The 72089-nt window shown below is 36.4% G+C and overlaps 3 protein-coding genes and 2 long non-coding RNA genes across 5 annotated transcripts in view; 3 read left to right on the top strand and 2 right to left on the bottom strand.

Annotated features, from left to right (window-relative positions):
• Positions 1-199, top strand: part of LOC110927860 — a 3527-nt gene extending 3328 nt beyond the window's left edge. The window contains exon 2 of the long non-coding RNA XR_004889663.1: positions 1-199. This exon is cut by the window's left edge and continues 215 nt beyond it. This is a non-coding gene — a long non-coding RNA (uncharacterized LOC110927860).
• A 2665-nt stretch (positions 200-2864) lies between these two features.
• Positions 2865-4405, top strand: LOC110929396 (chitinase CLP). The gene has a single exon (XM_022172549.2). It carries the CDS (start codon positions 2893-2895, stop codon positions 4165-4167), a length of 1275 nt encoding a protein of 424 aa, XP_022028241.1. The 5' UTR covers positions 2865-2892; the 3' UTR covers positions 4168-4405.
• Positions 4406-30867: 26462 nt separating this feature from the next.
• On the bottom strand, positions 30868-31821 carry LOC110929394 (chitinase CLP). The gene has a single exon (XM_022172548.2). It carries the CDS (start codon positions 31819-31821, stop codon positions 30868-30870), a length of 954 nt encoding a protein of 317 aa, XP_022028240.2.
• A 12824-nt stretch (positions 31822-44645) lies between these two features.
• LOC110929393 (chitinase CLP-like) lies at positions 44646-46040 on the bottom strand. The gene has a single exon (XM_022172547.2). It carries the CDS (start codon positions 46016-46018, stop codon positions 44738-44740), a length of 1281 nt encoding a protein of 426 aa, XP_022028239.1. The 5' UTR covers positions 46019-46040; the 3' UTR covers positions 44646-44737.
• Positions 46041-65039: 18999 nt separating this feature from the next.
• Positions 65040-66419, top strand: LOC118490634. The gene is made up of 2 exons (XR_004889662.1): positions 65040-65760; positions 65885-66419. It is a non-coding gene; the product is annotated as an uncharacterized LOC118490634 (long non-coding RNA).
• Positions 66420-72089: the final 5670 nt, after the last annotated feature.

Genomic DNA, 72089 nt, shown 5'->3' with positions numbered 1-72089 from the left:
GATTAATTGAATCTTTTTTGTTTTTGAATGTTGATATTGTTTGTTCTTCTGCAGATTATGATCGAGAACCGAGTGAATCACAATCTTAGATAGATCTTAAATTAAATGTCTACATAAGAAAAAAATGATTGAAAACTATAACTTTAATGTCATTGTGGGTTAACTGCTCATTTAATTAGTTGATGGTTGCATAGGTGTTCACGTGTTGAATACATTATTTGATTTATATACTTCATATTATAGATGGAAGGGATTATATAGAATTTAGATTGTTAATTTATATAGCCACCAACTATCTTACCTCCACCAACAGATTCTCATGTATTTTCCATTGAGTAATTTATATTAATGTTTCACGGATTATTTTTTTTAACGAACTGAGCCATCTGGATTGGATTTATAATTTACATTTTTCCATGTTTATATATTAGTGTTAGTTGGTTTTCTTTTTTGTTGTAGCTGATGTAGGTGTCATTGTATCATAATATAAGAATCCAAACATGTATTTTTTTGATTGATTTTTTTTTTTTGTTGTAGCTGATGTGGGTGGGGCAAGGTTGGGAATAGGTATGAGTCGGGTCAAAATAGTTTGATTTAGAGTGTAGAGTGACAGTGAGGTATTGTCTATACGTGTATATAAATTTTTAAAAAATAATCCGTTATACTAAAAAATATACATGATAAATATACATTCTTGCTTTTGTATGTTTTTATGGCTCTTTACAACAAGAAAAAGTTTAAGAAACCGAATTAAAAATTTACGGCGGAAAAAATGGAAAGAAGATACTTTAGATGTTAAAAGTGTTATTTTTATACTTTTATTTGTTTTAAATTAAATTTTCCTACCCGGAAAATTTCCGGGTTATAACCTAGTAAAACTATAATAAAAGAAACCAAGTTTTGAACACGTGTGCCATCTATTTTTATAGATAATTAATATCAGTTAAAAGGTAATTATACAATCAAATTTAATATAAATTTAAACAATTCATATAGGAGATAATATATATAATATTTTAAAATAGAGTAAATTACAAAAATCGTCCTTTATGTATGTCACTTATTACAAACTGTGTCCTTTGTCTTCAGTAATTACAGAAAACGTACTCGATGTTTGCAAACCTTTGCAAGTTATGTCATTTAGCCATAACTCAGTTAATTTAAAAGATTTATTTATTTTATTAAACTAAAATACTTAAGGGTATAACCTATTTAAAAAATGTTTAAAAGGTGTTTATTGGTTCTATACTTATATTTTCGTGTTCAGTTCTCAACTCAAATACGGTAATCACTATGTTGTGACATTTATAAGAACATTCACCGCAATCACCCCATCCATCGTATATCAAGTATATCCGTTAGTTTTTTTTTAAGATATAAATTTTTATTAGATTCATTCAACCTGTGTAATAAACAAGATTTTTTAAAGATATAACATTTTTATTTTTTACTATACAAAATTACATTTATGCAACTCGTGTAATACTCGGGGTTTTAAAAATATAACTTTTTTTTATTTAGTATATAAAATTAGATTTATTCAATACATATAATACATAGGATTTATACAGATATAACTTTTTATTGTTTGGTATATACAATTACATGTGCTCAACCCGTATAACGCAGCCTCCCGCTTTAGTCTCCCTATTGTTTGGTATATAAAATTACACGTGTTCAACCCGTATAACACAGACTCCTGCTTTAGTCTCCCTAACGGTCGAACTTAGTCTCGCTCCTCAGCTCGACGAGGTTCTTAAAAATGTAATTTTTTTATTATTTAATATATAAAATTAAATTTACTCAACCCGTACAATACACGGGGTTCTTAAAGATATAACATTTTTTATTATTTAATATATAAAATTACATTTATTCGACCAATGTAATAAATGAGATTTTTAAATATATATTGTTTTATTATTTGGTATATAAAATTGCATTTATTCAACCCGTGTAATAAACGAGATTTTTAAATATATATTTTTTATTATTTGGTATATAAAATTGCATTTATTCAAACCGTGTAATGCATGAGGTTCTAAGGGCACACGGGGTGGTCCGTTATACCACCCCCATCACTCGTTAAACAAGAACGGAACACCGCCGCCGGCCTAAGTATCACTCGTTAAAATAATAATGAGTTGAAAACATAACGCGTGAAACTTGAATGTATCCATTGTTTGCATGTGTGACACCTATGCTCTGGACCCATTGCATGTCCAGTTGACCACCTTTTTTTGACACGTGGAACACCCACTACATTTTTGTGAGAGTAATATGCTATCACTTAAATGGAATTTAAAATAAAAAATTAAAAAATATTAGGAGTGATAGAATCCAATCACTAGTGATACCACCCCCTCTATATTTCTATCACTAATGATAGAATATTGGTTGTACACATGGCATGACTTGATTGGATAGTGAGAGTGATAGAAACTATCACTAGTGAACCACCCCTCCTCCCCTAAACTAGTATAATGTTATACGAAAACAAAGAAATATTTTAAAACAAGGGTGTTTGCCTGAGAGGGTTTTTTTTTATTATTATTATTCGTAGACTGGCTTGGTTTTCAAAATGATGAATCTAAATCATTCTTGGACTTCTACACAATTTTAACCTATTTGTTCAAGTCTACCCTCAGTAGCGTATCAAACACCCTTAATAGTAAGGTCTTACAACATGCTCATTGTTTTTTGTTATTACAAGTTGCGACTTATATTGCTACTTGCTTTAACGATGAAGCTTCATGTTCCTTCGCATTTATATTACAATAAACAATCCATATGGTGTTTTACTATATAACTTTATACGCTATATAAAAGCTAATCGATAACTCCACCCTTCATTGCACACCTTCATAGTTTACTTGCTCACAAGAAAACAATATGCATCTTGTAAAGCTACTTTTCTTTGTTTTAGTATCCTGCTCTCGTGATGTGTTATCCCAATATTATTATACACATTTCAATACCTTAGTTCTGCCCATATTGAAGGACGCAGAAACATCTCTTCACAGTGTTTCATGGCTTCCTCGAGGAGATAAACTCATTGACCTCGATGCTCCTTTCACATGGCGAGATTGTGTTGTGCGTAACCCTCCGATGGTTGCTTGTGGTTTAGAGGAAGGATGTAGATTTCCCTTGAGATGTGACAGAACTCTTTGCAAAGAAGCCCACTCTTATATCAATCCTAGTTGCCCTTCTCTCAATATTACAGCAAAATATGGTTGCAATATATGTGCAGTCACCCCGGTGAATCCCGTCTCAAAGTCGTGCAAGTTATCACAACTAACCACAGATTTGGTCATATTTTACGGAACTGATGGTCGAAACATTGCTGTATTGTCAGGTCAAACTTTTGGAGTAGAGCTGGTAGTATCATGTGCACCTTCCTCCTTGTTAATATCACTTCCTAAAGGTGTCGACGGAGTTGCAGCCTTTTCGTGGTCCGCTTTGGCTTTTCCACGTCAGGTCGATAAACCTGACGTGGCAAACAAATTTGTACTTTGTCTACCAAGTTCCTCAAAGACTCCTGGGGTGACATTTTTAGGTGATGGGCCTTTTTATTTTACCTCTTTTCCAAATCTTGATCTTAGAAGCATTCTTTCTTACACTCCAATGGTAAGAAAGCATAAGACATCCCTTGGATATCATATTAGAATCAATAGGATTTCTATTAGAGGAATATCCATTCCTATACCATCAATAAAAAGTGCTTCTGTGAGGCTTAGTACCGTCACCCCATACACGAAACTCAGAAGTGATATCTATAAAGCCTTTGTTTCAAGTTTTTCAATGGCTACCACGAACATTCCTCGACTAAAATCAGTTCAACCCTTTAGTCTGTGTCTAAAATCTAGTGCGGTCGGATCTGTTGAGAAAGGATTTCGGGTTCCAACAATTGATCTTGAAATGGAAAGCGGTAAAAAGTGGACAATATATGGTGACAACTCGATGAAGCGCGTTGGGAATGGCACCGCATGTCTTGCATTCCTCGATGGTGGTTTAAAAATGAAAGATGCAATTGTGATTGGGACATTTCAGATGGAGAACAATTTCTTGTTCTTGGATCTAGAGAATCAAAAGTTGGGTTTCAGTTCATCTTTACTAGCTCGAGGAACCTCTTGTGGTAGCTTCAACTTCACCGCTATTGTAGAATGACAAGTTTGGCCGTTTGGGTGAGAGTTAACAGGTCTAATGTGTCATTTGTTAAAGTTTACTTTTAGTGTATTATGTACTAATGTATAATGATTGTATGTGTCAGCTAAAACCTAGAAACTGAATATGAATCATCACGTCGATTCATCAAAGGTCACGATGGTTTAGGTTATATGAACCCAAACGAGTTTGTATAAATAAGCAGATCGATTGTTCAATAAAATTCGTTTGCTTTGTGTTATTGATTGTATGTTTGATTTCATGATCCCTGGGTACTATAGAGTCTAAATGCTATTTGAAGTAATAGAATAAGGATGATGTCTTCATCTTGTATGCTTTGAGCTTACTCGGTCAGTAGTTATAGTTAACCTCCCATGCAATTTCAATTAGTAAATGTGAGAGTGTGTAAGATGCGTTTCAAAGAAAGTATATGTTTAGTATTCAAGAGATTGTAACTGTGATACTTATCATCTATACTAGGGATGGGATTGGTACAGTACCTCTACCCATACCCGTACCGGTACCGAAAATACCGGTACCGAATTTGAACAAAACTGGGTACCAAATACCGTACCAAATATATAGGTATGGTACGGGTATGAGTACTGGTATGGGTATTTTCGGTACACTACCCGCTTTGGTACCATTTTGTTTTTATTTAGTTTTTTAACATTTTTGCGAGTACTAAATAGGTAAAATTGACATGAGTACCAATATAGTACGAGTACCAAATAGGTAAAATTGGTACGAGTACCAATACGATACGGGTACCATATAGGTAAAACCAATACGAGTACTATAAATACCATAATACGAAATGAAACATAATACAAAAAGAAAAAAATTAAGGTCTATATAAAATTCGGTACCAGTACCCGTTTTTACCCGTACCCGTACCAATACCGAAAGTACCGAATACCAAAATCAATAAAACTGGGTACCGATACATGTACCAAATACCTAAAATCGGTACGGGTACAGGTACAGGTACAGGTACAGGTACGGGTACGGTACGGGTACGAGTACAGGTATTTGGGAAAAAAACCCATCCCTAATCTATACTATATTTTAATGCATTAGGGGAGTGGAGGTGGGGACGTGATGGCCAAATACCACGAGTGATAACATGCAACATTCCACCGCCACCAACTAATTCCACGCGTGATAGCATGCAACATTTCAATTTCCGTGATTTTTTTCACGCCATGATAAATGGAAGATGTGAGTGGGTGTGAGGGTTTATTATTGGGTGTTGTGAGTGATGACCATTGCCATTAAAAAATGTTGTGAGTGGTGGAATAATGGTTGATGACATGACGTAACTTGATTGGATGTTGTGAGTGATGAAATTTTTGCAAGTGATAACCACCCCTCCCCCTTAAGGATAAACATTTTAAGATAAAAAAGAACTTTTTTTTTTGTTTTAAAGCATAACATAAAACCTAAAATAAAGATAAATTAGTCTTTAACCACTAATTACACTTTAAACCCTTGTATTAGTTACACTTTAATTTCCTGATCTTTAATCAAATCCTAATAATTTGGATAATTAGTTAGTAGTTTAAACATACATGTATTTTTGCATTAGGTACAACCTCATTATTCACAATACTCTTGGTCGGCCAAATCTTTCATGTAATTTTTTTTCTTGAGTGGCCTTTTGACAAAGTCAGCTTTATTTTGAATTTGCCCTTCAAACAGCAAACTCTACCCCTGTTTCAAAACTCAAATACAGTCCTTCTGTCTCGTGCTCTTATCTTTAATGCAAATCTATGTTTTTGAATACCTAATTTTTTAACTTACATTTGGATTGTTTGATAGCACTTCATCATGACACTTGAATGAGGCAAGTTCTATTTTGGATTTACTCAAATAAAAACTCAATTTGATCTTGATCTAAGATTATCTGTTGTTCCACATTGGGTTTGAAATCAAGATCTACGTCTAAAGAAGATGAGTGCGGAATAGCGATTTCAGCTAGGAACTATCAGGCATTAGTTTTATTTGTGGTTTCTTCAGTGTGGCAATAAGACGCTCATTAGCACCCTTGGTTTAATTTTTGGTACGACATTCATCCTTTGCATTGATTCATCTGTGAAGTTCTAATCTCTCACATCCTAAGTACAAGGGTTATTTAATAAATAGTTTATAGATAGTTTATGTTTCATTTAAGTTAGTTATGGAAGTATGAGGACTAGAAGCGAACAAGTGAAAGTTTGTAACCTACATCTAATGGATTGACATATCCTTGGAGACGCACCTCTTCAAGATCGACGCCAACATCACAAGAACAAGGAGACACAATGTTTCAAGAGAAGACATAACCTTTCACTCGTACCTGTTGTTTAGTATAAATAGGGTTTGCTTATTTCAATTGTAATCATCAGAATCTCTTATACTTTCACATTCAATATAGTTATTCGTTCAATTGTTCATGGTTTATCATTGTGTTCGTGTTCATAGAGGTTCTGATCAACAGTGGTATCATAGCACATGTTTCAAATCTGGGAAGAAGAAGCCGATTTGAATCCCCAAAACCAGGTTCTCGAATTTTGACTTTTGCTTTTGTTTGAAATTCGAATTTCAAATCAATTGCAATCAAGCCGTTGAATGCTTGAAACCCCTTGAAATATTAGATAATAAACAAGTTAATTGAAAGTCAGCGTAAGAATTTGTGTTCAAGATTTGAATTCGTTATTGTTTTTTGATCCAATATTCAAAACAAACAAAAGTTTAACTTTTGTTTTGCTTTGTTTCGTGAGATTTCAAAACACTTGAAACATAGACTTGGGAAACAAAAAACAATATTTGTTTTAAATTCATCATCATAAAATAAAGAAAGAAATTAGTATTGTTTGTCAAAAACAAAATCTTTGAAAATTTCGAAATGGGATGTTTTAGAAAATAAAGCAAGTCAAAATCAAACCATAAACGTATAGCAAGAACGCAAGAAAATCCTTCGTGGCACAAAACCTTCATGGTATAAATCCTTCGTGGTACAAATCCTTCGTGGTACATAACCTTCGTGATGACAAGACCTGTGTGGCAAAGCAAGAAAGAAAGACTTGTGTGGCAAATCAAGACTTGTGTGGCAAAGTAAGCAAGAAAGAAAGACATGTGTGGCAAATCAATACCTGTGTGGCAAACAAAACCTGTGTGGTACGAACAAGTTAAAACATGTGTGGTGCAAAAAAAAGAAAAAAGATTGAAGTAAAGCAAGGAAGTTAGGAAAGAAAATTCTAAGAAAGCAAATTAGAAAGGAAGTATGCCAGGAAGAGACGATAAAGAAAGCACGTCAACGTCAATTCGCGAGCAAGGAAATATATCCCTTCAATGCCCAAAGTCGACTGAATCGAATTATACTCAGTGGGCAATCTTGATGGAAACAATCTTGAAAGCATATAGTCTTTGGGATATGGTTGTTTCAAAAGAAGGGGTAGATGAGAAAAGGCGCATACAATGAAAGCAATGATCTTCCAAACGTTACGGGGAGATATTCTAATACAAGTTGCGCAACACGAGAGTGCAAAGGAAGTTTGTGGTGCAATAAAAGTTTGATATCTTGGAGCCGATATGGTTCCGAAAGCGCGTCTGCAAACATTAAGAAGTGAATTAGAAGCCTTATAGATGGGAGAAAATGAAACAATAAGTAGTTTCGCAAGCAAGTTGGGTGGTATAAAATCCAAGTTTAAAAGCCTCGGTACCACCATTAAGGATAAGAAGATTGTAAGGAAATTACTTATCTGATAAAGGACATAGTTTTGATAAAGCATAAGAAGTTGGGGCTAAACGACATAAAGTGCAGGGGTTTGAAAATATTGAGTACATTTTTTGTACTTTTTGAAGATAAAGGACATAGTTTGCTATCTGATGTCAACATAAAGGACGATTTTTGTAATTTACTCTTGTTTAAATTATTCAAATCAGTAAATAACATGATCAAATGATGATTAACATGTGTGAAAACAGAAACGAAAATCAAAGTAGAAAACATAGAAGATTGTCCGTTCGTACGGATGGACTTGGTCCGTCCATGCGAACCCACTGTTATGATGAAAAACGGCTATTTGATCCATTTAACCAGATCATTTCTTGATGGAAATTAACCCTAATGCAAACCCTTAACTATGGAATGAGTTGAGGGCCTGATGGGTTCCAGATTCCTTCAAGCAAATGTAATAATCGAAAAGAATGTTATAATTAAGTTGTAAAATGTGACAACCCAAACTTTCAAGGTCAGTGCCTTTTAGTCACGTGATCCTGTTTTCTAATTGTTTCCCTTTACGTCCTTTTCGATGATAAAAATTGTTAAACGTGTGTGACTTTAATAAACTTGCTAAATGAAAGAACGGGTTAAATATGTTTGCGTGTTTAGTGGGTTAGATTGAGTGTCTAAGAGTTATGTTGGGCCGAAGTCTTTAATGAACTACTTTAACCCGGTTCCAAATAGTATTGGGCCGCCAACGTATGTAACCAATTTAGCCCAATCCATCACTTGTGATTCAACTCTCGGCCCAGCATGTGCTAAAGCCCAAACTACTACTTTTTTGCTAAAGCCCACAACTTCTATTATTTAGTGTACATAATATTATCATGTGGTGACTTAACACAAAACTCAAACTAAAGAAACCCTACTATCCCCTACGTACGAGCGGCAACCCTCGAAACATAATCTTGCTCCATCAAGTCACTGGTTAGTAAATCTTGATTGTTAAAGTTATTGTTAATTGTTAGTCGATGACGATGTTCATGCATAATCTTAGTTGTTAAAGTTATTGCTATGTGTTATAAACATCTGGTCGTTTCATGAGTTCTGGTTGAGTAATGATGTGTGAGCCGATTGGCTATTGATTGTTAATGTTAGACTTCTTCGATGTTAATAATATTGGTTATTCGATGATTGGAACATGTGTAATAATGATTAGGCGCCAAATAAAAACGTGATTCGGTTTGACAGCAATGAAAATCTATGAGTTAATGTAATTTTTTGCATGAAAGAAACTATCCGCTAATTGGTATGAATGGCTGGTTAAGTGCATATTAGGTATTAAAGGTTGCTGTAATTGTGAGAGTGCAATTCGTTGATTTAATACAGGATTGGGCCTGATACATTAGGATGATATAAATATAATTCTATATCATTCCTTTCAAATCGTAAATTTAAGAATTAATGAATTATTATTATTAGGATGCATATCACAAATTAGTACTCCATTCTGGGCCGTATCATATTTGGGCCACAACCACCATAAGCACTCAAATGAGTTCCATAGGTTGTGGACTAATTTATATATTTGGGCTACATAACTAACAATAGCTAGTTAATGAACTGGACTACGTAGTGTATATGGGCCGAAGGGTCATAAAAGAATGAATTAAACGTTACTGGGCTGCACGACTAATCTCAATATCCAGTCGGGCCTGGAAATGGTGTGCCGGGTAGTCGAGGGGGGGGGGGGTGGTTGCATGAGGCCCAAATGTTTGGTACATATTACGATTATGGTACATGTTAGGAATAAGCTTATTGCATGACTAATTATCACAATTTGCAAAACATCATGTGTATGATATGATATGTGAATAGCAAACTAAACGGTCGGGTCATGTATTGATACATGAACATGATGTGGAAAATAGTTAAGGATCCGAGTGAACCAACACGTGTGTATTTACATGTGAACTGAAGTACTTGTGATAATGCATGATATGAACGTGTATTGTGGTTGTAAGTAGGATTAGATACTTGTTAAGACTTGTGTAATGATATGTGTTCTACTTGTTGGTAAATTGTGTAATAAATGCAAAGAACGTATGTTTCCCATGTGCACGATACTAACTGTTAGTGGTAACCACGATAGGGATAAATTGATCAACTTGGAACACGTACTTTAATCTAACCGAGCATACCAAAGGTGAGTTCTTCTCTTGAACATGCGTCCCGGTGGTTGGGACAGTCAGTGGGTATCCCGAGGAGGGATAAGTCTTTTGGGTAAAAGCGGGAATGTTGGATAATATACTCTTCCTATCACCGTTAAAGTCCCTCCGTGTTGTTTGGTTACCTGGGAGGTAACATGGTATTAGTTAGTAGCGCTACTTAGGTTTGGCAACCTCACCCCGTACCTGGGAGGACAGGTGTTGAACTAATGACCTAGTCATGACCAATGCTTTGATAGGAGCATTAGAGAAAGGGCAATGTAAATCAGAAGCCGTCTTGTATGCGGGTTATTATCAACATTACTTTCGGATTTAACTTCAATGGATTAACTAACACTTGGTAACCACGTTTTCGTAAAACTATGAACTCACTAGCCTTGTCTGATACACTTGTTGCATGCTCGCAGGTCGTTAGATATCATGGATATGGGAACTTGCTGTCTGGAGTAGCTGGAGTGGTCATGGGTCGACTGGAAGGATTTATGTGATCGATTTCTTAATACTATACATTGGTTTTGAAACTGTCTAACTTTGGTTTATCATTTGCTTCCGCTGAACATGTTGGTTTTTATTTAAAGTCGTTGATGGTATTTTCATTTTAAATTGAGGATTTTATTTATAAATTTGTATGGGTTCAATGTAATTAGTGGCTCGTTATTGGTACGTCACACGCCTAGCAGGGACATTCCCAGGGTGGTATTTTGGGGGTGTGACAGTTTGGTATCAGAGCCACTGGTTATAGTGAACTTGGTTTTAAAACGTTTTTATAAAACCAGACTATAGCCGAACAGATCCGAAATCGACCATGACACTCAGCTCCAGATTGCAAGGTTCGTCTTTCTCACATGTTACATACACTACATGACTAGTACACAAATGCTTATGACGCAACATACGAACACACACTTGTCACTATAGCATGATTGCATGAATTACTTGCTTACATTATGACGCGTTTTGAAAACCGTGAGGGGCAGACGCCGGGGGCGTGCTGGCTGCCAAAGCGGACAATATCATGGTGCGATTACGTGGTGCATTGATAGTATGCCATAGTCTTTGGATTTCTGTGATCTTATTACCTTGACAACCTCCGTTTGACATTTGAGTTTGAGGAACCATTTGACATGAGTTAGGAGGAACTGAGATGAGCATGCAACTCACAATATTATTGTGGGTGCACACATAATAATAATGTGGGGTGCATGTTAACAAGTGGGAAAGGGGTTCTGTTCCGTTATTCGAACAGTGTGAAACGTAACAAATCTTTAGGAGTCATAGTAGTGATTGTATCCTACTTGAACGTGATCTTCTCACTCCTCTCTGAATTCTTACGAAATCTTGATGCTATCGAGTATCACCTGAACACTCATCAGAACGTATAGCGAACCGTGTAGAATGCTAGGTGCTTGTACGAACGTCCCTGAGTTGGATGGTGCAGCATCAATGATTAATCCATACCTCTCTCACTCCTCTTTGTCTGCTGGAACTCAATGTACTGACGTATTAGAACCCGAAGTGTGATCACTTATGCAGCACTCTCGCAACATACCGTGTAATACTCAATCGACTTGCTAGATCAATGAACAAGAGGATGAGCATAGTATATTGCCGACTTCAGTATTTGGACGACCCTGATTACCGGCAACGAACACCAACGAATTGACTTCAATCAAATCCTTAACCCTAGTCAGTGGGAGTCAACTCTTACGAATCAATTAGGACATAAGCAATGACAACTAATTATAGTGTGGAAGGTGAGACTACCGGCACAGTGAGTAGCACGTTAGGACGTAGCACAGAAGGTGAGAAGATGGACTTGGTTGGTGAAAGATCGTAGGGCTCCATTTCAAGTAACGACATCAGAGGCAACAATCATGGCAACATCAAGTGGCTCGTAAGTGTAGCCTACAATATAGAGATGGAGGTGCCTACGACTTGGATTGGCTGCTGCTAGATCAAGACGAAAACAACCGAGGGAACGGCGGTAGTACTGGAAATTCTTGTAATGAAAACAATAACACTAGAATTGATGTTCGTGGAAGGACATTTAGTATTGGCATGAGCGATGCCAGGATTATAGCAACACGGTGGCCTGCACGTTTTTGGTAACTAAACGCCTCGTTCATGTTCTGTTTAACCCTGATGCTTCTTGAAACCAACCTGTTGTGGAATCGACTGATGGCAAGTCAATTGAAACCTCATATGTTTGTTGGAATGCAAACTCGACCTTGTGGGACAAGTGTACGACGTCGACCTCCCTTCTACTATCATTGATGGTTTCGACTCAATAGTTAGTGTTCTCCTGACCTAAGGTATCAGAGTAGTGTAAAGGTTAGCATCATTTCAGCAATGAGGGCCCAGAAGTGCCTATGGAGGGATTACCCTGCTACGATAACAACCATTACCGACGTGAAGCTAAGGAAAAAGGGGATCGAGGATCCACCAATTGTTCGAGATTTCTCCCGGTGTACTGCGCAAGGAACTTTCAAGTTTACTTTCACAACTGTTAGGCAGAATCTTGGTTTGATATCACACCAGAGGTAGCCCTGATTACTCGTACTCTTCACCGTTTTGCACTAGGAGGGTCGTAGGAACTGTCAAATCAATTACAGGAACTGTTGGACATGAGTGTTGTTGGACCTAGTTCTTCGCTTTGGGGGAGCCCCAGTTATATTAGGGAGGATGGGGCTTTTCATATGTGTACTGACTATTGAGAACTCATCATGGTGACAGTCCAGAACCGTTTGTTTCGATCATGTATTGACAACCTGTTGACCAGTTGCAAGGGTCAAGCCCCTATTTGAAAATTAATTAACGAACGAACTAACATCAGATGGAAGTCCAAGGGGAGGATGTTCCTAAAAACGGTATATTGAACGCAACGCGACCATTTCCAGGAGACACAGGAGGAATTATTCCATGACCATTTGGGATAAACAACACATCATCAGCTTTATGGATCACATGAATCGACCGTGTTTATTGAGGACGTCTTGAATCATTTCCAGGAGAAAGGAACACCATGGGCGGCATTTGCATTCTATCTTAGAACTCCCGAGGGAGGAGCCACTACACGCGAAGTCTCGTTGGGAGTAACTTCTGGATTCGAGAGGTACATACTCTTTTTGGTCACGTAGCCAACGAAAGGGGAATACACGTGGATCTCGCTAATATCCATTCTGTTAGAAACTGATCGACACCAAGGATCCCTTTGAGGGTACGACAAACCCTTGGTTTCACAAGATACCATCGCAGATTCATCGCAGGATTTTCAAAGATTGTGCAGCTCTAACCTCTTTAACACAGCAGTGTGCTGTGTATCCGTGGGAGACGGAACAGGAGAACGTCTCTTCAAGCTTTTGAAACTCAACACCACAATGTACTGAGTATCATCTTTACCCGAGGGTACGGGTGATAGAGTGGTATGCTATGATAGTTTGAATCAGAGTCCCAGTTACACATCGATGCAACATGAGAATGAGATGGCCCACATGGTGGATTTACAGGAATAATTGCACAAGTCACGACCTGCGGTGGAAGCCGTAGTCTTTGGATTTAAATTGGAGGCATTACTTGGACGGTACCAAATGCATTACCTAGACCGATCACAAGGGCCTCCTGTGTACCTTTGCTCGGAGGAGCTAAACATGTAGTAGCATCGCCAGATGGAACTTTTGAATGATTACGACTGTGAAACCTGAACGTGTACGAGCTTTGCAACACACTATCGACTCTAACTTACTCGATCATACTCGCTCTGTTCAAACTGGAGAACTGAAGGAATAGAATTTGCAAGTTAAACCCATGTGGGGCATGGAAAAGCAACCATTGACAGGCCGGACGATATTCGCTACCTCATGGAACGAATGTGGGTCTCATTATACGGCAACTGTAGGGAAACTCGTGTTGAACAAAGCACACTGGTCTCGACATTCTACTCATCTGGATTATGATGAGAGATATTAGGATCCCTACATCTTGCACTGGTGATCGGGCATGAAGGCCCACCTAGCTATGTATGTATGTGATTGACGATTGACTTGTGGGAAAGTCAAGGTGAAGTATCTGCAACTAGAAACACCTATATGGAAATGAGAACAGACTGACATGGATTCTGTCACTAGTTTACTTACAACTCGAAATGGAAACAATATCACCTAGGTGATCGATGATGGACTCATGTTACTAGCACACTTTCTTGCAATCGATGAACTGACGAGTCTTCACAACTTGTGAATATTCCTCTGAGAGAGGCGGCTTTTAGGCACGAGGTGCCAACTCCTGTTACCTCCTATTTTGAGCTATACCTGATTTACGACAAGCGATAGACAACACCCTTGACTCACGTATAGGCATGAGCATTACTTATCAACATAGGACGAACGGTTTGAGTAAACAAACCCATGACACTCGAAGACATGCTGCGAGCATGTGTGAGACAGCTCTGTTTGGGGTATTGCTTGGATGATAATGCCAATCTCTTCGTGGATTGAGGTGGATGACCACCTAAACACGGGTCCAGGACTTGTACTCGAAACTCTTGGGAAGATTGCTTGGATTGGAAATTGTTTGGCGGCATTGAGTGACCGTCAGGAAAGCCGATAAGCTTAGGAAACACTGGGAGTTCGTTGTAGATGGTCTTATCGTATTAAAAATCTCACCCTGGGAGGGTGTGGTACGCTTGGGAAGCGTGGCAAACTTAATTTACGTTACGGTGAGTTATTCGGAATTCTGGAAAGAATTGGTCATGCCGCCTACAAACTCGAGTTCCCTGACGAATTGGATAACGTGTATGATATCATTTATGATTTGAATCTTTGGCAGTGTTTGTCCGATGAAACGCTCATGCTACCCTTGGTAAAGTCTAAGGTTAATGACAGGTTGCTGTTGTTGAGAGATCTACTGAAATCATGGACTAGAATATCAAGACTCGTTAGCGTGGTCGAATCCCGATTGTAAGAGTTCGTTGGAACTCAAGGCGTGGACCGGAGTTCACGTGGGAGCGCGAGGATCAGACGAAACTCAAGTATCCTCAACCTTTTCCTGTTGACCAATCAAATTCGGGTACTACTGGTGAATTTCGGGACAAAATTCCTCTTCAAGTTGGGGATGATGTGGCACCTGGAGAAAATCCGCAACAATCTTGATTTCTCACTTCATTCCTCTGTGTTTACTTATCAAATTTCGGGACGAAATTTCTTTCAAGTTGGGGATAATGTGACAACCCAAACTTTCAAGGTCAGTGCCTTTTAATCACGTGATCCTGTTTTCTAATTGTTTCTCTTTACGTCCTTTTCTATGATAAAAATTGTTAAACGTGTGTGACTTTAATAAACTTGCTAAATGAAAGAACAGGTTAAATATGTTTGCGTGTTTAGTGGGTTAGTTTAAGTGTCTAAGAGTTATGATGGGCCGAAGTCTTTAATGAACTACTTTAACCCGGTTCCAAATAGTATTGGGCCGCCAACGTATGTAACCAATTTAGCCCAATCCATCACTTGTGATTCAACTCTCGGCCCAGCATGTGCTAAAGCCCAAACTATTATTTTTTTTTGCGAAAGCCCACAACTTCTATTATTTAGTGTACGTAACATTATCATGTGGTGACTTAACACAAAACTCAAACTAAAGAAACCCTACTATCCCCTACGTACGTGCGGCAGCCCTCGAAACATAATCTTGCTCCATCAAGTCACCGGTTAGTAAATATTGATTGTTAAAGTTATTGTTAATTGTTAGTCGATGACGATGTTCATGCATCATCTTAGTTGTTAAAGTTATTGCTATGTGTTATAAACATCTGGTCGTTTCATGAGTTCTAGTTGAGTAATGATGTGTGAGCCGATTGGCTATTGATTGTTAATGTTAGACTTCTTCGATGTTAATAATATTGGTTATTCGATGATTGGAACATGTGTAATAATGATTAGGCGCTAAATAAAAACGTGATTCGGTTTGACAGCAATGAAAATCTATGAGTTAATGTAATATTTTGCATGAAAGAAACTATCTGCTAATTGATATGAATGGCTAGTTAAGTGCATATTAGGTATTAAAGGTTGCTGTAATTGTGAGAGTGCAATTCGTTGATTTAATACGGGATTGGGCCTGATACATTACGATGATATAAATATAATTCTATCTCATTCCTTTCAGATCGTAAATTTAAGAATTAATGAATTATTATTATTAGGATGCATATCACAAATTAGTACTCCATTCTGGGCCGTATCATATTTGGGCCGCAACCACCGTAAGCACTCAAATGAGTTGCATAGGTTGTGGACTAATTTATATATTTGGGCCACATAACTAACACTAGCTAGTTAATGAACTGGACTACATAGTGTATATGGGTCGAAGGGACATAAAAGAATGAATTAAACATTACTGGGCTGCACGACTAATCTCAAATTCCAGTCGGGCCTGGAAACGGTGGGCCGGGTAGTCGAGGGGGGTGGTTGCATGAGGCCCAAATGTTTGGTACATATTACGATTATGGTACAAGTTAGGAATATGCTTATTGCATGACTAATTATCACAATTTGCAAAACATCATGTGTATGATATGATATGTGAATAGCAAACTAATCGGTCGGGTCATGTATTGATACATGAACATGATGTGGAAAATAGTTAAGGACCCGAGTGAACCAGCACATGTGTATTTACATGTAAACTGAAGTACTTGTGATAATGCATGATCTGAACGTGTATTGTGGTTGTAAGTAGGATTAGATACTTGTTAAGATTTGTGTAATGATATGTGTTCTACTTGTTGGTAATTTGTGTAATAAATGCAAAGAACGTATGTTTCCCATGTGCACGAAGCTAACTGTTAGTGGTAACCACGATAGGGATAAATTGATCAACTTGGAACACGTACTTTAATCTAACCGAGCAAACCAAAGGTGAGTTCATCTCCTGAGCATGCGTCCCGGTGGTTGGGACAGTCAGTGGGTATCCCGGGGAGGGATAAGTCTTCTGGGTAAAAACGGGAATGTTGGATAATATACTCTTCCTATCACCTTTAAAGTCCCTCCATGTTGTTTGGTTACCTGGGAGGTAACATGGTATTAGTTAGTAGTGCTACTTTGGTTTGGCAACCTCACCCCGTACCTGGGAGGACGTGTGTTGAACTAATGACCTAGTCATGACCAATGCTTTGATAGGAGCATTGGAGAAAGGGCAATGTAAATCAGAAGTCGTCTTGTATGTGGGTTATTATCAACATTACTTTCGGATTTAACTTCAATGGATTAACTAAACACTTGGTAACCACGTTTTCGTAAAACGATGAACTCACCAGCCTTGTCTGATACACTTGTTGTGCTCGCAGGTCGTTAGATATCATGGATATGGGAACTTGCTGTCTGGAGTTTCTGGAGTGGTCATGGGTCGACTGGAAGGATTTATGTGATCGATATCTTAATACTATACATTGGTTTTGAAACTCTCTAACTTTGGTTTATCATTTGCTTCCGCTGAACATGTTGGTTTTCATTTAAAGTCGTTGATGGTATTTTCATTATAAATTGAGGATTTTATTTATAAATTTGTATGGGTTTAATTTAATTAGTGGCTCGTTATTGGTACGTCACACGCCTAGCAGAGACATTCCCTAGGTGGTATTTTGGGGGCGTGACATAAAATGTTTAGATTTTTATCAATCTTGATTCGATCTCATATGTGTGATGCTCCAACAGCAGCTTACCCAGGCAAACTAGTTGGAAACCATCCTTGAGATAGGTCGAATCAAGAAGGTTTGTGAAAAGTTGAAGATCTCATGATAAAATGCAAGAAAAAGTAATCGAAAGTAATTGAAAATGAAAGAAAAACCCTTAAAGCAAGTTCTGATCGCACGTTCGTGAAGTAGTGTGCCTATTTATAGGCTTCGGGGAAAATTAGGGTTTCCAAGATTTTGGAGGGATGGACTTGGCGCGGATCAGCACGTTCGTGCGGATCTACTCGATCCACGCGAACCGACTCATTTTCGATGTTTTTCGTTTAAATTTGGTTATTTTATAAGTTTTAATTGATTTTTCGAATATTAAGCATCAATGTGTTTCATGAAATCAAGAATCATGAATAATATAGCGTTCAAAATGTGAATTATGAGTATAAGTTTGCACATTAGTTTAACATGAATAACATGAATATGACTAAAAGACTTGCGTTTTCATTATAATCAATTGTCTCGGATTACAAATTGAAACGAAATAGATTACAACAAGAGTACAAGTGTCTAAAAGTAGAAAGTACAATAATGCTTGCTAAATCGGGAAAGTACAAATATGCGAAGCGTTACATGATCTACCATGGAAATAAAAATTTAAACATAGTTACATATATCTAAAAATTTGTGAAGATACATGGGAAAATGAACTGATGGTATTGTCAAAGGTAAATGAGCAAGAATGTTTTATGGTGTAATTATTTGTACAACTTGTGAGGAAAAAAGATCCCTTAATATATTATAACAACCCGATGGAATAGCTGAAAATTTTTCAAGCCCCCGCCGCATCGCGACGGTATACTTTTCTAGTTTGGCCTAAAAAGAAATAATAATGAACGATGGCATCTTTGTAAATATTCTTGGTCAACAATTTTCAAACTCAGTCAACCGAGCATCAAAATCTGAATTCAATTATTATTTGTCTTTTAGTGGTTGAATTAATTGGACTTTTAGCATTGTGTCACTTTTGCCCCCCCAAGTTTAGTGAGTTATTTTTAAGCAGCTTTCTTATTGCAATTTTTGTCACTTTCATATTCCATGAGAATCCTTCACTAAGCCTAAACCTCCTCCCGTGTGCTCGTTCCTTCAACGTTTCAACTTGTTTTCATTCCCAGGACCCTGCAAAGCACACAAGACACCATAATATACAAAACCATGACAAAATGACACAAAATGACTCGAAATATTATACAAACTATACAAGGAAACAAATGTAATTTGCATTACATCAATTATCCCCACACTTACTCTTTTTTCGTCCATGAAAAAGATATATATGCTATCGAATCATAGTCAAAGAAAATATCCGATCTCAAAATTTAAATAAACCAAGCACATGTTAACTTACGATTATAGGTATAAGATCCACTTAAACTCAACACCGGTTCCTAGGCCCTTATTATGTTTATTTATGTTCAAGTTCGGTTAATCAACCTTGGGTCTCACACTAAAAAGCCACGGATCCACCTAATCCCATCTCAAGTTTATGAAATAAAAAGAACAACAAATTGGCTATTTCCTAGCCGTTTTATACCATACCTCAAAGAATTTAAAATCAAACTTTTCTTTTTCCTCTTTTTTTTTCTTTTCATGAGCATTAGATTTTTTGCATACGTACCCTAGAGGCTGTCTCAACCAGAGTCACCATTCCCGAGAATGACATTGTGAGCTTCGGTAATTTAGCATTTTTTCTTTTAACTCAACCTAGAGGAAATTTAAATAAGAGTCACCATACCCAATAAAGATTACACAGGCCTCGTTTTTATTCAATCTAGCTCAATATTCAATGTTGCACATTTTTTTTCTTTTGACAAAAAATTCTAAAACTTTTAGCTTATAACGGTATTCCTTATACTATTATTGGCGGTTTCGGCTTCTCTATTTCTCCTAGATGAGTACCCACCGGTATCCTAACATATTAAATATTTTAGCTCAAAGGAACCTAAAATCCGGACGAGCCTCCCCACATATCCCAAGCTAGACACATGATCAACTTTATTAGCTCATATTATTATTATTTGAGAACCGAACATACTCGACTTTTCTATCATTTTCCGTATTTATGTACAAACTCTAACTTTAGGACATTTTCTATTTTTTTCAATGTTTTTTATTGTCTATTTTTTTTTTCAATTTTTATTGACTCAAACGACTCAATATACAGACTCAAACAACAGTTTCCCATCCCCACACTTCAACTCTACGTTGCCCTCAATGTAGGAATAGAAACCGACTTAAAAGACTAAAATAATTAAGAATAAACAAATAAAAGCGCAAATCAGAAAGGACTTAGCTGTTTAATTAATGCGTAAGCTCCATAACTCTCTTCCAATCCAGCTCTGATCGTATAGCATTTCATTCGCGGTCAGCTCTGACACTGACTGATACATTCAGTAAATGCCTTGACATTTGATAAGCACCTCCGAAATCATCCGAATGAAGATTGCATACGGGTGGTACGATTCAAACCTGCACAAACAAAAACAAGCAAAACCCAAAGCGGTACCGACTCGATACAAATGACCAAGTCAAAGAAAAACACTAAGTTAGACTCACAATACAAAATAAAAGACTCAAAATACAAGTAAACGTGAACCGTAACGAAACCAAACACAAGAAACTGATTAAACCGGACCAAAAAACAAGTCTGCCACAAAAACACCCCCGCCGCGTCACGCGACGGGGTCTTGTTCAAACTTGTTTAGGCTATAAATAGAAAGAGTGAATTAAGGTTAAATGATAAACATTTAGGAGATTTGAGGATTTTCATTGGAAACATCTTTTGCAAATCATCTTGGGTTTATAAAAGATTAAATAGTGTCTTCAACATAATATTCATCATAGTTCTTCATCTTGTTCTTAGTGTTCTTCACATATTTTGGTCCAAACATCAAATCGATTGGTGTTTTAGGTCTAGATCTTCATGGGAAACATCTTTTGCATCGTTGATCCGTGTATCGGGACTTATAGTATGAAGGTTTGACTTTCATTATACTAATCAGAAACTAAAAGTCAAAGCATATTTTCGGTATCAGCTTTACAATGGAATTCAAATCCTCATACATATATATGTAACCAATATCTGTCTAAGGGCTCCTTTCTCTTGTTCACAAGGTTATCCTCTTATGTCGTCCGATTAACCTCATTCTTTGTGTTCATTTGGGTACATTTGTTACTGGCCTACAATGCACAGACTTCACAAGAAGAATTCTTCATAAAAAATAGGATTAGATTCTAAGAAGGTTTTACCTTCGGTATCAAACTTGGCAACAATAAGAAGCTACGGATATTGTAGCAAAAGTTGTAGTTTCTTTCTTTGAATAACATTGTGTATTTTTTTTTTGTTATTATATGATATTAGAAGCATGTATGTACGTTAATTTCTTTTATTCTCCCTTCCTTTTTACAATATGTTAATCATGGATAAGGAAATTATGGAATAACCGTTAAAATGATCATGAATAATTGGAGTAAACATATATACATTATTTTTAAAAAAATATTTGTTTATTAAATTAAAAATTGTTTATATTTAATAGACCGGTTTTGTTCACTGGGTTGCAAAAGATATACTAAATAAATCGGTTTGTTTGCACCGATGTAAATTGTTATACTTTATACAACCGTGTAACCCCTACGGGTGGTAAAAGATGTAATATAATCAATCGGTGGTTTTCACTGGTGTAAATTGATAAGTTTTTGTGTTTTCCAAATTGTTTTAAAAGATTATATGATTTAATTAGAACCGCTATTTTAGTGGTTCCAAATTGTTTTAAATGTTTTTATGATTTAATTAGAACCGTTGTTTTAATCTATTAAAATATAACAGTAGATTATAAAAGATGTATTAAAATTAACCAGTTGGTTTTCACCGATGTAAATTGTTAGATTTTATATAATGATGATTTCCAATGTTGTAAAACAAGGTCTCGGAGGCCAAGTAATCGTTACAAGATATACTGCCAAGCCAACTTTCTTTAACTCCGCCTAATTACTCGGAATCGATCAAACGCGGTGACTCTCGGCCAAAATCGGATCTAGTTGATTACCTCAGACCGAATTTGAGTTAAAAAAAAACAAAAACACACGTTCTTATATCTACCACATTGAAGAATGAATATCATTTTTCGAAGGATGAATTTCAATTTTTGAAATACTTTTCTCTTTGAGTATGTATTTTTTTATTTATATTGATATTCATGTATTTTGTTATAAACTAGTTGGACTTCTCCGCGCTTCACGATGGGTTTTTAGTCAGTATTTACACTCAGCATCGCAATCGCCGTGTGTTTTACATCGAATGAAAACAGTAAAAACAAGTACATGTACCGGTATTAGTGTTGTTCCATTGGTATTGGTTCGGTTCATTATACTACGTATATGGTACCTACACTCGATAAAGCTTACGATACCAAAAAAAATTATTGCGACTACAACTTTGTGTTCAACGAATTTTATAACGCCACGTCAATAAAAACCATAAAAACAAATACGGTACCGGTACCGATGTTGACCCCCGAGTTGCGGACGCGAGAGTCGTAACGCAAAGTAGCTAACCAAAACCGGGAAAATCATAAAATAAAACCGTGAATTCATACAACATAGACAAAGACAAATGCGAACTTATAACGCAAAGTAGCATAAAATGTGTCAGACTCACACTACAAGACATAAACAATAAAAGAAAAATATCATTAAAAGACAAAATCATTTGTTATATGTATAAATGTAGGATCGTTTTCGGACCCGAACGAGTCGATCAGAGGCGTTCTACTCAAAATGAAAGGCGGAAACAAACATGATGAGTTGAATTCAGCAAGATATTCACTTAAACTGTCTTTTATATTGATTCTGAGACGATTACAGATCTGTACACACTTCGACAGAGCTTCGCCGTCGGAAAACCTCAACCTAATTTCGTACCAACTGACACAGAAACACTACTATATATAGAGATGCTAATTCCACACGAAACATGTACAAACGGAATTATGGTTCATGCGATATTACAATTTAAACGGAATTATATGTTAATTCCGTGCGGAATTAACTTGAACTCTTTCAAGCGGAAATAGCATCTTCATGCGGAATTAACCTTTTGATCTTAATTCCTCGATCTTCGTGCCATGAGCGATGCAAGACTCAATACAAGACGAAGTCGACAGACGCATGCACTAACAGACTCCCCCTCGAATGTTGACGAGTCTTCATCGTGTTGAGTCTTTGACCTTCAATCTTTATCAGTCCTCGGGCTTCTCTTGAAGTATCTAACATTGTAAAGCATCCTCAAATCTCTCTCTTCTCTTCTCTTTCTACACCAACAGATTCCCTCTGAACAAATACTCTCCCCCTCGAATGTTGAATCTTTAATGAATCAGGATCTCAATCTGGCTCTTGCTTCTCTTGATCAGATCCCTTGATTCCTTAAGTTCATCAGCAGCTTGCATGAATACAGGCTCTCAAAATCATAACCTGGCTCTTAGCATTTACAGACTCCCCCTTTCGATAAGCTGGGATCGCAGTTTGACTTTCACAGGTTCAAGATCGTGACCTGGCTTTCTCTATCTAGGAATCGGAACCTGGCTTTTTCTAACCACAAGCTCCTCAGGATCGATTAACCCAGCTCTTACTCAAACCTGCACAATCTTTACCACACAATAAGTTTTACAAATTTAACATTTTGACAAAATTATGCTTTCTGTCTACCACTTGCAGAAACAAGATCAATCAACGAATGATTTTAAATTTGAAAACCTTCTGATGACCACTTGTAGACAAAGACACAATCTGATTTCATTATATACAAACTCCCCCTCAAATTAAGAATCATCATGTTTAGCACTTGGAATTTTGAAAATCAGCTCTTCAACACCAGTTGTCAAAAATCTTTTTGGATTTTTCAAAAGTTTATGCTAAAACACACTCAAAATCTTTTTGGATTTTTGAATAAAATGGAATGCAGTAAAGAAATATTTACACTTAATATTTTTGTGAGTTTGTATAAGAGGATCATATCAGTTTTTGAGACACATCACTAACACCATTAAGTTTTAAACATTTTGCGTTCTAAACAATTCACCTAGATTGTCAGTATACTGGTCCACTTAAATTTTCACACAAAGTTCAACTGTTTCGAGATACGAGATTAGTGTTTTAAGAACTTAAACTTATTCGCGTGTCCCACCACTTGAATATACTCTCGTATCCAGATCCCAATATTCAGTCTTACAGGTGAGTATACCTAGATGATATCTATAAAGGGTTAAATGCGAAATCGTGAGAGCTCAGGTCAGAACTTCCGTTCAGCAGAGAGATGACGGTTTGACTTTAGGTGTGTTCCCTTTAGAGAATCTTTTCTTCAACAGCACATGATTAGCATTTTTCAATGTTTCATCATTTTTTGTACTGAGGGCTAGCTATGTTTCAAGCAAATGCAAAGTATTATACGAGGACTAGGCCATTGCTTCCGCAATATCAGAAGTCCCGGGATAATACCCCAGATATCACTGAGTATAAAGACCTAGTATCTTAGAAAGAGGGACCTTTCAAACAAGATTTCGGGGGTTACCCATATATCCAAGAAATGTTACCCACGATATAGGCAAGTTTGAAATTTAGGTTTATATCTCGAAAACAATTTACTAAATGTGTAAAAACCTACTGGCACATCCACAATGAGATTGTTTATCACATTTTTACTTTACATTTCTTTAGCGTGTTGTGATAGTCCACTGATGTACTATCATTTCCTCTTTTCACACCAAAAACTCATTTTTGATTTTATCATGTTTTTGAATTTTTCAAATTTTCTAATGTTTTTGGATTTTTGAATTTTTACGCCCCCTAAAATGCAAACACATTTAAAGAAATTTGAAAACAAACTATAGAAGAAAATTGACAACTGATTTTTCAAGCTTCAATTCGCCATCCTCTTAGCATAAACAATCAGAACTCCCCCTCTCAACAAACTATTTTCCCATTATGATTTCAAAACACTTAAGTTTGTATTAATCAAAATGGTTTTTCCGGAAAATTAGTTTAGTTGATTTTACCACTTGTAAGTTCGGGGTTTATCTCATCACATTGTTTATCAACCACTTGTATGAAGATTACATCAAGTTCAAATTAATGACCTTGATTAATCACTTTGTAAAAACAAACCTCTGTACCACTTGTAAGAAAATCAAGTACAACTTAATGTCCCTGATTTACCACTTGTAGGTATGCACAATCAAATCTGATATAAAGAAAGATGCCGATTCCTGCTCCACGATTACCAACTTGGGAGCTCCGGCAAGTGAGGTTTTTAGTCAAAGAATATATCCACCCAAGCCTGACCAGCCTTGGGTGATACCGAGTTACCAACACTCGGTTTCTTACCTACCATCTTCTTCTCATAGAACTCTTTAACCCCTTTGACTTTTCTGTCAATCATTTTTCCAAAGATGTGTTTCACTTTGGGGTTAAAGGTCTTTTCACCATCAAATTCCTTTTTATCAGAATAAAATTGGTTTGAAATTTCAACTTTACCAATTTTCTTCTTAAAATTTTTAGCCCGAAGTGGTGGAAAATTCACATCATCCACAGTCGGAACTGATTTTTCACCTTTTTCCTCAACCTGTGGCTCCTCTGACTTTGTGGAATCAGGTTCATCGCCAGAAGATAGCTTCTCTGATTTTGATGAACCAGAATCATCGCTAGAACTATCAACAGATTTCTTAACAACCCATTTTTGTTTGTCAAATTTAGCTCTTTTCTTGTAAAACCTGTTTGAACATTCACCAATTTCAAATTTTGAATTTTTGAAAAGTTTGGTTCTATCAATTGGTGGTTCAAACTCAATCACTTTCTCTTTCAGTTTAGAAACTCCATGTTTGATTTGTTTTGCTTGTGAACAATTCATGGCAATATGACCACTTTTTCCACATTTAAAACAGGTTCGAGTTTCCTTCTTCTGATCAATAGTCTTCAACTCTTCTTGCTTCTTTGCAAGGAACTCTCTGTTTGTCTGCTTCCTGAATAAATTTTCTTTCTCTTCCTCAGAAGATGTACCTGAAAGAAATTTCATTTTTGATTTAAGATCTCGAACATATTTTTCATTTTGATAATTTTCTGGTGGAGTAAAACCTAATCCTTTCTTTTTGAAATTACCGTTATGGTTTGGTTTCTTTCGATAACCAGAACCAAAACTGTAACCCTTTTTCTTGTTTCTCTTTGTTGAACTCTTGAGGTGTATTTTTTAGGTTTATCAGTAATATTTACATCTTTTATTTCAGAAATATTAATTTCTGTTAGTTTGAAAACCTTTTTGATCATTTCAGGTTTGACACCTCTTATTGGAAATTCCTCATCAGAATATAATTTGTCAGAATCATTCAAAGTATATGAAACTTTAAACTTTTCGTCATCCAAATTAGATTTTGATAACAAGAATTCTTTACTGTATACTCTTTTGCCCTGTTTGTCAATTTGACTCGGAGTGCTGGACTCAGACTTTGACTCCGACATAGACTCCATCTTTGACTCCTCGGTTTCATCGTTATCTAACACATGATCCACCGCTTTCTTCATGAATTGAGATTGTTGATCAGTGTCAGACGATGTAAACGTGACATCAATGTTTTCTGGCAAATTGACTGATGACTCAGACTCCCACTGTAAGTTTGTTGCCTTTTGGACTCTTTCAGAATTTGGATTTCTGGGCAAATATCCATTTTCCAGCGGGGGTGGACACTTGTTATAACTGACACCTTGTTTCTTACCAGAATTCTTTTTGTCAGTCTTTTTCTTTGTGTCATTATTCTTTTCTTTCTTCTTTTCAGAATTCTTTTCTTCAGAAACCTTCTGTTCTTCAGAAACCTTCTGTTCTTCAGTTACTTCCTCATCCTCAAATGCCTTCATACCTTCAACAGTTGGATAAATCCTGTCAATGAATAAGAAGTACATGAGTAAATTTTCAACAAACGATTAACTCTTTCAGTTTCAATTCTTTGTAATTCTAGTTTCTGTTCAAGAACAACACACTTCTCTATATAATTGTTCACAACTTTCTGCTTCGTCATGAAAGCTCCCTGAAGTGTCTTCCTTGCTGTTGCTTGTTCATCGCTTGTTTCATTGTACATATTCATTGCTTTGTTCGACACATCATAAGATTCCTTCAACCTGTTCATGTTGTTGATCAACTCACTGTTTTTCTTCTTCATGATCTCACAGGTTTCACAATCCACAGGAATCTCTCTTGCATCAACATTTTCATTAATTTTGAACTTTGGAACTTTTTTAACTTTTCTTTTGACCACTGGAACTTCCTCATCATCACTGCTAACTGGTGTTTTGACCTTTTTCTTTTTCTTTTTAGCATTATCATTTTCACTGTCACTTTCTGCCATCATTTTCAAATGATCTCTCATTCTTTTTGCATAATACTCAGTGTCATCATCACTGTCTTCTTCAATTCGAGCAACAAAGGCTGTGTGAACTAGAGTTTTGTTAGGATCATAATCATCCCAACTAAAATTTTCCCAGCTAAACCCTTCAGGTAACTTTTCATCGTCTTGGTCTATCACACATGCTTTACCATCAACTGATATAAATTTGTTCCAGTTGAATCCTATTGATAACTTCTTTTCATCTTGGTTCACCATACAAGCTCTCTTTGAAGATTCTTCAATCACATTCCTTCCATGTGCAGTTTGTGGCTGTTGTTGATTTGGTTGTTGAGCAACTTGATGGTAGATGGCCTTCTGATAGTAATCATTGTTGTTGAACGGATTTTGAGCTCCACTTGCTTCGCGATTAGTGCACCCCCTCTTGAAGTGTCCTTTTTCTCTGCAACGAAAACAAGTGACTTTAGATTTATCAAAACCTAATGTACAAATATTTACCTCACGTAGATCATCTCTTCCTGTAATCTGTTTGAATTTCTCAGCTCTCCTCAACACACTTGCCAATCACCATTTTATATCCATCAATTCCATCTCTTCAGCATCTATTTGATCGTAATCTTCTTTTGTAAGCATTGGATTCCCGATCCGACCTGCTACAAAACTCCCATATGATTCTAAAACAGTCCCCAACAAAGACATGTGGCTTTTTGCAATTTCTTCTGTATAATCTTGATCATCCTCAAGATTCAAAACAATGTTGCACTGTAACTTCCTGCCATTCTTTGTTGTTGCCAAATTTTGATCAAATGATGGATATGATGAAAAACTTGTTTTGCTGCTTGATCCTTTAGACGAACCTCCCGATGAGCTTTTTACATTGAATGTTGTTTCAACCTTCGGTGACATGTTTGTCTTTTCATTTAATCCTGCTTTATAATACAATCCAATATCTTGTTCACCGTCAAACACTTTCATTCTTGAAATCTTTATTTGTTCCATTTCCTGTGCTTCAAGCTTCTCAATAAACTTGCTCAGTGTTAGATTGTTGAATCCTTTCTTGTTTCTTAGCATCATCAAGTATGTGCCCCAAGTCTCATGTGGCAATGCATCAGCCAGTTTTTCAATCAACTCTTCATTATCTTTGTTGATGCTAACCCTCTTCATGTTTACTAACAAATTGCAGTATCTTTCAATTATCTGCTTTGTGCTCTCATTTTTCAAACCACGGAATAAATCAAACTCTTTTTTCAGAAGTGATTTCTTGTTTTTGATCATCTCTTGGCTTCCAACAAACTTAGATCGTAATGCTTTCCAAATCGAATATGCACTCCCAGTGTGTTGCAATAAGACCAAGATATCCTCTTTCACTGCCCGTTGCAGTAAACTGATCATCATCTTTTCGTTTTTGTATTTCTTTTTCTCCTCGGCGCTAAGATCTTTGATAGCAATTACCTCTTCGTCATCATTTGTTGGTCTAACGTATTTCGTTTCAATGCATTCCCAAGCATCCAAATAATTTGCTTGTACCCAGTTCTCAAACCGTTCTTCCCAACCCTTATACTCCTCGATGTTTATGAGTTTAGGTGGTTTTTGAATAGTGCCCGTTTCGTTTTCCAACATTGTCTGCCGAGTCACAGTGATAGGGGTAGCAAAGGCGTTATAAAATTCCTCTTCCATGATTTGGTTTTTCAAAATTTCACAAAACAGTCCTTTCAAACAGAATTATCTTTCAAACTGGATCTCTTCAAGCGAGATTACTCTCAAGCGAGATTACCTGCACACAACTTCAAAACGGAATTAAAATTCAAGCGAGATTACTTAATTTCGTTTGAACTGATCAATGAAAACTAATTTCGTGTGGAAATAGAAATCAAGTTCAAGCGAAATTAAAATTTTAGAGGGAATCACTAATTTCGTGTGGAATTAATTATGTTTTCAAACGAAATTATCCAGATGCGTTAATTCCGTGCGAGATTAAGGAACACTTTCAAACAGAATTAAGATGATGTCATCATTTTCGAACAGAATTTCAAGCGAAATTATAAATTTTGTCAGTTTTTGATTGAATTATGGTCCAATTCTCTCAAGGCTTTGTTAAAACACTGTTTTGCATGTTATATGTGAAATTCAGATCATTTCAACCGTGAAAACTTGTTCAATTTAGAAAAGAATGTGTAGAAGAAAGAAAATCAAGCTGAAATCGACAGAACTCTCCTCCTGAGCTCTGATACCACATGTAGGATCGTTTTCGGACCCGAACGAGTCGATCAGAGGCGTTCTACTCAAAATGAAAGGCGGGAACAGACATGATGAGTTGAATTCTGCAAGATATTCACTTAAACTGTCTTTTATATTGATTCTGAGACGATTACAGATCTGTAGACACTTAGACAGAGCTTCGCCGTCGGAGAACCTCAACCTAATTTCGTACCAACTGACACGGAACACTACTATATATAGAGATGCTAATTCCGCACGAAACATGTATAAACGGAATTATGGTTCATGCGATATTACAATTTAAACAGAATTATATGTTAATTCCGTGCGGAGTTAACTTGAACTCTTTCAAGCGGAAATAGCATCTTCATGCGGAATTAACCTTTTGATCTTAATTCCTCGATCTTCATGCCATGAGCAATGCAAGACTCGATACAAGACGAAGTCGACAGACGTATGCACTAACTATAAATATTAGTAAACTTATATATTTGACATATATAAAATCTGCGGAAAACTAATTTCTTTATAATTTAACATGTTCGAGTTTCCTCCGTCTAACGCCTAGCGACTTCTGCAACCTTAATGTTTTCCAAAGGGTTTCCACCGATTTAAATTGTTAGGTTTTATATGTAACGGTGTTTTCCAAAAAGTTAAAAGATAAATTAAAATATATGATTGAGTTATCACCGCTGTTTTATCTAATAAATAAAAAGGTTCTTAGCGAATTTCAAGTTAAGTATTATCTATTGCGATGCTTAAGTGTTTTTTGATCTAGTTATATAGCAAACCGCTTTAGTTAAAAAAATTAACACTCTAATAGATTTTTTTTACTAGTGCTAGTGTATGTTGCCGTTTCTCATTTGCCTTGAGTACCGATATGGGCCAACTAATTCGAGCCAAATCAAATCATAGTTTGTTAACACGAAGGTTATTTTAAAGTATGATGTCACGACATGAGAGATTTGGAAGGCGAGAAACGAGAAGACTTTCAATGATAACTCTATCAACTTCAAACGAACGGCGGACCTTATCAAAGAAAATACTTTTCTTTAGATTACTAATAGATCAAAGTATGCTAACCTTGATTGGGATAGATGGTGTAAATTTTAATATTCAAGATGTAATGTTATAAGTTCGGGTTCCAGTTATTTGTTGGCCCAGTTTTCTATTTTTATCGAGAAAAGTTTCGCCGTTCCAAAAAAAAGTTTATTTCTACCAAACAAAAAGTAAGACACTTACAAACTCGTGAATAGAGAAATTGAAACATCAAATAATGAGAACAACACATGATACAAATGACAATTACTATCAAATTGAAAATGCATGGGAGATTAAATATAAACTAATTAGATACGAAACTCAAGCCATAAGGTAACATGTCTTCCTTATTATATCACTTCAAATAGCATTTGAGATCATATGAAATCAATGTTCTAGAACATAGGTAAAGTTGAAGCTGCCACAAGAAGTTCCTCGAGATAACAAGGAAGAGCTGAACCCCAACTTTTGATTCCCCAAATCAAAGAACAAGAAATTGTTCTCCATCTGAAACGTCCCAATCACAATGGCCTCTTTCATTTTTAAGCCACCATCGATGAATGCTAGACAAGTGGTGCCATTCCCAACACGCTTCATCGAGTTGTCACCAGAGATTGTCCAGTTTTTCCCACTTTCCATTTCAAGATCAATCTTAGGAACATGAAAACCCTTTCTAACAGATCCTACAGCACTGGATTTTAGACATAGACTAAAGGGTTGAACTGCTTTTAGTCGAGGAATGTTTTTCGTAGCCATTGAAAAACTTGAAACAAGTGCTTCATATATATCACTTCTAAGTGTTGTGTATAGAGTGACAGTACTAAGCTTCACAGAACCACTTTTCAGTGATGGTAAAGGAATAGATATTCCTTTAATTGAAATCTTCTTGATCCCAATATAATATCCAAGTGATTTCTTATCCTCTCTAACCATTGGAGTGTAAGAAAGAATGCTTCTGAGATCAAGATTCGGAAAAGAAGTAAAATAAAAGGGTCCTTCACCTAAAAATGTCACCCCGGAATCCTTTGAGGAGCTTGGTAGACAAAGTGCAAATTTATCTGCCATGTCAATATGGTTATGAAGTTGACGTGGAAAAGCCAAAGTGGACCATGAAAAAGCTGAAACACCACCAACATAAGGAGAAAATGATCTCAATAAGGAGGAAGGTGCACATGATACTACAAACTCTATTCCATACGTAGACTTATCTGTACTTGGGTTGTGACCATTAGTTCCCTCCATTAGCAACAAATCAGTGGTCAGTTGTGATAACTTGCAAGACTTTGAGATGGGATTAAATGGGGTGACTGCACATATTTTGCAGCTATATTTGTTTGTCATATTGAGAGAAGGGCATGTAGGATTGATATAAGAGTGTGCTTCTTTGCAAAAAGTTGTGTCACATCTTACCGGAAATCTGCATCTGTCTTCTATCCTACAACCAACCTTAGTGTTGATAACACAATTTTGCCATCCGAAAGGAGCATCGAGGTCAATGTGGGAATATCCTGATAAAGTGGGAAGAGATGTTTTGGCATCCTTATTTATGGACAAAACTGTTGTATTAAAACGTGAATTGTGAACTTGTGATAAGACACATTGAGAGAAGAATGCTAAGAAAGTGAAAAGTAGCTTTACAAGATGCATATTTTGCAATGAAGGTGGCAATGAAGGGTAGAGTTAATCCATTAGCTTTTGTATATGTAAAAGTCAAATAATTTGATAGACAATATATTGTTATCTACGTTTTATAATTATTAAATAATACTCCATTGGCATTAAACAAGTACACTCTACCATCAATATAATTTGCTACTTGTAATAACAAATAATAATGAGCATGTTATAAAAAGTATACTATTAAGTGTTTGATACACTAGTAAAGTGTAGAGTTGATCAAATAGGTTACACTTATGCGGAAGTCATAGAATTATTTAGATTCATAATTTTGAAAAGCAAACCCGTAGGAGAACAAGAACTTTTAATAGTTAAAACCCGACTGAATCTCTTAAAGACTATCAAAACAAGACTGAATAATATGAGAGGGACTCGCACTTCATGGCCTTTGTTATGTTGGTATTTGGTAAAAGAAAAAAAAAGTTAAAAATGGATAATTGAAGATATAATTCGAGAGATATGGAATTGTTGCCTCTAGAATGTTATTAAGAATCCACTAAAAAGTGGATTTTGCTTAAGTAGCTTAAGAAGAATTGTGATAATTACATGTGGCACTCCTAATAAGTAGCAACGAAGGGCATTTTGTCTTTATAAATAAGAGTAAAAATGACATGTGACACCCCTTTTGTTTTCTAAAAATACAACAAAAAAATCTAGTATAAAAAAAATTTAGCACAAAAAATCTAGTACAAAAAAATATAGCACAAAAAATGTAGTACAAAAAAATATAGCACAAAAAAATCTAGTACAAAAAAATATAGCACAAAAAAATCTAGTACAAAAATATAGCACAAAAAAATATAGTAAAAAAATATAGCACAAAAAAATTCAGCAAAAAATGTATTACAAAAAAATCCAGCACAAAAAATTGAGAAAAAAATTTAAGACAAAAAAATTCAGCACAAAAATATAGTACAAAAATGCAGCACAAAAAAATGTTATATAACATAGAAATACAACACATTTTAGTGGTTTTTTTAGTATTCATATTTTACATAGTAATATGGTACTCAAATTAAAGATAAAAAGATGCTCGATTTTACGGTGAAATTTTTATGAAAAAAATAATGTCGTATAAAAAAATTATGAACGTTTAAAAAACGCGGGTGAAATATGCATGTGTCTTGCATATGGAGAGAGAAAGTCTATAAATATGATTTTCCAAGATACCATTGCACTCCTCCTTTCTCCTACACTTTCATCTTAACCATTGATTTGAAAAAATAAATGGTTAAGATTCCTTCTCATCCTACTTAGACAAAATAAACTTTTTATTTGATCTTACCCCAGTACATCAAATATGAGAAACTAAAATATGAAAAGCTAGATTGAGCAAGGTATATTATTCACTAACCCACGCGATGTAGCGGAAGTGACGATTAGAGGTTAAAATATAATTATTGTTTAAAAGAACAATTTTCCCTCATTTTAGAGATTGTATTTATAAATTAAAAAAGAAAAAGGTCTTATTGTTTTGGTACCCCAAAATGTCCATCTCTTATTGTTTAGAATTGTTTATTTTAGTGAGTTACTAACTTATTGAGTTTTTAAAAAGTTAAAAGGTGTTTGACACTGTGAGTGTATATGAGCGAAAAGTTATAAGGAGTTTCCAAACTTAATCCCAAACATGACATATAGTATAGATTTGAAATGTTGATAACATGCATAGTTGCACTTACAAATATCATTCACTCATCTAAAGCACTAATTCTGAATTGGTTGATTTTTTCATGATGAAAATAACATGTCTAATTCAGGAATTTTGACCGACTCATCCGCTCCATCTTCTTTCGGACCCAACACATTGGAGCTCTATTATTCTTTTTAATTTTAGATGGTTTGAAGATGTCATATGTTGTATAATTTTTTAAGGTTTATAAGATACAATCCATGTTTTAACGTTTATTTACATGTTGTATCATATGTGCCCTTCAAGTATAATATCATATATTCCTAAAACATAGAAATAAATATATTTGTTTTGAACAACTAAAATAAAATAAGATAAAACTTTTTAACAATAAAAACAATATTGATTATCAATTAAAGAACATATTTATGGCATTTTGTCCAATAATTTTAACTTCATGTATCCAAATAAACATAATACAAAACAAGAACTTGCATCACTCAATGTCTCAGTCCGACATAAAAAGGAGAAAAAAAAAACAAACTTTTATAAAGACAATGTGGAACTATACTATAAAAAAAAACCAACCGACCCATAGCAGGAAGCTAAGAGCAACTCGAAACGGGCAACGCCAAAAGACGAACAACGCCTAAAAGACAAAGCACACCTAAGGCAAAAACATTACACAAACAAGTGATCACCAAAATTGTGCTCCAAGCTTTCCACTCCAAGTGCCTCCATTTGGTTCTATTTACAATCCACGAAAACTTAGTTTCTTTAATCTCATCCAACATCTTTTGAGAGGAGGACCTAACCCTTATAAAGACCTTGTCGTTCCAATTAACCCATAGCCTCCATAGTTATAATAAAGTGACTGCTTCCCATGCCTTTTTCTTCATTTTGCTGGCCGTAATATCAGCAACAAACTTCAGCAGCTCAAAAACTGAAATCATGCCAGAAGAGAGGCATTTGCAACCATGTAGTGACTTGTTTCCACACCTTTTTGGCATTTGAATAAGAAAAAAGCAAATGGTCAACTTATTCGTGATAGCTCCTGCAAATGGGACATGAGTCGTCTTAAAAAGATAAACCCTGGCTCACCAGCGCATCCATACTCGGAATGGCCCCCATAAACGCTCGCCACCCAAACATGCTGAATTTTGGCACCGCCCAACTGTTCCATTGGATTAAGAAACTCTGCTGATCCAAATGAAAAGCGGAGGTAAAATCATTTTTTAATTGGTTCACGGAGAACTTGTGCTCAATCTCGTTGTTCCACATCCACACATCCTCCTAGTCTCTAAACAGTTGGTCCTACAGCACGTGATAAAGTTGTTGATATTCAACTATTTGATAGGCGACTGTGGCATTTTTTTTCTAAATGATACCTGTGCCTCCCACTTTGATGTAGTGGTCTTTTCCCCAACTTGTTTTTTAAGCTTCACCAACAGAAACAGGTTTGGAAAGATGTTACAAAGCGGTTGTTCCAACGCCCAAATTTAGTTAAAATAATCAATTTGATTAAAATGAAAATAAACAAACATTTGTATGGCAAATTACCTCATGTAATCTAACATTAGGATGTCTCCGGATCTTCAATGTCGTAATTTCCCTCTTGCTTGTATATTCCTAAGGAAGATAAAGAAATAAACATGAGATGTAGAATACAAATTATTACGCGCATATAGCAAAAACAGTTTTGACATTCCAGGTCAGACAACCAACTATTTAATCAAGATTTGACGGTTACATTAAAAATCGTACGCAAAAGTATCAATACACTAATGTTCCAATGTTTATTCTTATTGAAGAAACTTCAATTCTCAAAATGAAGACGCAATTATACGATCCATGCCTTGGTTTTTCAAAATGAACATTACACCCTGAACAAACTGGAAACTCGATGAACCCATCAAAAAGTCATTTTTGGCCCAACATAACAGCTTCTTGTAAAAATGGCTCATTGTATGCTCGGACATTATTTAAAACCTATTTAAGATTTATAATGGAAACATTACCTTTTTATCAAGAGCGTGATGTAGCTCAGTAGGGGCATGTATTTCAGTTTCTCTTGCCTGGACGTGAGAGACTGAAGGATGAGCATAAGTTGCATGATGTGAAATAACAGTTTCTGCAGCTTTAATAGTTGTACTGGACACATTCTGTCCCTGTAGGAAACGTATTATATATCTATACAAAAAGCAACTAAGAGTCACCACCAATTGACTCCTACCCTTTCGTGTAAAAGACAATTAATTTTTATCCTCTTCGCACCGTTTCACACGCACCTCTCCGTAAACAATATATCTATACAAAAAGCAACTAAGAGTCACCACCAATTGACTCCTACCCTTTCGTGCAATAGACAATTAATTTTTATCCTCTTCGCACCGTTTCACACGCACCTCTTCGTAAACATACATCGTCCTCAGTGCGACGCACCCAAAAAAAAACCGATGCGTCAACCGTCACATGAGAAGTCAACCAAAAAATAAACCGTCATCAATACAACGCACCCATTGAATTGATATAATCTAAAATATGAAACGGTGTGATTTACTTAAGCAATACGTCACTTCCGTTCATCATATTTGAATGGCTTTTAACTTCCCTTTGACATATTTGAATGGCTAGGCAGTTTATTGAATCAAATATTTTAGGGTTATTTAATATTAAAATCATACTTCCTAAACCAACCAGAGTATCAACATATTTTGGCAAGTTCTTGAATCAAATATTTTAGGGTTTTCTATTACACCATAATTTGAACGCTATATAGACTGTTCCACCGTTTTCTATGATCTTAAGGCCCACCATTTTCATGCAAGTATTGTTATTCGTTCCTTTGAATGTTTTTTTACTTGATGCAAGTATTGTTATTCGTTCCTTTGAATGTTTTTTTACTTGAATTTCTATGTAATTTTCTTCGTATCTTTGCATTTAATTTTCTTCTTCGTATCTTGCATTTAATTGATTCATTCAATTGGTTGTGAATCGATTCAATAAAGTTTCTTTCGGTTTATATGCAAATCTTCACACGCCAAATTAATCGCTGGAAAACAAATTTACTGGTCTTCGAGAAAAAAAACCATACTCAAACAGTCAAACCTACTTATTTTCTTGACGAATCTTTTTTTTTATTGAAACTTTATGCTCAGTGTTGAATTGAATGGGTTTTTCTTCAAGATGTTTAAAGACATGCATTACGATTAACAAGAAAACGATTCGAATTGGTTTTTCATCAATATTAGTATTCTATTTGTCGAAATCTGATTTTCTAAACTCTATTTACTTTTCAAATATTCATTGTATTTGCTTCGTACCACATAATAGGCTTTGTTTGAAAGTGTGAAACCATGATCTCGGTTACAAAATCTTGATTTAATATATTTGGTACCAAACAACAGCCTTTGCGTGTTATCGTGATCCCGGTTCAGATGTATGGGTATTAACACAAGCATTTCATAGGAAACCGGTTCTCTTTTACGGCGGTAGTACGTTTTCTCTTATATATTTTGCTCCATCTCCAAAACAAGTTTGACCTCTTATTTTTTTGATTAATTGAAACTTCATTTCAATGTGAATACACTGTTAATTAAAGATGTTGAATAATTGATGCAGTATGATTTAAGGTATTAACAACAAAGAATGGGGGTTAACATTTTTTGTGATATAAAATTATCTCAAATTCGGTTTACTTTTTTATGCTTATTGCTAATCCTCAATAAATTTGCGATATATGTGACTAATTCTCAAATATGAATTTTGAAAAAAAAAATTGTTTGTCAAATTTTAGTTTGACATCCCCAATCTGCTTTTTTGAAACCAAATTGAGAAATAATGATTTATTTTTGCCGTCAAATATGGTTAATCTTGAAATAACCATATGATAATTTTCAAAACTTATGCACATAAATACATTGAATGTTTTTTGCCTATGTTAACTGTCTATTTCTACACTCATATGAATACTCTATGAAGGGTTTAAGATTAACTATTCTATGTGAAAATATGACGATGAATGGTTTAGTAACATTTCAAGCATGGTTATGAGATTGTATTTGTCTAACATCTTGTTATGTACAGATTGAATTTATTTCCTTTATAATTTTTGTATCTCATGTATTGACACTAAACATTTATAATCAACATCCCGCCGTAACGCGCGGGTTAACATCAACTCGTTTATAACAATTATCATATTATGAACAAGGAAAATAATGGATATTTTTAGAAAACTAACCATTCGTTGATTCAACATAGCGATTGAGGGATTTGGTTCACTCAAAGTAGGTAACATTAATGATCAAAACCTAATTGTAGCATCCTTGGCTCTCTGGAGTTCATAGAAAGTCTACATAGTGCACTATTCTCTCTCCTCAAAGCTTCAAGCATGTATCCAACCGCTTTAATGGCATACAATCGATGTCCTGTCCGAAAGAAATAGTTAAAAAAGAATATATACACACACACACACACACAGAGTTGGACTCGTGTGTGTTTTACAATGCAAACCCTACCTTGACAAATCTAAATCAGGGCGCAAATGCTAATAGAGCCAGCATACAATATATCAATAATTTTATCATACGAATCCAACATCACAAATGTAGTTGCAAGCATCCTCGGATCCCAACAACATGCCATAGCTCTGGATGCAACTTCATAATCATCAGATAGATTAACATCATGCTCTTTTTATAACGCCATGTTGAGAAACCCCTCCTCAACGGTGACCAAGTGGTTAGTTTTTTAACTAAAATATTGATATTGGCTTTACCTAGTGGTCGAATAGAACGCAGATCTATAGCCTATAAAATTACACAGCTTTCACTTAAATAAGCATAATATTTTTCTATTAAATAATAGATAATAAATTTTTGGTCATAGAAACATTACCTCTACATATATTCCATCATTTTCAAGTAATTCAACAACCTGAAATTGTAAAAACACTTGTATCAAATTCACAAAAAATAATGCTTGATAGAAAGGCGGTTGAAAATGCTACTGGCATTTATCTAATCTAGAAACAAAACAGACCAAAGATATCATTGTAGACCATGGGCACCGCTCAAGACAGTTATAAATACAAAGATAAAGATCAATATAAGCACATATGCATTTGTCCCAATTTAAATCAAGCAAAAAAGCACCCCAATTTTGTTAGAAGTGATAAACATAAATTCCTAATATTCGATTACTATTTAAGTGTGTATGTTATATTTAGGATATTTAAACTTATGTCTATATGTGTGTAACAAGAATATTTGAACGGTTGTGAAGGATTAGAAGACACCGTTTCAATAACGGTTGTTCCCTCCAAATTATCCGACATAACCGTTATGTATAATATATATATGTCTGGCCGGAACAGTTTCCCGGCACCAAAACAATTTCAACCGCCAAATTGTCCCTTCACTTTCTTTCTCTGCAATCACAAACATATCAGATTGTTATTATGAATTCAAATCGTTTCAATACTTCCGCTGATAGTAATTCTGATGGCCAACAAAGTGGTATCACAAACATATCGGGATTTGTGTGCTTCGCTCATCAAGAGATCACGAATGTTATCACGGTTTGGAACCTAAATGCGGTCAAGATAGTGAAGCATGCCGTTAGGTTTAGTCACAAGTTGACTTTCGGCACCACACTTCATCTCATCATACAAATTGTTTTCATTGATGGATGAGTATTGGGCCTCACGAATACGAGATTGAATGTCGGTATGGAGTTGAAAATAATGAGTAGTTTAGGGTTGGATATAGTTTTTTCTGCTAAGAGCACCGGCCACAACATTCGCTTTATTAGGTTGGTAGCGAATTTATCAATCATAGTCGTTGAGAAAATCTACCTATCATCTTTAACGCATGTTGATTTCCTGCTGGTTAAAGATATGTTGGAGGCTCTTATGGTCAGTGAAGACCACACACTTGGTGTCGTAAAGGTAGTGTCGCAAAATCTTTAACGTAAAAACAACCGCACCAAGTTCAAGCTCATGGGCAGTGTAGTTTTTCTCATGGATTTTGAGTTGTCTTGATGCGTAGGCAATAACTTTGTCTCGTTGCATAAGAACACAACCGAGACCTTGGTTGGAAACATCGTAATAGACAATGAAGTAATCATTTCCATTGGGAAGAGTTAGGATAGGAGCATTGCAAAGCAAGTCCTTTAGAGTTTGAAAAGATTCCTCTTGTTCGAGACCCCAAACAAAAGGTTTATCTTTTTGAGTTAACGAGGTGAGAGGTTGTCCAAGTACGAGGAAAGCAAGAAACAAGAAGAAAAAGATGAAGAAACAACCTCAAACTAACCTTTTGGACTTAGAATTTTCTTCCCAAAAGTGGAAGATTTCTTGATGATTTTAGAGAGTTTGGGAGTGATTAAAGAGTGTGGAAAGTGTTTAGGAGGTGGTGGAGGCTTGTATTATAAGTGGGGATTATGGTTTAAAAGTTAATGAAGTGGTTGGGAAGGTGAATTTTCATTTTTAGTCATTGCACTTGTATTGGTGGTCATTTTATGCTATAAAGGTGTATGCAAACATGTTATAAGTGTGAAACATGTATGAATGTGATTCCAAGAAAATATAATATCGATGTATGTCTCGGTTTTTTTAATTAAAATACGTATTTCGCAATTGATTACGTATTATGCATGTATGTTTAAATATGGTTGACATAAAATACGATTTTCAAATGAAATAAGAATACAAGCTTTCTAAAAATAGAAGTATGAAAATACGGAATGTTACATGATGTGTCTATAATGTTTCGGTTATGCCAATGACATCTAAGTATCACGTAGGCACAACCCAGTGATATCTTAGTGTTGCTAGTGCATATCCCGATAACATCTCGGTGTCGTCGGTGCATCTATGATGGAAGTCCATATCTGACAAAGAACGATGATTGGAGACATTCAGCGAACACAAGTGTCGGGGGCAACACTGATCGAATATCACCAGGCAACACTGACACAGTGTTGTCAGTGCCCATGACTGTTCAAGTGACGCCAAGTCAAAGTCGTTCAAACCGTAATTAAATAAGTCGGTTTGTTTGTACCAATGTAAATTGTTATACTTTATACAATTGTGTAACCCCTACGGGTGGTAAAAGATGTAATATAATCAACCGGTGGTTTCCACCGGTGTAAATTGTTAAGTTTTTGTCTTTTCCAAATTATTTTCAAAGATTATTGACGATTTAATTAGAACCACTATTTTAGTGTTTTCTAAATTGTTTTAAAAGTTTTTATGATTTAATTAGAACTGTTGTTTTAATCTATCAACGGTAGATTATAAAAGATGTATTAAAATTAACCATTTGGTTTCCACCGATGTAAATTGTTAGATTTTATATGATGATAATTTCCAACGTTGTAAAACAAGGTCTCGGAGGCCGAGTAGTCGCTACAAGATAGACTTTCGAGGCGACTTTCTTCAACTCCGCCTAATTACTCGGAATCCATCAAATGCGGTGAATCTTGGCAAGAATCAGATCTAGTTGGTTAACTTAGACCGAATTTGAGTTAAAAAAAAAAACAAAAACATAAGTTCCTATGTCTACCATATTGAAGAATGAATATCATTTTTCGAAGGATGAATTTCAATTCTTGAAATATTTTTCTCTTTGAGTATGTATTTTTTGTTTATATTGACATTCACGTATTTTGTTATAAACTAGTTAGACTTCTTCGTGCTTCACGGCGGGTTTTCAGTCAGTATCAGTTCGGTTCATTACACTCGGCATAGCAATCGCCATGTGTTTTACAATGAATGAAAACCATAAAAACAAGTACATGTACTGGTATTAGTGTTGTTCCATTGGTATTGGTTCGGTTCATTATGCTACAGATATGGTACCTACACTCGATAAAGCTTACGACTCCCAAACAAATATTTTATTGCGAATACAACTTTGTGTTCAACGAATTTTATACCGCCAAGTCGATCAAAACCATAAAAACAAATGTAGTACCGGTACTGATGTTGACCCCCCCGAGTTGCGGACGCAAAAGTCGTAAAATCGTGGTAAGTAGTAAACAAATGATAACCAAAACCGGAAAAATCATAAAATAAAAACGTGAATTCATACAACATAGACAAAGGCCAATGCGAACTTATACCACAAGCTAGCATAAAATGTGATAGACTCCTTATAAGACATAAACAATAAAAGAAAGACAAAATCATTTGTTGAATGTATAAATATTAGTAAACTTATATATTTGACATATATATAATCTCCGGAAAACTAATTTCTTTATAATTTAACATGTTCGAGTTCCCTCCGCCTAACGCCTAGCGACTTCTGCAACCATGATGTTTTCCAAAGGGTTTCCACCGATTTAAATTGTTAGGTTTTATGTAACGGCGTTTTTCGAAAAGTTAAAAGATGTATTAAAATATATGATTGAGTTATCACCGGAGTTTATCTAATAAAGAAAAAGGTAGTTAGCGAATTTCAAGTTAAGTATTATCTATTGCGGTGCTTAAGTGTTTTTTGATCTAGTTATATAGCGAACCGCTTTAGTTAAAAAAATTAACGCTCTAATAGATTTTTAAATTGGTGCCAATGTATGTTGTCGTTTCTCTTTTGCCTTGAGTACCGATATGGGCCAACTAATTCGAGCCAAATCAAATCATAATTTGTTAACACAAAGGTTATTTTAAAGTATAATTACTACAAGAAAAAAACCTTACAGAGAGGACATTTTTTTCAGCCTATAGAGAGGACATGTTGTCTCTATAGGCCTTTTTCACCTATAGAGACGACATATCGTCTCTATAAAATTTGTCTCTACAGCCTCGTCTCTATAGGCTACAAAAGTCGTCTCTATAGGTGTCATTGCTATAGAATAGTTTTTAGAAACGACATGTCGTCCCTATAAGTTTGTGCAAAAAAAATTAAAAATCAAACTTAATATTTACTAAATAAAAGAAATATTTACTAAATAAAAGAAATGTTTATTTGTAATATTTTTTTAACCCTATAGAGACGATATGTCGTCTCTATATGTTATCTTTTAAAAACATTTAAGCTCTGTCTCTATAGGTTTTTCTTTATAAAAAAATTAAAAATATTTTCACCTATAGAGACGACTTATCCTTTCTATAGGTTTTTCTTTATAAAAAAAAAAACAGATTTTTACCTATAGAGACGACTTGTTGTCTCTATAGGATTTTAGTATAGATAAAATAATTTCACCCTTTTCACCAACAGAAACGACTTGTCGTTTCTTTAGAATTTGCTTTAAATAAAACAATTTAATCATTTCATCTATAGAGAGGACTTTTCGTTTCTATAGGATATTCTTTGAAAAAAATGTCAAATATTGTTTTTAGCTACAGAGACGACATGTCCTCTCTAAAAGTCTGAAAAAATAAAAAAATAAAATATTAAAAATTTTGTTTCTCCAGATTTTTAAACAAAAAAATACCAATAATTAAACAAATTTAAACCTGTTAACACATGTTAAACAAAACTGCACAACTAAATATCATAGATTAAACATGTATTACAAAACAAAGTAATCTAAATCATATACCAACATAACACAAACTAAACTAAGTAGCTAATCATCATTTTCATCATCACCACTACCATCACGACTGCCACTACAATCACGACTACCACTACTATGACCCCTATAATCACGTCTGCCACTACTATCACCACGATTACCAGGTAGAAGTCGATATGTCCTATAGAGACGATACATCCTTTCTATAGGTTGGTTTAATTATTTTTTAAAATTTTTATTTCAAACCTTTTAGAGACGACATGTAGTCTCTATAGGGTTAAATATATATTTTTTAGTTAAAAAACAAGAATAAATTATTTATTAACCAAAACTAAAAAAACAAAACAAAATTATGTTCCCCTATAGAGACGATATGTCCTTTCTATAGGTTAGACTTTTTTTCCACGACAAATTTGGAATGGTGGGAAATTATGCGGCCTAAATTAAAATAATTTTTTGACTAGTCAAACATTTTAGAGACGACTTGTCGTCTCTATAAGTTAAACTTTATTTTTTAGTTTTATTTTAATTTTCATAAATATTGATCATTAATAAAATTAAATTAAAAGAAAAATATTTAAAGTTATAAAGACAACATGTCGTCTCTATAAGTTAAAATGTTTTTTAAAGTTTCCAGTTCAACAAAAAAAAGCAAAAAAAAAAAAAAATTTTCACCTTACAGAGAGGATATGTCGTCTCTATAAGGTAGCCTATCTTAAAAGGCACGAAAACCCTATAGAGACGACATGTCGTTTCTATAGGGTGATTTATAGAGAGAACTTTTGTTGTCCCTATAGGTGTCGTCCCTATAGGGGTTTTTTCTTGTAGTGAATGTCACGGCATGGGAGATTTATAATGCGAGAAACGAGAAGACTTTCAATGATAACTCTATCAACTTCAATCGAACGGCGGACCTTATCAAAGAAACTACTTTTCTTTGGTTTACTAATAGATTAAAGTATGCTAATCTTGATTGAGATAGATGGTGTGTCTTTAATACTCGAGATGTAATATTATAAGTTCAGGTTCCAATTATTTACTGGACCGGTTTTCTATTTTTATCAATAGAAGTTTGGCCGTTACAAAATAGTTTATTTCTACCAAACAGAAAGTAAGACACTTCCAAACTCGTGAATAGAGAAATTGAAACATTAAATAATGAGAACCATACATGATACAAATATTGGGTAAATCCAGTGCGGCTGGACCTTAGGGGGGGCCTGGGATTCGAACCCGCAGTGCGGGCGAATTTCTTAAGGGGAGTGAACCGTTAACCGTTCAAAAAAAAATACATGATACAAATCACAATTACTATCAAATTGAAAATGCATGGGAGATTAAATATAAACTAATTAGCTACGAAACTCAAAGCATAAGGTAACATGTCTTCTTTATTCTATTACTTCAAATAGCATTTTAGATATCAACTCAATATTCTGGAACATAGGTGAAGTTGAAGCTGCTACAAGAGGTTCCTCGAGCTAATAAGGAAGAGCTGAACCCCAACTTTTGATTCCCCAAATCGAAGAACAAGAAATTGTTCTCCATCTGATACATCCCAATTACAATGACATCTTTCATTTTCAAACCGCCATCGATAAATGCAAGACACACGGTGCCATTCCCAACGCGCTTCATCGAGTTGTCACCAGAAATTGTCCATATTTTCCCACTTTCCGTTTCAAGCCCAATCTTAGGAACACGAAAACCTTTCTCAACAGACCCGACAGCACTAGATTTTAGACAAAAACTAAAGGGTTGAACGGATTTCATTCTAGGAATGCTCTTTGTAGCCATTGCAAAACTATAAACAAGTGCTTTATAAATATCACTTCTGAGTTTGGTGTATGGGACGACGGTACTAAGCTTCACAGAACCACTTTTTAGTGATTGTAAAGGAATCGAAATCCCATTGATTGAAATCCTATTGATTCTAATATAATACCCAAGGGATGTGTTATGCTTTCTTATCATTGGAGTGTAAGAAAGAATGCTTCTAAGATCAAGATTTGGAAAAGAGGTAAAATAAAAAGGCCCTTCACCTAAAAATGTCACCCCAGGAGCCTTTGAGGAGCTTGATAGACAAAGTGCAAATTTATCTGCCACATTAGGAATAATATTTTGAACTTGACGTGGTAAAGCTAAAGTGGACCATGAAAAGGCTTCAACACTATGGGCACCTTCAGGAAGTGATTTCAACAAGGATGAAGGTGCACATGATACTACAAACTCTGACCCAAAGCCATATATTGGATAATGAGCAGATGAACTAGGGCTGTGACCATCAGTTCCCCAAAATGTCATCAAAATGGTGGTTAGTTGTGATAACTTGCAAGACTTTGAGATGGGATTCAATGGGGTGAATGCACATATTTTGCAACCGTATTTGGATGTAATATTGAGTGAAGGACATTTAGGGTTGTTATAAGAGTGTGCTTCTTTGCAAAAAGTTGTGTCACATTGTACCGGAAACCTGCACCCTTCTTCTAACCCACAAGCAACAGGACCGTTATGTATAACACAATCTTGCCAAGTGAAAGGGGCATCGAGGTCAATGAGGGAATAGTTAAATAAAGTGTGAAGAGATGTTTTGGCATCCTTCGTTATGGGCATAGCTGAGGTATTGTAACGTGAAGTGTATCCTTGGAATAACACATCACGATAAAGGGAGGCTAACAAAATGAGAATTAGTAGCTTTACAAGAGGCATATCTTTTTCTCGTTACTAGACAATGAAGGTGGCAATGGATGGTGGAGTTAATTGTTGGAAATTTTATAAATAATATATATTAGTTGTTAATATAATGATTATTTAATAATTAAGCCAAGATGAATGAGAGATCTTGTGCATTAAGTTTTGTGTGTTGGAACCATAAACATGTGGGAATGTATTCTTGTATGACAACTCACACCCAGTGGTAGCCAGGAGGGTGCGAAGCACACGACCCGGGCCCGGGCACGGGCACGGGCTCGGGACCGGGACCGGGACGAGGGCGATGGGCGCAATGTAGCGCTTTGATGGCGCACTTTGCACTTCGCACGCTCGCATCGCCGCGAGCCGCTTGGAGCCGCCTTTAGTATTTTTTAGATGTGTCTTGGCTTGTGGTCAACTAGAGACTATTCAAGTTCCTAACTGAAAAATAGTTAAGTCTCAGAATTTATTCTTATTGAATTTTGTATTCAATATAGACTATTCAAGTTCTAGACTATTCAAGTTCCTAACTGAAAAAGATTAAGTCTTAGAATTTATTGTTATTGAATTTGGTATTCAATAGAAACTGACTTTTCGAATTCTAGGGGGTGGTTATATACAAAGCTTGGTGCTTTGTTGGTGCTTGGTTTTTTAGAGACACGAGAGTCTGAAACTCGTATGGTTCATACAACAAACACAGCTTCTAACGAATTTCCGAATTTTGGATCTCTACGCACTCTTGTTTCAGGTATTGTTTCAGGTGCTAGGCTAATCCCGGCAGTACAATCTGCTTAGGCTGTTGTACCCTGGGAAACAGACGGGTTCACCTGGGTGGCCCGAAATCTGTTTTAAGGGAAGCGTGATCTTCACGTGCCTCAGTCACCTTTGGTTTTCGTTTTATTCCTTATTTTCCTTGTAATTTGTTCTTAGTTTAATTTAAATTTCTTGTATTGTAATTTCTCTCAGTTTACGTTTGTTCTTCTTTATGTATTGTAATCAGAATATTATTAATAGAATTTACTATTTTATTTATTTTGTGAACGGTGTCCTACAAGCTTAAAACAGATTTTTAAACCCGTTCACTATTTTGGTTTTAAAAATTTTATAAACAGTTTGTTTTTGTTTATTATCAAACTTTTGTAGTTGGTTTTGGTTTTCTGTAAACCAATTTGTTTCTGCCTTAAACTGACTGAATTTCTGCTCTTGTTTGAGAAATGGCTACTGTCGCAGCAACCACATCAACCACTGTTGGATCCACATCCACTACCATGGGACCATTAGTTGGTACCCAAGCGGCTCAAGCAGTTGCTAACCATGCTGAAAAACCAGAGAAGTTTACTGGTTTGAATTTTAAGAGATGGCAACAAAAGATGTTGTTCTATCTGACCACTCTAAACCTTGCGAGGTTTTTGACAGAGTCTCCTCCTGTTCTCGCAGAAGGGACATCTGATGTCCAATCTGTGAATGCTATTGATGCTTGGAAACACTCTGAGTACCTATGCCGCAACTATGTGTTGAATGGCCTATCAGACGCCTTGTATAACGTGTATCTCAAGGTTCCAACTGCCAAAGAGTTATGGGAGTCTTTGGAACGGAAATACAAGACTGAGGATGCGGGTACTAAAAAGTATGTTGTGGCTAGGTTTTTGGACTATAAAATGATTGATTCAAAAACAGTGATGAGTCAAGTCCAAGAACTGCAGATTATTCTTAGTGATATTCTGTCAGAAGGGATGAATCTGAGTGAAACATTCCAAGTGGCAGCAATTGTTGAAAAATTGCCTCCTAGTTGGGTGGACTTCAAGAATTACCTTAAGCATAAGCGAAAGGAAATGACTATCGAAGACCTTGTGGTTCGTCTTCGTATTGAAGAAGACAACAGAATAGCACACAAAGGAGGTCAAGTTGAAGCTTCTGCAAAAGCGAACCTTGTGGAACATGGTCAATCCTCAAGGGGTCACAAGGGTAACAAAGGCCACAAGTTCAATGGAAAAGGGAAGAACAAAGGTGTTGACCTTGGGCCAAAGAAAGGTGGTGTGAAGAAGAAGGCTGGTCCCTTTAAAGGGAAGTGTTACAACTGTGGTCAAACTGGTCACCGTGCTGACCAATGCAAAGAGCCTAAACGTGACGCGGCTCTTATGGTTGATGATGATGGTATGCCATTAGTGGCCATGATTTCAGACCTCACTGCCATGGCGGAGGAGGTAAATTTGGTGGGTAACGAGCCAAAAGGGTGGTGGGTTGATACTGGGGCAACCCGCCATGTATGCCCAGACAGGACCCTCTTTAATACGTTTAAGGAGGTGGCAGGTGAAAAGTTGTACATGGGAAATGCTGCTACAGCTGATATCAAGGGAGAAGGTGATGTGATCTTGAAGTGGACTTCTGGGAAAGAGCTCACTTTGAAGAATGTGCTTTATGTTCCAGACCTGCGCAAGAGTCTTGTGTCGGGTTGGATGCTTAATAAGCATGGTTTTCGTTTGGTTTTTGAGAGTGATAAGTTTGTTTTGACTAAGCGGGGTATGTTTGTTGGTAAGGGCTATGCCCAAAATGGCATGTTTAAACTAAATGTAATGGCTGTTAAGAAAAACATGAATAAAAGTGCTAGTACTTCTGCTTACTTGGTTGAGTCTCCTAATGTTTGGCATGGACGTCTTGGTCATGTAAATTTTAAATCGATGCGTCGTTTAATTAAATTAGATTACATACCAACCTTTGCTATTGACTCTAAAACAAAATGTAAAACTTGTGTTGAAGCCAAACAAACAAGATCATCCTTCAAATCAGTTGAAAGAATAACTGAACCCCTTGATCTGATTCACACTGATGTGTGTGACTTAAAATCAATTCCCACCAGAGGTGGTAATAAATATTTTATTACCTTTATCGATGACAATACAAGATATTGTTATGTTTACTTACTTAAGAGTAAGGATGAAGCAATTGACAAGTTTATCTTGTATAAAGCTGAAGTTGAGAATCAACTCAACAAGAAAATAAAACGTGTGAGAAGTGATAGAGGAGGTGAATATGTTTCACCATTTGGGGAATTATGTGCAAAAAGTGGCATAATACACGAATGTACCCCTCCTTATACACCCCAATCAAATGGCATCGCGGAGCGAAAGAATCGTACACTAAAAGAAATGATGAATGCCATGTTGATAAGTTCTGGGATGAGCCAGGACATGTGGGGGGAGGCCATTTTGTCGGCTAATTTTTTGTTAAATAAAATACCTTTCAAGAATAAGGACATAACACTTCATGAGTTGTGGTGGGGACAGAAATCATCCTATAAATACTTGAAAGTGTGGGGGTGCCTGGCTAAGGTGATTGTTACACCCCCCAAGGCACTTAGACTAGGGCCAAAAACTGTTGATTGTATTTTCATTGGATATGCCAACAATGGTACCTCACATCGTTTTCTTGTATATGAATCCAAGAATCCTGATGTGCACAAGAACTCTATCATAGAGACAAGGCCAGGAAATGTGACATACTTTGAAGAAGAGTTTCCAATGTTAGTACAAACTCGTGCGAGTTCTTCAACAACCAATCATGCAAGTTCATCAACAATGGTTGATGAGACTGTTCGAGAGGAAACTCAAGAACAATTAGAGGTTGAAGAGGGTGAGCCAAGAAGAAGTAAAAGGCAAAGGACTGAGAAATCCTTCGGGCCTGACTTTCTTACATTCATGGTTGAGAGTGTGCCTCAAACCTATCGAGAAGCAGTTACCTCTTCAGATGGACCTCAATGGAAAGAAGCCATCAAGAGTGAAATTGATTCTATCTTGCAGAATCATACTTGGGAGCTAGTAGATCTTCCACCAGGGTGCAAGCCACTTGGATATCGATGGATATTCAAGAAAAAGATGAAAGCTGATGGCTCTGTCGACAAGTACAAGGCAAGGCTTGTGATCAAAGGGTTTAGACAAAAGGAAGGTCTTGACTATTTTGACACATACTCGCCTGTGACCAGAATAACCTCAATTAGATTTGTGCTTGCAATTGCAGCTTTGAGAAATTTGGAAATACATCAAATGGATGTAAAAACTGCATTTCTCAATGGGGAATTAGAGGAAGAGATTTACATGGAGCAACCAGAGGGTTTTTCTGCTCCTGGCCAAGAGGGCAAAGTGTGTAAACTCGTCAAGTCATTATATGGCTTGAAGCAAGCTCCAAAACAATGGCATCAAAAATTTGACCAAGTTATGCTTAACAGTGGTTTCAAAATAAATGAATGCGACAAATGTGTCTATGTGAAAGACACTTCTAAGGGTTATGTGATTTTATGCCTTTATGTAGATGATATGCTTATCATTGGGAGTGATGATAAGATGATCAGATCTACTAAAGACATGTTGAAAGCGAGATTTGACATGAAAGATATGGGTCTAGCTGATGTGATTCTTGGAGTAAAGATCATTAGAACCCAAACTGGTTTGGTGCTAAGTCAATCTCATTATGTGGATAAGATTCTTGAGAAGTTCAATCCTGGGGACACGAGTGTAGCTCAAACTCCAATTGATACCTCTCAACATTTGTCAAAAAATAGAGGCGAGAGTGTTGCTCAATTGGAATACTCAAGGATCATTGGCAGTCTTATGTATCTCATGTCATGTACTCGACCAGACTTAGCATATGCTGTGAGTAGGCTAAGTAGATATACTAGTAATCCTAGTTCAGATCACTGGAAGGGTATGACAAGATTGTTAAGGTATTTGAGATACACGAGAAATTATGGACTGCATTATGGCCAAAATCCAGCTGTTGTGGAAGGATTCAGTGATGCCAACTGGATATCTGATACAAAAGATTCTAGATCTACTAGTGGTTATGTGTTTACCCTTGGAGGAGCGGCTATATCTTGGAAGTCATCCAAACAAACTCTTATAGCTAGATCCACGATGGAATCTGAGTTTATCGCGTTAGATAAAGCTGGAGAAGAGGCAGAATGGTTGCGTCAATTCTTGGAATATGTTCCAAGATGGCCTAAGCCTTTGACTGCTATTTGCATACATTGTGATTGCCAATCAGCTATTGGTAGAGCTCAAAGTGCAATGTATAATGGCAGATCAAGGCACATGCGACGTCGGCATAACACGATACGACAACTACTCTCAACTGGAGTTATCACGATTGACTATGTGAGGTCAAAGGATAACATTGCGGATCCGCTTACAAAAGGCTTAAGCAGAGAGGTAGTACATAAGTCGTCGATGGGAATGGGTCTAAAGCCCTTGGAGTAAATTTGTACAACGGAAAACCTATCCTAGAAGATTGGAGATCCCATGATCTAGGCTCAATAGGACCACCTAACTGTACGAACTGGGATCACTGTGGGGGAGAACCTCAACATACAAAGGGAGTTACAAACTTCCTAGTCCATTCCTAATTAAAATCAGTGATATAAAGAGAGGTTAAGCATATGGCTTTTAATGATTTGTAAATCACCTATGTTAGAGAGAAGTGGGGTCGCTTCAAATGGAATTGGGGGCACAATTCCTAGAGCTCTCGCAGAACCAGGATGGTGTTCCATGACCATAACGGACACAACTATGAGGGGTTAGCCAGACCAGGAAGAGTAATGTGTGATGTGTAATAACGTCTACGTAAAAAGGGGTTGGTTCAAGGACATCGCGTCTACTAACCACTAGGAGACTAAGTATATGTCACAAAGGAGGGTTCAAAGGGAAACCTACCTATCCTGCATTACTTAACCGCTGAAATTTTATCATGACACTTGAGTGTATGGGACGATCTCCATTCATGTGGGGGATTGTTGGAAATTTTATAAATAATATATATTAGTTGTTAATATAATGATTATTTAATAATTAAGCCAAGATGAATGAGAGATCTTGTGCATTAAGTTTTGTGTGTTGGAACCATAAACATGTGGGAATGTATTCTTGTATGACAACTCACACCCAGTGGTAGCCAGGAGGGTGCGAAGCACCCGACCCGGGCCCGGGCACGGGCACGGGCTCGGGACCGGGACCGGGACGAGGGCGATGGGCGCAATGTAGCGCTTTGATGGCGCACTTTGCACTTCGCACGCTCGCATCGCCGCGAGCCGCTTGGAGCCGCCTTTAGTATTTTTTAGATGTGTCTTGGCTTGTGGTCAACTAGAGACTATTCAAGTTCCTAACTGAAAAATAGTTAAGTCTCAGAATTTATTCTTATTGAATTTTGTATTCAATATAGACTATTCAAGTTCTAGACTATTCAAGTTCCTAACTGAAAATGATTAAGTCTTAGAATTTATTGTTATTGAATTTGGTATTCAATAGAAACTGACTTTTCGAATTCTAGGGGGTGGTTATATACAAAGCTTGGTGCTTTGTTGGTGCTTGGTTTTTTAGAGACACGAGAGTCTGAAACTCGTATGGTTCATACAACAAACACAGCTTCTAACGAATTTCCGAATTTTGGATCTCTACGCACTCTTGTTTCAGGTATTGTTTCAGGTGCTAGGCTAATCCCGGCAGTACAATCTGCTTATGCTGTTGTACCCTGGGAAACAGACGGGTTCACCTGGGTGGCCCGAAATCTGTTTTAAGGGAAGCGTGATCTTCACGTGCCTCAGTCACCTTTGGTTTTCGTTTTATTCCTTATTTTCCTTGTAATTTGTTCTTAGTTTAATTTAAATTTCTTGTATTGTAATTTCTCTCAGTTTACGTTTGTTCTTCTTTATGTATTGTAATCAGAATATTATTAATAGAATTTACTATTTTATTTATTTTGTGAACGGTGTCCTACATTAATCGACTAGCCTTTATACATGTAAAAGTCAAATAACTGTATATCTCAAATAAGAATACGCCATATGGATTGTTTAAATATTGTAATGTAGTCAAAGAAAATGTAATTTCGTCTTTATAACAATTGTACTCTACAAGCAATATAATTCCCAACTTGTAATAAATAAATAATAACGAACATGTTGTAAGAGTTTACTATTAACGAGTTGATCAAAAATAAATAATAACGAACATGTTGTAAGAGTTTACTATTAACGAATTGATCAAATAGGCTCTACTTATGTAAAAGTCCTAGATAGGGCTGTAAACGAACCGAACGACCACGAACAAAACGCATACCGAACATAAGTTTATGTTCATGTTCGTTCGTTAAGGAAATTCAGTTGTTCACGAATAGTTCGTGAACACCGATCTCGAACACAAACGAGCGCAAGCGAACGCAAGCAAATAAAAAAGAATGCAAACGAACATTTAACTTGAAAATAAAAAAATAAAAATATTGTTATCCTTAAACATTGGATATAAGTAGTTAAATACAACCATCAAATGATAAATCAAAACACAAGAAGTCACTACTAGAAAATTTGGCAATTGTTACCAAAGTTTTGCTACCGAAAAAAAGAAGGTAGCAAACTAGCAAATTAACGTGCTTATAGGTCACGGTAGATAAGCGGTAGCAAATTTTGCCACCATTTATTTCCCATCACAAATTCGTGGCAAAGAAATTGCCCTTATTTTATATTTGGTCTTAAAATCGTGCCAAACAAAATTCGTGGGCCAGATTCTCCTAATTGTGACCGGGAGAGCGGTAGCAACATTATAATTTAATATGGCAGACCATTTTTTATCAAGTCCGCTCTATTTAGAATTGCTAGGGTTGAAATGCCACCATATTAGTGACCATGAAATTTTGAGCGTGATTATTTTTATTTATGGCGCCATATTTTATCCACAATTAACTCACATAACCGGCCTCTCCACTAATTAGGGTTTTGATTGAATATTATTCACCCTTATACATTATTCCATCAAAGTCAAAGTCTGAATCGAAGAACAGAACTTCTACAGAAGGTATGATTCTTGTTCCTGTGACTTATTTATATATCCTATGCATTACCAAACACCAGCAACTCAGCGCCTACGGCTAAAGATTCTTGATCGGAACACATGAAACATTCATTGCAGTCCATGGTAGGCAGGCGCATCTAGGCTGCAATCTGTAAGCTTTCTATCTGTTATTTATTTATTTTTTGTGGGATTTTTTAGATGGGTTTACATGATCTTAAGCTCAATTAATTAATTGGATAAAACCCAAAATTTGTAACAAAAAGGTTATGATAAGTGTTTCTTGATTTTGACAATTGATAAAAAGATTTGATTTTTAGTGGGTCTTTTGTTGTTTTAGTTGTTCCAACTTGTTTTAATTTTTGATTGGATTGCAAAGTTTATAGCTTTTTAGTAGTATGTTTTCAAGATTATGTTTTATAGTGAAATTAATGGAATACCCATTGTAACAACTGCCACTAAAATTAATAATTAGGACAATAATTAGTCAATAAGAAAACCCTAATTAAGACACCCAAGTAATTCTGCACTAGCCCTAAAATTTTCGGAATGATCGGAATCAGGATCAGGGCCCCTAAAACTCGAGGGGGGGTAAACCCTAGTTGATAATTATCTTAATTAAAACGCTGCTTTGTTCTGATTTGTTGAAAAGTTGAGTCACCCAAGCTACAACCGAGTCTAGGCTGCCTATGAATTAGACTGCTTAGCTTACGGACCGTAAAGGTTCGGGCTTACGGTCCGTAAGGAGGTCCCAAAACTTGCTATAAATAGCCGACCTTGGCACTTGACTGTTGAAATTAAAACGACGTAAATAGCTGCTGTAGACGTCGAGATATAGCTGTTATATCACAATTAAACACACACGATCACGAGGTGCTGCCGCAATCAGGGTAATAACTCGATCGCTATTACGATTCAACGTCCGATCGATTATAACTATCCAACAATTGTCCAAGTGCTGCTCAAATTGAGCTTGTACTTTGTTATTCATTGTGATTTCGACTTGAATGTTTGAGTGCTGTTCGAATTCGGACTATGCTCTGTCATTCGTTGTGAATCCATTGAATTGTTAAGTATTGCACTTGATAATAGTTGTGAGGGTTTAATCTCGTGAATTGACGTAACTGCTGAATTAGTTACTAATCCCGTTTGTGTGTGCATTGTTATTTAAATTAGGTTAGAAGGCTAATCAGTAAAGCTTAGACTCTGCTCGTAAATCTGCAATGTGAGTCATTCCACTTTTATAAACTCTTTTCTCACAGTTTGTGAGTCAACTGTTTTACAAAACTCCAAGTTATTTTCAAAGGTTATAATTACAGGGATTAAGTCTATGTAATCACCAAGTTATAGCCGGTATGTGGGGTTTTGTATACATTACTTATTTCCCGTCACACTTGGACAAACGGGTGGCCAAGGGGTGATCTGACCACAGTCACAGACACCATTGGACAAATGGGCTAGCCAATGGATGATCGAGTGACAAATACTGTGGGTAGTTGGTTTGATATCAGAAACATTGTAATTCCCCTTAATACTGTAGATTATAACAAACGAGTCGTTTCAGTAAACTGAATGATTCACTCAGTATTTCCCCGCTGACAAAACCTTTTTCAAAACATGTTTCAGGTGATATGGTATGAGCAAAGAAAAGTGCCGTGGAGCACTCCCAGCTTAGAAAAGTGGCTCAATGTAAATAAATAAATGAACATGTTTTGAAAATAAAGATTTCCCTGAGAAGTCACAGGATTGTAAATTTTGGGAATTTATCCCTAAGTTATGAAACGAGTAGTTTAAATTATTAAAAAGATCCTGTTTTAAAAAGACTTCCGCTGTCGTCTAAATTAAATACCACGGGATTCCTGTCCCGCGGCTCCTGAAACGGGTCAAACCGGGTCGGGGGCCGTGACAGGAAAAGGTGGTATCAGAGCCACTGTTTTAAGCTTACTGATTAAGCTCATTGTTCTAATTAATTTAAGTTTATCGAAAGTTTTATTTGTCATTCTGTGAATATATGCTTATTAACTGATTAATTGTTAAAATTACAGTATGGGTAAACAAAAGATTTCTGCTATCTATCGCAAATTAGATAGTACACCTAAAGAACAGGGAACATCTTCCTCTAAATCTCCCACCAAATTAGAAGAGGGAATCTTTGTCCGTAAGGCAAATTATGAAAACCCACTTACACAGGAGAAAAGGAATTCAATCCTTATATAAGGTCAAGAGAAAAAGAAACCCCGAACCAAGAGAGTGAGGTTTAACCCAGAAATCCAGGAAATTAATAATAATCCACCAGGGGAAAATAACTTAGATGAAAATGGGCAAATCTGTATCTGCTCGCCACTGTAGCAGAAAATGCAAATCTTTAAGCTTTAAACCTAGAAATATTTACTTCCCAGTAAATAAATAAATAGATCTGAGTGTGTTCTGTTTGCTGTATGTTGTACAAATTGGTATGCAATAAAAATGTTTATTTGTTAAGCTTTGTTCCAAAGTTTTAACTTAGCATTTTGTGCATTTTTGCATATATGCCGTACAGCATGAATGAGATGTCGGAAGCATTCCAGAATCTCAACCTCTATCCTGTGCCGATTGAAGTCTCCCACAACTTCACTGGTTACATTGCTGACATAGAGGAACCTCTGGAAAAAGCAAAACCTAAAAAGAAGAGAAGATATGTAGGGTGGCGAAAAGTGCGCAGAAGGAAACCTAGGAGACTCCCTAAAATAGAAAATCCTGTGAGTGTGAGCAAGGGAAAAGAAATAGAAACCGGAGAAAATTCCAAGCCAGCAGAAATAGGGATAGACCTAAAACAAAAGGGAATAGAGATCGGAGAAAGCTCTAAACAGTCTGAGGAAATCACATTCCAGGACGAAATAGACCGCCTACTAGATAATTGTGATGTTCTAGAGCCTATCAACAATAATCTCTTCTCTTATCCTGCTACAGCCCAATTCCCAATAAACCGAGGACCAGCTATTCCAGAACCACTAGTTCACACCCGACCATTAGGCCAAATGGAGGAATGGTGGACCAATGACTGGCAATTCCAAAATATAATTAATAGTCCCTATAGTTTTCTCCCACAGTTTGATCCAGAACCTGTCCCTAATCCGCCAATGAGCTATGAAAATTTAGCTGAGCTACGTCAGTTTGGTGAAGAACTGATAGGCACCGGGAATAGGATCCAGGAAATGGGGGAGCAAATCTCTTGGAAGTACGACGAGAGGGAACGTCGTTACTAAAACTGCCAGTAGACCAAAAGATAGGAAGGGTTGGAAAAGTTTGTTTGTATTATAACTAATATAGTAAAACTGATTCTGTAAAATGGGCAATAAAACACTGTATGATAAAAAGTGTGTATTGAAGCAGGTATAATATATGAAACAAAACAGAAGTCGAGACATCGACAATTTTGACTATGCTTGCATGTTATGCTGATCTATGTGTTTTTCTGTGTATGTATCTGTGATTTTGATATTAATAATTAGACACTAATAATTTCTAATTAGCAGATGGAAAACGCTAATAGTGAACCAGTTAATGAAGTAAATCAGTCTGAGCAAAATCAGGAAGATCAATATATAACTAGACAAGATATTGAACACTTTATTGCTCAAGGGATAGGTAATGCTATTCCAGAAATCGTGGCTGCTGTTCAAAAACCTGCCGAACCATAATTAATTCCTAGTAAACGTATTCCGGAAGATAACGGCAGTAACAGCATAAATGGAGGCGGCAATCATGACGATCATGATCCGCAACAGGCCCCACTCCCTAAGAGAATGAAAGCTGCAACGCCTGGTTGCACTTACAAAGAATTTCTTGCCTGTAAACCCACAGAATTTGCAGGTAATGAAGGGGCAACTGCAACACTGCGTTGGTTAGAAAAACCGAGGCAGTAATTGCAATAAGTAAATGTGCTGAAGAAGATCAAGTGATGTATGCATCAAACTTGTTCAAAGAAGGGGCGTTAGAATGGTGGAACACGGTGCTACAAGCAAAAGGAAGAAGGGTGGCCTATGCAATGAATTGGGAAGAATTTAAGCGTCTTGTTGAAAGAAAATTTTGTCCCGAATACGAGAAGGAACAAATGGCAAACAAGTTCCTAAGTCATCGTATGTTAGGTGTAGACTGTCGAGGATATACTTCAACATTCTTCGAATATGCGAGAGTGGTACCTTCCCTGGCTTCGCCAGAACCAGTACTTATTTCCCGTTATATTTGGGGATTAATTGGAGAAATCCGTAACATCGTTAAAGCTGCGAGACCACGCACGATTGACGATGCTGTAGAATTAGCTAATACCTTAACCAATGAACTAGTCCGCACCAGAGAAGAAGATCGCAAGAAGGAATTGGCTCAGAAGATTACCCAAGGATTCCGCGTAGGTAATAATAGCAATAAATTCAAGAAAAGAGGAACCGGGCAATACTCGTCACCTCCTTTCTGCCGAAATTGCAAAAAGAAACACTATGGACAGTGCAATATATTTTGCAACTTCTGCAAGGCGAAAGGACATCGGGAAGAAGACTGCAGAAGGAAAACAAAAGTTTGTTATAACTGCAGAGAAACAGGACATTTCCAGTCTGAATGCCCTAAGTTAGCTAAACCAGCAGACAGTAGAGCTAAAACGACTGAAGGAACTACTAAGAAAAATGCACGAGCATTCCAGCTGACCACTCAAGAAGCCGAACTCATTCCAGACGTGATAGCGGGTACGTTCTTAGTACATAACGTCTATGCAAAAGTATTATTTGATTCTGGTGCAAACCAAAGTTTCATTAATACTGCATTCTGCCAAGCTCTTAACCTACCTCTAAATACCCTTAGGCAGATCTTTACTGTTGAAACGGCAGATGGAAATTCTGTCAACGTAGATAAGGTTTTGCAAGAAGTAAAAATAGAATTGTTAGGTCATAAGTTTTCTGCAAACCTGTTACCTATGAATTTAGCCGGATTCGATGTAGTGTTAGGAATGGATTGGTTAATAGCCAACCATGCTCGAATCCTGTGTGATAAAAATTCCGTAGAAATCCGTACTCCCACAGGAGAAATAATTCTAATTATAGGAGATAGACCTCGAAAGCCACTTAAATTAATTTCAGTATTGAAATTGGCTAGTTATTCAAGGAAACAAGAAATGATGTATATGATTTCTGTAATCATTAACACTAAAAGTAAGGAACTCCAGGACATCTCTATAGTTTCAGAATACCCAGATGTTTTTCCAGAAGAATTACCTGGTTTACCACCTGATAGGGAAGTAGAGTTTAGAATTCATTTAATTCCAGGTACTGCACCAATAGCTAAGACACCTTATCGATTAGCACCTACTGAAATGCTAGAATTGAAAAAGCAATTAGATGAATTACTAAGCAAAGGATTCATACAACCTAGTTCATCCCCTTGGGGTGCACCAGTGTTGTTTGTGAAAAAGAAAGATGGATCAATGAGAATGTGTATCGATTATAGGGAATTGAATAAAGTCACAATTAAGAACCGATACCCATTACCTAGGATTGATGATCTTTTTGATCAATTGCAAGGAGCTAGGTATTTCTCTAAGATAGATTTAAGATCTGGATATCACCAGTTGAAAGTGCAAGAGGAGGACATACCTAAAACTGCTTTCAGAACTAGGTATGGTCATTATGAGTTTACAGTCATGCCCTTTGGATTAAAAAATGCTCCAGCTGCATTTATGGACATGATGAATAGAATCTGTAAACCATACTTGGATAAATTTGTAATCGTGTTCATTGACGATATACTCATTTATTCCAAAAGTCAGGAGGAACATTGTGAGCACTTGCATGCACTCTTAACTTTGTTAAGAAAGGAAAAGCTTTATGCCAAATTCTCAAAATGCGAATTCTGGCTACAAGAAGTGCAATTTTTAGGTCATATGGTGAATCACGAAGGAATTCACGTAGATCCTGCTAAAATAGAAGCAATCACGAATTGGAAAGCTCCACAAACGGCTATGGAAGTTAGAAGTTTTCTAGACTTAGCTGGATATTATAGACGATTTATTAAAGATTTTTCTAGGATAGTTGTACCTTTAACTAAGCTAACCTATAAAGCCGTTAAGTTTGAATAGGGATCTAGACAAGAGGAAGCTTTTAGGATTCTAAAGCACAAGTTAACGAATGCTCCAATTTTAGCTTTACCCGAAGGAACCGAGAATTTTGAAATATACTGTGATGCTTCAAAATTAGGATATGGATGTGTGTTGATGCAACGCAAAAAGGTAATTGCGTATGCCTCTAGGCAATTGAAAAAGCACGAAGAAAATTATACAACTCCTGATCTAGAGTTAGGAGCCATAATTTTTGCCCTTAAGATTTGGAGACATCATCTGTATGGAAGTAAGTTTACTGTCTATACGGACCATAAGAGTTTAAGGTATATATTTGGGCAAAAAGAGTTAAATATGAGGCAAAGAAGGTGGATGGAAATCTTAAGTGATTACGACTGTGATATTCAGTATCACGAAGGAAAGGCGAACGTAGTTGCCGACGCCTTAAGTCGTAAATATCATGAAAAGCAAAAGCGAGTCCGTGCTCCTAGGTTAAATCTACAATTAGATTTGATGGAACAAATAAAGGAAGTTCAAGGAACGGCAATCAAGGACGATGCCGAAGGAATGAAAGGTTACCCAAAGGAATTAGAACAAGGAAAAGATGGAATTTGGAGATTCCACAAGAAACGAATTTGGGTACCTAAGCAAGGAGAATTAAGAAATAAGATTTTAGAAGAATCGCATAAATCTAGGTATACTGTACATCCAGGAAATAATAAGATGTACCAGGATTTAAGAAATAATTTTTGGTGGATAGGAATGAAAAAGGATATAGCCGAATACGTATCTAAGTGTTTAACCTGTTCACAAGTTAAAGCCGAACATCAGAAACCTTCAGGACTACTACAACAGTTAGAAATGCCTGTATGGAAATGGGAACTCATAACAATGGATTTTGTTACTAAGTTACCCAAAACCAGAAAAGGTAATGATGCTATTTGGGTAATTGTGGATCGATTAACCAAATCAGCTCATTTTCTACCAATAAAGGAAACCTTTAGCATGGAAAGGTTAGCCAAGTTGTATGTAGATGAAGTAATATCCATACATGGAGTCCCACTCTCCATTGTATCGGATAGAGATAGTCGTTTTACTTCCCGTTTCTGGACAAGTTTCCAAGAAGCAATGGGAACTCGACTTAATTTGGGTACTGCATATCATCCTCAAACAGATGGACAAAGTGAAAGGACGATACAAACCCTGGAAGACATGCTCCAAGCATGTGTAATTGACTTTGGTGGTAATTGGGATAGCCATTTACCATTAATTGAATTCTCCTATAGCAATAGTTATCATTCGAGCATCGAAGCTGCTCCATTCGAAGCACTGTATGGACGCAAGTGCAGAACTCCCGTTTGTTGGGCAGAGATAGGAGAAAGTCAGTTATCAGGACCAGAGATTGTGCAAGAAACTACTGACAAGATATCGCAAATCAAGGAAAGACTAAAGACTGCTAGAGATCGTCAGAAGAGCTATGCAGACAATCGCCGTAAGCCATTAGAATTTCAAGTCGAAGACAAAGTACTTTTGAAAGTATCTCCTTGGAAAGGAGTAATACGATTTGGTAAGAAAGGAAAACTGAGTCCCAGATATGTTGGACCATTCCCAGTGATCCAACGAATAGGACCAGTAGCTTATCGTTTACAACTACCAGAAGAATTAGCTGGAGTACATGATGTGTTTCATGTATACAATCTCAAGAAATGTCTATCAGACGAATCCCTGGTAGTACCTCTTCAAGATATAGAGGTAAATGAAAAGCTGAAATTCGTAGAGAAACCCCTACAAATAGAAGATCGGAAGATTAAGTTTCTCAAACATAAACGACTGGTGTTGGTCAAAGTCAAATGGGAATCCAAGAGAGGACCAGAATATACTTGGGAACTGGAATCAGAGATGAAGCGAAAGTATCCTCATCTATTTCAGTAAATCTCGAGGACGAGATTTTTCTCAAGGTGGGGAGGATGTAACAACTGCCACTAAAATCAATAATTAGGACAATAATTAGTCAATAAGAAAACCCTAATTAAGACACCCAAGTAATTCTGCACTAGCCCTAAAATTTTCGGAATGATCGGAATCAGGATCAGGGCCCCTAAAACTCGAGGGGGGGTAAACCCTAGTTGATAATTATCTTAATTAAAACGTTGCTTTGTTCTGATTTGTTGAAAAGTTGAGTCACCCAAGCTACAACCGAGTCTAGGCTGCCTATGAATTAGACTGCTTAGCTTACGGACCGTAAAGGTTCGAGCTTACGGTCCGTAAGGAGGTCCCAAAACTTGCTATAAATAGCCGACCTTGGCACTTGACTGTTGAAATTAAAACAACGTAAATAGCTGCTGTAGACGTCGAGATATAGCTGTTATATCACAATTGAACACACACGATCACGAGGTGCTGCCGCAATCAGGGTAATAACTCGATCGCTATTACGATTCAACGTCCGATCGATTATAACTATCCAACAATTGTCCAAGTGCTGCTCAAATTGAGCTTGTACTTTGTTATTCATTGTGATTTCGACTTGAATGTTTGAGTGCTGTTCGAATTCGGACTATGCTCTGTCATTCGTTGTGAATCCATTGAATTGTTAAGTATTGCACTTGATAATAGTTGTGAGGGTTTAATCTCGTGAATTGACGTAACTGCTGAATTAGTTACTAATCCCGTTTGTGTGTGCATTGTTATTTAAATTAGGTTCAAAGGCTAATCAGTAAAGCTTATACTCTGCTCGTAAATCTGCAATGTGAGTCATTCCACTTTTATAAACTCTTTTCTCACAGTTTGTGAGTCAACTGTTTTACAAAACTCCAAGTTATTTTCAAAGGTTATAATTACAGGGATTAAGTCTATGTAATCACCAAGTTACAGCCGGTATGTGGGGTTTTGTATACATTACTTATTTCCCGTCACACTTGGACAAACGGGTGGCCAAGGGGTGATCTGACCACAGTCACAGACACCATTGGACAAATGGGCTAGCCAATGGATGGTCGAGTGACAAATACTGTGGGTAGTTGGTTTGATATCAGAAACATTGTAATTCCCCTTAATACTGTAGATTATAACAAACGAGTCGTTTTAGTAAACTGAATGATTCACTCAGTATTTCCCCGCTGACAAAACCTTTTTCAAAACATGTTTCAGGTGATATGGTATGAGCAAAGAAAAGTGTCGTGGAGCACTCCAGCTTAGAAAAGTGGCTCAATGTAAATAAATAAATGAACATGTTTTGAAAATAAAGATTTCCCTGAGAAATCACAGGATTGTAAATTTTGGGAATTTATCCCTAAGTTATGAAACGAGTAGTTTAAATTATTAAAAAGATCATGTTTTAAAAAGACTTCCGTTGTCGCCTAAATTAAATACCACGGGATTCCTGTCCCGCGGCTCCTGAAACGGGTCAAACCGGGTCGGGGGCCGTGACACCCATTTGGGGAATTGTCTAATTTAGGAGTTTCTGCTTAATCTTTTGGATGTAGTTTATGTTAATTGAAGTGATGCATGGTTGTTTGGATTGTATTTTGGGTGCTTTTTTTTATTGAATTCAAGAACATCCCAAATTGGGATTTTATTCTATATGTATATACATATATATATACATATATATATATATATATTTACACTATATAGGGGAGGGTTCATTGGGGAACACTAAAAAAGTGGGGAACTGAGGAACAAGGGCATTTTTGTCCAACTATATTTCATTAACTTCACGTATCAAAAACACTACTCCATCCACACTTGCAAACCCTACCTCCTACCTCCTCTGAAGAACTACCACCACCAACGCCACCGCCATCGCCACTAAGAAAGCCTAAGTCGTAACCCTAGCTCCTCCACTGTTCGATCGTACCGGCGCAAGGTTCTAGCGAATTGAGTTGTATTTACACATCACTCCGTCGATGGAGACACGACATTTAGTGAATTGAGTTGAATTTCTTTCGATGTTTGGATGCATCAACGGTTTCTTGAACTAGGTTTGTCAATTTAAATTTAATTGCATCTGTCTACTAAATTTGATTGATATTGCAACTAGAAACATCACGATTTGTCTGGAATTGAAACTCTAATCAGTGTTGTAGTTAGTTACTATGATATTTTAGTTCGATTTTGGTGATTGACTGCGTGTGCTTGAAATTGAAGGACATAGTTTAAAAAGTTGACAAGGATTGGTAGATTTAAGTTTTTGAGATGAACTTTGTAGGTTCTTTGAAATTGATAGCGTTTTCAAAACTTACAACATAATTGTAAGTGGATTGTTCATTTGAGGAGGAGGATTTTGACAACATATTGTGCTTTCTATACTTCAATTTAGTAGTTAAACACTAATATATGTGCCTGAACTACTGTATGGATGCCTAATAAGTTGGTTTGTTTGACAACTAGGTGTAGATATGCCTAATTAGCATATCATGATTTGGACCTGTGGATGGGCGAATCGAATTGTGTCTTTGATTTGTGAGCTATGAGATGGTGGTAGCTTAGAGTTCACTCTCCCAGTTGGTCTTACTTACTGAATTTGCCATATTAGGTTCTTACCTAAGGTTTTAGTCAACCATTGGGTGTCACCCCAGTGGCCACCGGTGTGACAACCGGTAATTAACGGCTTCTAATTACGCGATTAACGAATGTTTACGGTGATAATAAATAGTGTTTAAGGCACGAATTAACTTAACCAGGCTCTTGGGATGCCTAGGAACGTCTATCCGACCTTACAGTACGCGAATGGTGATTTACGGGAAAACTTTTGAATGTTAAGCGGTAACAAACTGACACTGGACAAAATACTGACCACGTCGACAAATATGAAGTTTATACGTATAACTTATATTTATGAATGTTGTTTTGTGAAAACATCATGCTTTCAAACGACACAAAGCGCAAACGTGAACGAAAAACGCGACCGCAGGAGACGCACCGACAACGAAACGGAAGCATCAGACACGCGTATTACCTTTAAAACTTAAATTTTTCGATATATTTTGATTCATACTTATATTTTTATATCCGTAGACGAAACCGGGTCGAAAAAGGGATGAAAACGAACAAACGACGCATTTTACGCACTTTTTATGCAATCGACGATCAAACGCGATAACGATGAAATACCGATCATGTTTTACGTATTTTGATAATAAAATTATATCCTACGACGTTCAATGGAGTTCGAGTATGAAAGCGGGTTTGTATGAACATACGGATCGCTTAAAACACGGGATTGGGCTTGTGGGCCTTGGGCCCAAGCCCAAGCCCAAGCCCACTAAGAGAAAAACCTAGCTATAAAGGAAGTCAAACCCTAACTCTTGTTCATTGGATCAGCCGCTCACCTCATATTGTCTAACCTTATCTTCTTCTTCATTTGAAAGAAATGAAGCACTTTATCTCTCTCTCTCTTTCGATCTATGTATCAGACACACAAGAAAAGGAAAATAACATAAAACCCATATCAACTATAACATTCATCTCCCTCAAACACTTCCACTCACCAACACAGCCCCCCCCCAACCCTCGTCGCTCTGATCGGCGACCGGAGTGATGCCGGTGAATGGTTTCCGGTGAGTCACCCCTCCGACACCTCACCCGACACCCTCTTCGCTCCCCCTCTGTTTCACCGTAGATCGACACCAGTAGCAGCGCCGCCAGGCCGCGGCGGCGGTTATTCTCCGCCCTTCTTCTCCGATGACACCTACACACCACATACTTCGTCTTCCACTGTTTCTCTAACCAACAACAACTCCGGCGGCGAAGATGATATCTGATGGAGATGATGATGTTAACGTGAAGACAGGGGTGGTTGACGGAACCGACGGCGGTGGTGTTCGATGTTCCCGACGACAGACCCGGTAAGCACTTATCTCGGTTCCTAATTTTCTTTTAAGTTCTGATTGGTGACTGATGTTGATGAGTGTTGCTACTGTTGTTGTTTTTGATGTTGGCGCCTGCGGCCGACGCCACGGTCGACATCAGCTGAAGTGGTGACGCAATTCAGTTGGTTTCGAGTGTACATCGGGTTAAGTTTCATTGTTCGGGTCAAGTCTCGGGTAGCTCGGTTCGAGTCAAGCCAGTCAACAGTAAATCACGGTCAGAACTTCGGTTCGGGTGTGGTCAACAGCGGTCAACTTCGGGTTCAAGTCAGCGGGTCAGATTTGCACTCCGTGTTAACTCGGTCAAACCGATTTGACTCGGTCAACACCCGAGTCAACTCGGGTCAACAATGCGGACCGGTTCAGTTTTAGTCAAAGATTGGTTTATCTCGAGTTCAGCTCAGTGAAGGATTAACTCGGTTAGGGTTCTGATTACACACAGTTCAACTCGGTTTGACTCGGTCAAACCGAGCCAACTCAGTCAACGGCGGTCAACAAGAGTAAAAAAAAAATGGTCAACTCAGATCCGGTAAAGTTTTAAGCGTAGCGAATTAGTTACGTTAGATTTCATATAGTTAAACGCGAAACCGAGCTCGACCGATACCGTTAGTGATTAATCACGTTTTATTTTTGTCGTATTGATCAAGCTTTAGTATATATTGTGTGAATTGATTAAATTCTTGTTGAGATTTGACAAAATACGACAACTTTTTATTGTCGGGTTACTCCTAAAACAGAGGAAACTCTGTCCATTTTTCCTAAAAATCCGATACACGACGCGCGATTATATCCTAAAAACGACACTTATCGAAATCCGAATTCTTCCTATAAAATAAATAGACATATTAATTTTGACGACGTTATGAGTTAACGAAAATTGACACTTATTTAAAATAAACATAAGGTTTATAATTATTTCAAACATCAATATTCCGAGCACTTTTATACGATAAATATAAGGTGTATACATATTTCAAACATTTAAATTTCGAATATTTATTTCACACCACGACTTCATACATTTTCCTTAAATAAATATAACGATTTATATTTATTTCAAACGCCGAAATTTATATTTCAAATGTCAAGATTTCGAATATATATATGTAGATATATACACACACACATGTTATTCACTTACGTCTTACGAAAGCTACGAAAAGTCGTACTACTATTTCATCTACGTATTTCTATTTGCGACAACTAACACGACGCCGTGAGTTTATTTATATTTATATATATATCTTATAACACTCGAAAACTAAGTCGATTTCGTTACTTGGTTTACCCCGATTATGAACGGGATCATTAAATTACCATCGATTGGTTATTCTAAGTCAAGATCACACTAACTTAGAGTCGTTTAGTTAACGACTCAGTAGAGCTCGGACACGTAGTTTAACTACGTCCTCATATTAGAAACTGATAAGTTATTCCATGTTAGGAATACTATAGTTGCACGCTAGCTAATGCACATTCTTGGAACGACACTACGGAATCACGCTAGGCTAGCTTTGCACAGGAATGTCAAGGTGAGTTCATAACCCCCACTTTTTACTGTTTTACATTTTCATAAATGTTTTCGGGGGTGGAAAGACATGCAAGTTTTGCAAAAATAAACAACTTTTCGATGAACGAAACTCATATTTATAAACCGTGTTGCGAATGAATTTCAAGGAACTTAAATGGTTTACGAATGATTTCGATCAAACATACCGGTTTTACAAATTTGATTCGCATATTACGAAACATGCATGATTTCTAATGGGTACGGGCGACACAGTCGAGGTGATTCGACACAGTCGAGGGGATTCGACACAGTCGAGGTTATTCGACACAGTCGAGGTTATTCGACACAGTCGAGGTGATTCGACACAGTCGAGGGGATTCGACACAGTCGAGGTTATTCGACACAGTCGAGGTGATTCACACAGTCGAGGTGATTCGACACTAAAAACCGTCTACACAGGTTGAGTACTTCCTATGTCGCCGCATACGTTAATGTCCTCGCGAAACATTAACGATCAACCTGTTCATAGACGCTTTACATACCCATTTACAACATTAAAACTTTCCTATATTCATAAGATTCATTTGATGGAAACTCACAAATACATGAATTACAAACTTTGGTAACGTTTTTCAAGTTATACCTAAGTAAGAGGAAGCGCTGATCCTGCTTACAAAGGTTCGTTTGGGCTCGGCCCTTTCTCTCTCGTGCAATGCACAAAGACTCTCGTGGGCTAGACCCACAGTTTTCATATATCATGCCGAGAAAATGATTTTACTATATTTTCTCAACAACTTTAAAACCGGTTATCAAAAAGATTTCTTTTAAATCTTTTCAAAACAAACTATGAACTCGCTCAACTTTATGTTGACTTTTTCGCATGTTCTTTCTCAGGTTACATTTTTAAAACTATGGAATGGTTGGAATAGGAGAACCCACGGGATCTCGAGTACTTAGCGGCATTCATTTTCTAGAAGTCTTAGCTTATTTGCTTCCGCTGTGCAATGAAGATACCGGTCCAGTCACGCCAGCTCTGATATTTCGGGGTGTGACAACCGGCCCCCACCTTAAACCGGCCTGAGAACACTCGAGGTCACAGGTTCGAAACATGTTTCAGCCCCTCGGGTTGGCAGGGGTTTCATCGTCAGGCAGCGTTGTCAGTTCGCTAGCTTGGGAAGGGGGATCCCTTCCGCGGTCGGGGGTACCATGCATCTACCATTTTTAAAGGTTTTAGTTGAAATATTAACTACGGCTCGGCTCGATTTAACGTGATGTCTGCGCTGCAACGCGCATGGGAATTATACTAGTTAGATCTAAATTTGAAAAAGGTCAACTGAAGACGATGGCACAAGATCTGTTTGTTCACAAGGCTCTACGGTCTGATTGCTTATAGTTGCACTCTCCAATCGTAAATCCAAGGCCTTTATAGTTATAAGTAATTTTAATTTGGATCATTCTTGCACTAAGATAACGTTGTTAAGATTAGATTTTTCTATTTATAATGTGTTTTTTTTTTTTTTGAAATCATATAATAAAGATAGAATGATAGTTATGTTAGTTAAATTTGTGTCATTTTAAAAGATACATATACAAGATAAAGTGATTTGGATAAATGAAAAAAATAGAAAGTTACATTTACTTTTCCTTATGTTTTTTTTTTCACTTAACAAAGCTTAATTGTCAATGATGGAACCGGAGACCCTAGTACTATCAAGGTGGAGTTAAGGGGATGATGTGATACGGCAAATGGACGGAAGGTGACAGACTGAAGGACCAATTCCCGCGGATCTTCAATCTGGTGCAACACAAAAAAGCAATCATACAAGACTGCTTCAAGGGGGTTAATCAAGGCATCTGTTGGGATCTAGCGTGGCGGAATCCCCCTAATTCTGCAGCGGAAAGAAGCGAGTGGGTCGAGTTGCCGAGCCTTCTTGAGAAGCAAAACATCACAACAACTGGGGATTTGGGGAGATGGGTTACTGATGGTGTCAAGATCATGCCTTCGGTTAAACAGGCGTACATCGATTTAGAAGATAGAATAAACCAGGGGGCGCAACCCAATCCCATTATCTAGAACAATATTGCGGTGCTGAAAGTTAACTACTTTTGTTGGAGAGCGGGCCTTCACAAAATCTCGATGGTCAATGCTCTAACGAAAAGGAATGTGAAGAGAGGGGGGGTATGCAAGATCTGCGGCATTGAACAAGAGACGACTGACCATCTGCTGGTAGGCGTCCACTTCGCCAAAGCAGTGTGGTGGCTTGTTTGTGTTTGGGTGAAGATTGCGATTCGGACAAATTTCGATAGTGTGGCATCCATGTTTTCTCACTGCGGTAGTCAAGACATGTGAAGACTTTGGCAACGATAAAATATTCAACTGGAAACACAAGACCGTAAGCATGGTGCTGGAAGAAATCAAATTCGGTTCCTACTGGTGGGTGGAGAAAAGCAGTCGGATCGGAGGGTTGTGAAAAGAGAATTGGAATGATTTTACTAATTTAGACTTTGTTTAATTGGTAGGGGGTGTATGTTTTGTTTTAGCTATCTTGGTGTGTTCATGTGGTCTTAGTCTCTTGCTAAGTCTCGTTGTATGTTTGTTTGTTGGTTTTCCAATAATAGTATTCTTTGCTGGCCAAAAAGAAAAGCAACAAGGTGAGTGATGGTTCGTTGACTTAAAAAATGAAGTGAACAACAGTTCTATTTGTATTTTTTTTTACAGAAGACAATATTATAGATAATTTTAACTATATATCTATCATTAATTAACATATTAAGGTGAATTCAAAGTAAGTAGTAGTACGGTACATCAAAACATCATCTAATCTCAAAAAAAGTCATTCTTTCTTTTTTTTTGTTTTTCTTTTAAAGGGCTAACAAATCAAACTCGAGCACTCTTGGGTACTCACTAGACAAATCGAATGCTCTGAGAGTAACCCGAGTCACCAAACACCAATTTCGGTGAAAACCCAGTAACTTGCCTGCACATAGGCACGACAGTGAAAATACCTGTAAAACCCGTTTGGCTCAAGAATCGAACCCAAGATTCCCCATATCTCCTATCATTGCCCACCAATACCTCTACCGCTGCAATGCAACGACATTGGACATAGTCATTCTTTCTATTTGGTTTGTTTCAACTTTTAGATTACCAATAATGTTAATGATCTATGAAGGTACCAACCTATAGGACCAAACATTTAAATTTAACAAGTTAAGTTATTTTATTTAAAGTTTACTTTCAAAAAATTTTGTTAAACATAATATTAAAAGTTCACTTTCAAATAATTTTTTAATCATAACGTTAAATATATTAAAATAAATAAATTTAACATGTTCAATGAAAGTTTGCATTGGTCAATTAGATTCGGTTCAACTTTATTGTACCATGTTATATATTGAATTTTGGATTAGAGTTAAAAAATAAAATAACGTTTGTGTGAGTATGGATTTGCGGAATTTGTGTAGCGGGAAAAAGGAAATACAGTTTACGGTTTATGCGGGCTCAAAATATTTAAGTAAATAAATTTAACATGTTAAATGTTAAATGAAAGACATTATTTGACTGCATTACATATTGAATTTTGTATTAAAGTTAAAAAAATTAAAATAAAGTTTTGTGTGAGGATGGATTTAGGAGGGTAGAGCATTTGTAGCCAGAAGAAGGAAACAGGGTCAATGCAGACTCAAAATATTTAAATAAATAAATTTAACATGTTAAATTAGAGTTTGCATTGATCAGTTAGATTTTGTTCAACCTTATTTGACCATATTATATACTGAATTTTGGATTAGCGTTAAAAAATTTATAATAACGTTTGTGTGAGTGTGGATTTGATAGGGTTTGAGGGACTTGTGTAACAGGAAGAAAGAAATAGAGTCTATGCGGGCTCAAAATATTATTAAAAATAAATTTAACATGTTAAACGTTAAATAATAGACTTTATTTGACCATATTATATATTAACTTTTGGATTAGAGTATAAAATACTAAAATAAAGTTTTGTGTGGAGTTTATGCGTGCTCAAAATATTAAAATAAATTAATTTAACATGTTAAAGAAAAGTTTGCTTTGATCAACTAAACTTGATTCGACTTTATTTGACCAAACATGTTAAAATAAGTTTTGTACATTAAACTTTATCATGTTAAATGAGAGTTTGTCTTGATCTACTAGGTTCGATTTAACTTTATTTGACCATATTATATATTAACTTTTGGATTAGAGTATAAAATACTAAAATAAAGTTTTGTGTGCAGTTTATGCGGGCTCAAAATATTAAAATAAATTAATTTAACATGTTAAAGAAAAGTTTGCATTGATCAACTAAACTTGATTCGACTTTATTTGACCAAACATGTTAAAATAAGTTTTGTACAATAAACTTTATCATGTTAAATGAGAGTTTGCCTTGATCTACAAGGTTCGATTTAACTTTATTTGACAATATTATATATTAAATTTTGGATTAGAGTATAAAATAGTAAAATAAAGTTTTGTGTGGAGTTTATGCATGCTCAAAATATTAAAATAAATTAATTTAACATGTTAAAGAAAAGTTTGCTTTGATCAACTAAACTTGATTTGACTTTATTTGACCAAACATGTTAAAATAAGTTTTGTACATTAAACTTTATCATGTTAAATGAGAGTTTGCCTTGATCTACTAGGTTCGATTTAACTTTATTTGACCATATTATATATTAAATTTTGGATTAGAGTACAAAATACTAAAATAAAGTTTTGTGTGGAGTTTATGCGGGCTTAAAATATTTAAATAAATATATTTAACATGTTAAA

The sequence above is a fragment of the Helianthus annuus genome, chromosome 3, assembly GCF_002127325.2.
Source record: "Helianthus annuus cultivar XRQ/B chromosome 3, HanXRQr2.0-SUNRISE, whole genome shotgun sequence".
Lineage (NCBI taxonomy): Eukaryota > Viridiplantae > Streptophyta > Magnoliopsida > Asterales > Asteraceae > Helianthus > Helianthus annuus.
The sequence above is the reverse complement of the archived record's forward strand: the minus strand, read 5'-3'. Positions and strand labels throughout refer to the sequence as shown.

Bases quoted from the DNA above. Each gene is read 5' to 3' on its own strand.
- LOC110929393 (XM_022172547.2), bottom strand. From the start codon at position 46,018: ATGCCTCTTGTAAAGCTACTAATTCTCATTTTGTTAGCCTCCCTTTAT.
- LOC110929396 (XM_022172549.2), top strand. From the start codon at position 2,893: ATGCATCTTGTAAAGCTACTTTTCTTTGTTTTAGTATCCTGCTCTCGT.
- LOC110929394 (XM_022172548.2), bottom strand. From the start codon at position 31,821: ATGACAAACAAATATAGCTGCAAAATATGTGCAGTCACCCCATTTAAT.